Source organism: Phoenix dactylifera, chromosome 18, assembly GCF_051530095.1.
Source record: "Phoenix dactylifera cultivar Ajwa chromosome 18, Ajwa_hap1_PhDact_Kaust_v1.1, whole genome shotgun sequence".
NCBI classification, from domain to species: Eukaryota; Viridiplantae; Streptophyta; class Magnoliopsida; order Arecales; family Arecaceae; genus Phoenix; species Phoenix dactylifera.
This window is the reverse complement of record NC_143207.1, coordinates 9,743,396-9,815,484: the sequence shown is the minus strand read 5'-3', so window position 1 is coordinate 9,815,484 and position 72,089 is coordinate 9,743,396. Positions and strand designations below refer to the sequence as shown.

The window sequence follows — 72,089 nt, the reverse complement described above, 5'->3', positions numbered from 1 at the left end:
AGAAAGAGAGATAAAAAAAAGAAAATAAACATTATTCAAGGAAAGTAAAATCTAAGGCAAATACTCCAATCTTAAGAAAAAGCAAAACAAGCATAATATATTCGGCACATTTGTGAGACTTGTGTGAGCATTCTTTTAGAAGGGATAAAATTCGTAATTAATTATACTTAAATAGGGGGAGTTTGAAGTGAACATTTTAACCTTTCTATATTGCTTATCATATGGATGGTGCCAATGGGGAGGCTAGTGGTAGTACCCGGCACTATTTGACCCAACTATTTGGTGTAGGGTATATTAGGGATGGCACAAGAGGGAGGCTAGTGGTAGTACCTCGTGCCCCTTCCAACTCCACCGGATAGGGAGAAAATAGAGTATAGAGTATAAGAAAGTAAAAACGAAAAACAAAATCAAAATGTTCATTAATTGGTTAAGGAAAGAAATTCAAAAAAAATGAGGAAATGAATGACAATGTAAATGAAAGTATATAAGAAAAATCAAGTCAAGTTTTAATCACTTGAAAACACACCTTAAGGATGAAATCAGTGCATAATTATATAAGAAAAGTTTATTTGAAAAGAATTGATTTTGATCCATGACATGCTTGTTATGTTTTGCATACTTTGAATTATATGTTTTCAATATTCAATTTGAAATGCTCCATGCTTGAATAATTTGATTGAAATATGTTTCTACCAATAGCAAATTTATTTTTCTTTTTATGATAATCATAATTTGAAATAGGCTTTAACTTTGTACACAAGTCTTTGCTTCACCTTTGACTTCGAAATAACTTGTGTTCCAAAGCCTAATGAAAATTGTTTTCACTTGCATTCCATACTCATCAATGATATTTTGAATTTCTCTTGTACTCTTTTGATCCAAATTTTTTCTTATTAAATCGGTTCCAATGCTTGAATATTTGAAAAATTACATAAGAATTTTTCTAAAAATATTTTTGAAAGAAATTTTAGATTTGTCGTTCATGATCACCTTTGAAATCTAAAAGTTGAATATATTTACAAAAAGGAGAAGAAAATGATACTTCTATTTTAATGAATATCTTCTAAAAAATTAAAAAAAAAGATAATCTGAATTTGCAAATTAGGCAAAATGAATTGATTATAATTTATCTTTCAACTTGCCTAACATTGGTACATAATGTCGTAATACTTGTTAAAATATCCTCCATTTTGTACCGAAACTCAATATTAAATACAAAGATTCTGAATGTGCTCTAATATGTTTGAAATATGTGTTTTCCATCTTAATAATTTATGATGAGCTACAATGTAGAAGATGCATATCTCAAATTATAATCCTGAAAGCTTTCTTAAAATTTTTTTATGAAATTCAGAATCCAATTTTGTATAAAAGCTTAAACTTAATTTAAAAATGCTCATATCATTGCATCTTTGTAACCTTAATTATATGCTTCAAGGATCGCATCATTCAGGAGAATAACAATATGATTTCTAAATGAAATTTTTAACTTAAGAAAAACAGAATTAATTTTCTTGTCTTGGTTGATTGCTCCGATGCGCATCTGAAACATATCATTTCTTATCTTTAAAGTGTACTAAAATTGGTCTAAATGATGTAGTTTTCAATGATCTTGATTGCGAACAAATGTTTCTAAATATATTATTTTATTTTGATATTAAAAAGATTCATTGTATTTCATGTATATATTGCTGTGAATTTATGAGTAAGAAATTAAATTCTATAAATATTTACTGAATGATCTTCTATATCCCTTTCTGCATGATTGTTGCTTCCATCACTAAAATAAAAAGCTATTTTTAAAAGAGTGAATGATCTTAAAGCTAGAAATATTTCAACTCACTCAAATGATTCTTAAAAGAAAGAAAATGTAATTGCTTTTGAAAGAAATTGAGCTTCAAATAAATTACTTTCTGATTAATATTTCAGAACATTTTCTCAAAGATTAAGAAGAAGCATAACTTGTTTATAAAAGATTAAAAAGAGTGATTGCTATAAATTTTGAATAATTCTAGATCACTCTACATTCTTGATATCATAGAATTTCAGTTTTATTCACGCTTATCATCAAAATATGAAATTCAACAAAAAGAAAAGAATGATTATAGAAGAATGCATCTTTTGAGGGAGAGCTTTAGATATTTAATCTAAATGCATTCTGTATCTTATTCAAAAGTCACTTTCACTTGAAGCATTCCTTGAATGTTGTATGGATTGATTTTGATGAACCTCTTTGTGTTGCCATTGCTTGCCTTGAGTTGAGTTCTATAAAGATTGTTTCAGGAGGAGAGATCATATGGAACTTAATCGCATAAATCCATAACTAAAGGAGAGAGAAAGAATACTAAATGAGAAGTGATCCTAATACTCTTCATTATATAAATATCTGAAATTTAAATATGAAAATCTCTATAATACACCTTGAGGCTTACTATTTGGTTAATATATTTTATGCATCAATCATGAACCAAATTGCAATTCAAACAGTTGATCTTAAGAGCCTCTAGTTTAATGAAAAAGGAAAACAATAATGTGTTGAATTTCCTTGAGTATCTCTTGTGAACACAAATTTAAAAGTAGCTGCTACATATGATAGATCTATAGATTTTAAAATGCACCTAATCGGCAAATCAGCTGTTCTGAAAATTATTTGAATACGAATTCCATCTGTCTTTATTAGAAAATCTATTTTGTAATTCACTAATGAGTTCTTATTGGCTTGCTCTTTAGAACTTCAATTTTGTGACAATTCATTTTTATATGTATCAAAATGTGCTTCTTTTTAAAGAAATAAAAGAAAGTCTTTAAAAGAGCTTTAAAAAAACTTTCAAAGCTTTGAATTTTATGTATGCTCTAAGATATATCATAAATTGCATGAATTCATGTTTTGGTATTTGTGCCCGAATGCTTTTATTATCATATAAGAACTTTGAAGTCATTAAGAATTAATGATCCAACATGATGTTATATTTTTTTTTAAGTTTTGATCTTATACTCTGAAAAATAATTAAATTGCTCTCATGTTGCTAAATACTTAATATATTGGACAAAAGATCTTAAATAAACAAGCTTTCATACTTGTTATTAAAGATCTTTCAAAAAAGGGAAGGTTGGATTTCCATTCGTGCTTTCTTTAAATATCATTCTTGATACTCCTTGAATTAACTTGTAAAAGGTTTCACCTACACTTGATTTGAAAACTATCTTTGGAATCACATTCGATGTGTTCTCATTATAATTTGCTCTGAAATCATCTTAATTGGCTCTGATCAATGCTCATTAATCTTATTCTGACATTATTGCCTTGAGTTATATAATTCATATTCTTGCAATAATTCAACATGTATTGACTGAAAATCAGAGTACACTAAGGAAAAGGAATATTTGAGTATCATTTGCTACTTTGTGCTTAATGTTTCATTACTTTGCAACCTTTTCGATGTTGTCAAAAAGGGGGAGAAATATTTGAGTATGAGTATATGCTCATAATGCTTTATGTTTTGAATTGAATACAAATCAATTTAGATTGAAATATGTTGATTGTGTTAAGCTGATTAAATCTAAAGTATTATCATGAAGTATGTTTTAAATATGCATGTTTTCTACTTCATGCAACTTAGTTATGTATTAGTTTTAGAACACAATCTATCTTATATTGCATATACTCCAAGTTTTGTCATCATCAAAAAGGGGGAGATTGCAGACCCAAAGATTGATTTTGATGATCACAAAATCTTGAAGTATAATTACTAATGTTTGTGTTGTAAGAAGAAAGATATTTATTTTACAAGAAACATAACAAGTTGGAAGAATAGAAGAAGACCTCAAAAGCTCTCAAAAAGTTGAAAGAAAGCTATACTTCATTGGCCCAAGTTTCAAGTTCAACGGATTCAAGTTAGAGGAGCAAATTAAAAGAAAGATTCAAAAGAATAGTCCTCGAGTCAACTCCTCGAAGTTCAGAGTCGACTCTGGCACTCCGTAGTTTCAAGGAACAGTGCTCGAGTCGACTCCGGGACTCTGCGAGTCGACTCCGACTGAGAACAGACAAAAAGACAGAGTTGATTTTCAGCGCTATAGTGCTCGAGTCGACTTCCAGCTACAGTGCCGGCAGACTTCTATTCACGAGTCGACTCCTGCTTCAGCCGAGTCGACTCGAGCATGCTGGGAGGCATAACGGCTAGTTTTTTCTCAACTCCAATAGCTCTATTTTTGTCTCTAACGGCTAGATCTTTGTTCCCACGCCATCCAAAGCTATAAAATCAAGAAAAGAGCTAGGAGAGAAGTTAAGAAAGTGGGAGAAAACACATAGGAAAGAGATTTCAAGAGAAACCTCCCAAAAGCACAAAAGGGCCATTCAAAGCAAAAAAAAGAGAAGAAGAGCATCCGAGTGAATCCCAAAGCTTCCTCTCCAACTGTGTGCTGTCTCAGTGATCCTCTACCTCGCGCGAAATCAGAAGAGGGTCAAGTAAAGAAGAAGCCGAGTTCCTTCATTTGCAAAACTTGGTTGAGGGTTTCTTCTCTTTACTCTATTTGTTTACATTGTTATATCTGCTTGTTTAAGAAGCTTGTATTTGTTTTAAACTCTTGTTCTAATATCTTGTAACTTGATTCAATCAAGGGATTGAATCAAGAGGTTAAGGTTTGTTGGTGAGCCAAAGAAAAAACCAACGGTGTAAGGTTGTGGTTGGTGAACCAGAGAAAACCAACTGGGTTTGATTGTGAACCCGAGAAAACAATCGAGTGGTTCTAGTTGATGAGCCTGTGAAAACCGACCGAGTTCGTTGTGATTTCGTGAAAACAACAAGTTAGGTTGTAAGTTTGTAAAACAACCGGCTATAATCTGAGGGATTATAGTGAAATTCCCAAGAGGTCTTGAAGAGTGGATGTAGGTGCTGGGTGCACCAAACCACTACATGTTTGTTGTGTTTGTGATGCTTTCTTTCATTGTTTAAATTTCTCACTTACTTAGATAAATATCTAATTGAATTGCTTGCTTAACTTTTATCTGCGCATCCTTTAGTTGCAAGTATATTCAAATTGTTTAATCAAGTTTCTGTTGGGAATTGTGTCCCAAAGCCAATTTTTAATTGTAAGAAATTGGATTATGTATATATATTTTATTAAAATGAATAAAAATTTATTCTGGTAATTTTCTATTCATCACAAGTGTTGCATCTTCAAATTGAACTCCTGTGTATTGTGATGAAGTCCTTAGGACTAATTTAGTGGATAAAAGAGGTTTTATCATTTAGTCCTTAAACCAGTTCGCGACTAAATGACAAGCTGTCAATTGGACGATAGCTATGTCAAGTATAGGTCGTTGTGTGCCATTTAGTTGGTTGTCCTCTTAAACCAAGGAGTGTGGAGACATTGTATGGCATACAGGTGAGATGTAGGAGTACATCGTCACTGAATAGTGACTCACCTGCGTAGCACTCCACTGTCGGGAGTTAGCTCGTAAAACGTATGGGCATAAGTACCCCTTAGACCTGAGACTGTCACGGTGACTTGCAAGCAACTCACTGTACTTAGGCACTGGATGACCTGAATTTCTAATTCAGGGATCGGAAGGATGCTGGGTGCAGTCAAGTACTCGCGAAGTCTGTGTACGAGTCAAGATGGGATTGACCGCTCCAGATTAGAGGAGTTGATGTCTTGCTGTATTTCAATTCAGTAAAACCTTGGCCAGGATAAACCAAGTGATGGTCACTTGATTTGATTAATTGAAATATACTATGGATGACCGGATCCAGAGTTCGACAGTCCACTCTGAGGTCATCTTGAGCATCGAAGGTCATAGGGATGAATTATGCAACAACCATACGTCTAGGTTCTTGAATGTTGCTTTGCATATTTGACCTATCCGGACGTCGGGTATCATTGCTAGATGGTCACCTCGATTAGTGCATGGAGTAGTCCATGTACTACCGGCTTAGTGTTCGAACCTATCGGAGTCACGCACATTAGTCAAGCTGAGTAGGAAGGTCTTGACCCAATTTCATTAAGAATTAAATTATGGGTCATTTGAAATTTGGCTCTGTCTATGTTCAGCTAGCACTGAACATGAGGTACATGCTAAATTTCATGGATGAACAACTAATTAAGTCTGTATTTCGGGTCAATCAAGTTTTAATTAATATAATTGAACTTGATCAGGACTCAATTGTTGAGATTGGATTTGATTGGGTCTAAATTAGTGTAATTGGGCTCGATCATGATTTAATTGGGATTTAATTTCGTATTTGTTCTGATCTAAGTCGGACTTGGATCGAGCCGAAACTAGACCCAATTGAATCTCCTATGAGTCAGACTCATGTGGAATTTTTTCGGGTCAAAAATTCATTCAAATGGGCTGCAAATTTGGTTTAGAACCAAATAGACTAACTTATGATCAAATGGGCTAACCCATTTGTATCAAGTTGACTTTTTCCATTTTGTGTGGTTGCTGACCGTGAATAAATGCCATGGACCCGTGGACCACTCCCTTCACATGGACCTTTAGCATTTGTTTTGTGAGCCGCGACTCACCTGGGACGCATGAAACAGAGCTTCTCTGTTTCACGCGTCCGCAAGCTTTCCGACCGGCGATTGCGCGGCCAACCGGCCTCCGGCCAGACGGCCGACTGGACCGGAATGTGCGGTTTTGAACCGCCAACATTCCAGTCCAGTTTGATTTTTGAAATCCGGCAATAATAGGCATTAATCGCTGGTTTATTCCATGGTTGTTTTTGAAACAACCGTTATCAAATTCATTCATATTTGATAATGAATGAATTCAATAACGCTGGACCATTACGCCTCTTAACTCCTCTCAGCGTTGGCCTATTTGTAGGCCACCGTTTCCTCTCGAATGGTGAGAGAGAGAAAAAAATTTTCTTGGAAAGAAAACGTCAGACAGAGAAGGAGATTTGATTCTGTGGAGAAGAAGAAGAAGAGAAAGGAAGGAGTCCTTTCTCTCTGGTGGTTTGGAGTTCGGCCCAGATCCGGTGTCCTCTCCTCCCTTCCATTCCCTCTGTGATCGGGATCAAGAGACGGGCATCTGTGGCTTGTGCGTGCTGTGAAGAAACGGGAGAAAAGAAATTGAAGAAAGAAAGAAAGAGAAAAGGGAACGTCCTTTTTCTGGATTTCTTTTCTTCCAAGGGTCCTTTTGCAAAAGATTGTTTTGCACGAGTAAAAACATCATCCAACCTTCTTGCGAAGTTTGACGTGCGTGCGAAGTAGAGGGCTTGTAGATCCAGGCCTCGCAGAGCTACCTTCAGGGATCTAGATCCAGATCCAGATTCAAATTACCTCGACCAACTTCCGCTACGGCCTTGAGGTAATTTTACACAAAAGTTAAATTTAATATTTATAATTGTTATAAATAAAATAAAAAAAATTAAAACTGATTTTTCATGCCTGGCGTTCGATTTTATCGGACAACTCGGGAAATGTTTCCTTCAACTGGTATCAGAGCCAGGTTGGCCGATGGAATTGGCCTATAATATCTAGAATTATGCATGATTTAATTTTTAAATTTAGATTAGATCTAGATTTATTGATAAAATATCAATCTTGTGCTGAATTATAAGGTTGTCCTGCTATAAGGTTAACCCCTTATAGTGAAAAGGTTGTCCTAGCACAAAATTGAGATTAATTTGTATCATAAAATAAATAGTTTATTTTTGTGAAATTATGCATAATTGATGTTTATGAAATTTCAGTTTTAAATTTATTATGGCCATAAAATTTAAATATAAATTGTTTATATTTGGAATAAATTGACACCTTGAATCCATGATCATAATGCATTTAATAAAGAATTAAATGTTGAATTTAAAATTTAAAATTTGAATTTCAAATAAAGATTTAAAATTCAAAATTTGAAATTCGAATTAAAATTTAAATTTGAACATGGGATTTGGGGATGGGTTAGCACAATCAGATTAGTTGACTAGGTTAGACCTAATCATGAAATCAAATTGAAATGGACTAACTTAAGAAACATGATTTAATCTAATCAATAGTTGAACTAGACTAAATCAAGGTTTATAAAATGATCAAACTCAATAGTTGTAGTTTATCATATCCAAACATTTCAATTGGATCTGATTGTGGCTTAGTGGTCGAGCCCGAGTTCCCAAGGATAACCTAAATCAACTTGATAAACCAATTGGTGTCTAAGGTAAGTCGGCATTTGATCATGGTTTTTAATTGGGGCTACCTCTTACCTGGCCAACATAGTTGGTGTCTAGGAAAGAGGTTAATGGCGTAACCCTCCCATGATCTCTCTTACCTGGCCAATTTGGTCGATCAAGTTTTGATTAAGGTACCTTGAGACTTGGCACTCACCCATGCCATTAAGAAAAATCAGTGTGACTGATTTAGGTGTCTAATAGACCAATAAGAGCTAGTCCTCTATATGATTTGGTGAAGTCAGTGGGAGGATTTAGAATTATCGGTCAGTGTTACATATCATTTAAAATCCTCTAAATTATTAGGTCCTTAAAATGATAAAGTTATATAGATAACTAGATCATAGCCTCCCATTAAGGTGAATGATAATGGGTCCAATATTACAGTTGAACATGCAGGACGCTTCCGTCTGGTGTTCCTCTGAATACTGGAATTATTCTTCGTTATATGATAGCTTTTTGAGCTATCTAATTGTGATTAGGTTGGCCGAGCCTTCCTCGGGCCTGATCATACATTAGGTAGTGTCATCGAGTTAGTTCATTAATAGTTGGACCTAACCAGGATCTTCAGTGGAGGCCTCCGCCTACTGATTACCACCTGGGGCAAAATTGATTACTAGAAATTGGTTAGAGAAACAATTGGTAATAGACCTACCCTTAGATGCAAATGGGTTGGCCGAGCCTTCCTCGGGCCCGTATGCAGTCTATGCGGATTCTAGTACTCACTAGGGAATTAAAGTAATTCCTCGAATTAAAGGTAGAGGCTATTAATTCGATTAAAATAGTGGGAGAAAACTTTTGACTAAAGTCCAAGTCTTTAGGATTAAATAAATCATATACTGATTAGTTGGGTTTTTCTTTTATTTTTCAGATATGGCTAACTCATTGTCCCTCCGAACACTATTAGACAATGATAAGCTTAATGGACCTAACTTCGATAGCTGGTATCGAAAGATGAAAATAGTATTAGAGCATGAGCGGATCCTGTATGTGATATCGGATCCTGCACCTGAGGAACCTGCAGCCAATGCACCACGTGCAATCAGAGACGCTTATCAGAAGTGGCACAACGATCGCACTACAGTGCGTTGCATCATGAGGGCCTCGATGAATAATGAGTTTAGTCGTAAATTCGAGGAAGCGCAGCCAGTGGAAATCCTTCAAATGTTGAAGGAGTCTTTCGGCACACCTGATGATGTTGAACGACATAAGACCTCCTGCGCTATATTCAATGCCCGCATGAGGGAAGGGGCATCGGTCACCGATCATGTATTGTATATGGTCGAACAAATCGATCGCCTAAGTAAACTTGGCTTTCCTTTGCACGAGCAATTGGGCAAGGACGCCATTTTGAACTCACTTTCCAAGTCCTACCTGACCTTCCTTAGTCATTATAGAATGACTAAACCTGAAGTATCCTATCATGGTTTGCTAGGTTTACTGCAGACCTATGAGAAGGATCACCAACTCAAAAAGGAAACGGTGAATGTGGTAGGTGGGACTTCTGCAGGACTTTCTTCCTTTAAGAAAGGAAAGAAGAAGAAGGTGCAAAAAGCTCGTGCTGGGGTCTCTAAGCCCAGCCAGACTAAGAAGCATAAAGCCGATAAGAGCAAGGCAGAGTGCTTCTTCTGTAAGAAGATGGGTCATTGGAAGCGGAACTGTCTGGCTTACATAGCGTCCCTTGATCCAAACAGGCCTAAGAAGAAAAAGCAGCAAACAGTTGCTGCACAAGGTAATTATATGATAACACCTTGTAATTTTTCAATTTATGATTCTACCACTTGGGTATTGGATACCGGAAGTCCAATTAATATTTGCAATTCGTTGCAGGGACTTCAAGTTAGTAGAAGATTCAAGAATGACGAGAGATTCCTGAACGTTGGAGATGGAAGATCAGTTCCAGTCCTAGCTTTAGGAGTCATTCAGCTTGTTTTTGAATCTAGAGTAGTCATATTAGATGATTGTCATTATTGTCCAACATTTTTAATGAATGTCATCTCTGTAGGCCTTTTGGCCAAAAATGGTTATTGTTTATCAATAAAAGAAAATTTTTGTGATATCATTTTGAATGGTATTAAAATTTTTCGTGGACAATTGAAATATGGCATTTATACTTTATCACTGCCTGTGAATGTAATGTACACCTCTAATAAACGCCCTAAGTTAGATAATGTCAATGAAGCCTATTTGTGGCATTGCCGGTTAGGTCACATAAATAAAAACAGGATAAACAGGTTAGCCCAACAGGGCATTTTAGAAATCAATGATTGTGAATCATTGCCAACTTGTGAATCCTGTCTTCTGGGTAAGATGACCAAGTCACCTTTTTCTGGAAAGGGTGAACGAGCTAGCGATGTTCTTGGCCTCATACATACTGATGTATGTGGACCTATGAACGTAAGTGCCAAAGGTGGTTATGCCTACTTCATAACCTTCACAGATGACCTATCCAGGTATGGGTATGTCTATCTGATGAAGCATAAGTCGGAATCATTTGAAATGTTCAAACGATTTCGTAATGAAGTAGAAAAACAGACTGGAAAGAGTATTAAGATCCTTCGGTCAGACCGAGGAGGAGAATACCTTTCCGGTGATTTCTTGACTTATCTAGAGGAGAATGGGATTCTCTCACAATGGACCCCTCCAGGAACACCTCAGCACAATGGTGTATCCGAAAGGAGGAATCGAACTCTGTTAGACATGGTTCGATCCATGATGGGGTTTACTAGTCTGCCTGTATCTTTTTGGGGTTATGCTTTAAAGTCTGCGTGTATAATACTAAATAAGGTTCCAAGTAAGTCTGTTGAGAAGACTCCATATGAGATATGGACTGGGCGTAAGCCGACACTTTCATACCTTAGGGTTTGGGGATGTCTGGCTTATGTTAAACGTTCTCAAACTGACAAACTTGGTCCTAGGTCCGATAAGTGTCATTTTGTAGGGTACCCCAAGAAAACTAGGGGTTATTACTTCTACCTTCCTAATGAACAAAAGGTGTTCGTAGGACTTAAGGCAACCTTTTTGGAAAGGGAATTCCTTAGTGAAGGAATTGTTGCCTCTAAGGTTGAACTTAGTGAAGTTCAACAGGTAAAAGATTTAACACAATCTACTGAACCCACAGAACTGGATTCAATTAGATCAAACCCGGAGCCCAATGTAGAAGCACCATTAAGGCGATCAGGTAGAGTACTGCGTCAAATGGATAGATACTATGGTTTCTTGGTCCAAGACGCAGATTCCATTGAGCTCGATGAGAACAATGAGGATCCGATCACCTATATGGATGCTATGCAGAGGTCCGACTCTGAGTTGTGGCTTAACGCCATGAGATCCGAAATGGAATCCATGGAAATCAATAGTGTATGGACACTAGTTGATCCACCCGAAGGGATAAAACCCATAGGGTGCAAATGAATCTTCAAAAGAAAGAGAGGCGCAGACGGAAAGGTGGAAACCTATAAAGCCCGTCTGGTTGCCAAGGGGTATCGTCAATGTTATGGTATCGATTATGACGAGACTTTTTCTCCTGTGGCAATGCTAAAATCTATTCGGATCATGCTAGCTATAGCAGCATATATGGATTATGAAATCTGGCAAATGGATGTGAAAACAGCTTTTCTAAATGGAGAGCTGGAAGAAGAGGTGTATATGATACAACCTGAGGGTTTCACATCCATAGACGAGTCTAAAGTATGCAAGCTACAAAAGTCCATTTATGGACTTAAGCAAGCTTCTCGAAGTTGGAACATACGTTTCGATAAAACTATCAAAACATATGGCTTCGTTAAGAACGAAGAAGAACCTTGTGTCTACAAGTGGGTTAACGGTTCAGTGATCACATTTCTTGTGTTGTATGTGGATGACATTCTCTTAATTGGGAATGACATTCCTGCATTACAAAATGTGAAACTTTGGCTGTCATCACAGTTCTCCATGAAGGATCTGGGAGAAGCATCCTACATCCTAGGGATGAAAATCTATAGAGATAGATCTAAGAGGTTGCTTGGATTGTCCCAATCCACGTACATCGACACTATGTTGAAGCGGTTCAACATGGAGAATTCCAAGAAGGGCTATCTTCCGATAGGCCAAGGAATTTCTCTCTCTAAGAAAGATTGTCCGACAACTTCCGAAGAGAGAGAGCGTATGAGTAGAATCCCATATGCTTCTACAGTAGGTTCTATTATGTACGCCATGACATGTACAAGACCGGATGTTGCTTACTCACTAGCAGTAGCGAGTAGGTATCAGTCTGATCCGGGTGAGAACCATTGGAAGGTGGTGAAAACCATCCTTAAGTATTTAAGAAATACTAAGGACCAATGGTTAATCTATGGAGAATCTGACTTAAAACTTGTGGGGTTTACAGACTCTAGTTTTCAGTCAGACCATGATGACAGTAAGAGTATGTCAGGATTTGTGTTTACCCTGAATGGAGGAGCAGTCTGCTGGAAAAGTTCCAAGCAGCATTCAGTAGCCGATTCCGTATGCGAAGCAGAGTATGTTGCTGCATCAGATGCGGCAAAGGAAGCTGTTTGGATCAAGAAATTTGTAAATCAACTTGGTGTTGCTCCCTCAATCAACGGTCCAGTTCTTTTGTATTGTGACAATACTGGAGCCATTGCACAAGCAAAGGAGCCAAAGTCTCACCACAGGACCAAGCACATTCTGCGTCGCTACCACCTTGTACGAGAGATCGTGGAACGAGGTGACGTCAATCTTCAGAAGATCGATGGAAAGGAGAACCTAGCTGACCCATTCACTAAAGCCCTTTCTGTAAAGGAGTTCGATTATCACAAATCGAAGATGGGTATAAGATACTGTACAAATTGGCTTTAGTCCAAGTGGGAGTTGTTGGAAATTGTGTCCCAAAGCCAATTTTTAATTGTAAGAAATTGGATTATGTATATATATTTTATTAAAATGAATAAAAATTTATTCTGGTAATTTTCTATTCATCACAAGTGTTGCATCTTCAAATTGAACTCCTGTGTATTGTGATGAAGTCCTTAGGACTAATTTAGTGGATAAAAGAGGTTTTATCATTTAGTCCTTAAACCAGTTCGCGACTAAATGACAAGCTGTCAATTGGACGATAGCTATGTCAAGTATAGGTCGTTGTGTGCCATTTAGTTGGTTGTCCTCTTAAACCAAGGAGTGTGGAGACATTGTATGGCATACAGGTGAGATGTAGGAGTACATCGTCACTGAATAGTGACTCACCTGCGTAGCACTCCACTGTCGGGAGTTAGCTCGTAAAACGTATGGGCACAAGTACCCCTTAGACCTGAGACTGTCACGGTGACTTGCAAGCAACTCACTGTACTTAGGCACTGGATGACCTGAATTTCTAATTCAGGGATCGGAAGGATGCTGGGTGCAGTCAAGTACTCGCGAAGTCTGTGTACGAGTCAAGATGGGATTGACCGCTCCAGATTAGAGGAGTTGATGTCTTGCTGTATTTCAATTCAGTAAAACCTTGGCCAGGGTAAACCAAGTGATGGTCACTTGATTTGATTAATTGAAATATACTATGGATGACCGGATCCAGAGTTCGACAGTCCACTCTGAGGTCATCTTGAGCATCGAAGGTCATAGGGATGAATTATGCAACAACCATACGTCTAGGTTCTTGAATGTTGCTTTGCATATTTGACCTATCCGGACGTCGGGTATCATTGCTAGATGGTCACCTCGATTAGTGCATGGAGTAGTCCATGTACTACCGGCTTAGTGTTCGAACCTATCGGAGTCACGCACATTAGTCAAGCTGAGTAGGAAGGTCTTGACCCAATTTCATTAAGAATTAAATTATGGGTCATTTGGAATTTGGCTCTGTCTATGTTCAGCTAGCACTGAACATGAGGTACATGCTAAATTTCATGGATGAACAACTAATTAAGTCTGTATTTCGGGTCAATCAAGTTTTAATTAATATAATTGAACTTGATCAGGACTCAATTGTTGAGATTGGATTTGATTGGGTCTAAATTAGTGTAATTGGGCTCGATCATGATTTAATTGGGATTTAATTTCGTATTTTTTCTGATCTAAGTCGGACTTGGATCGAGCCGAAACTAGACCCAATTGAATCTCCTATGAGTCAGACTCATGTGGAATTTTTTCGGGTCAAAAATTCATTCAAATGGGCTGCAAATTTGGTTTAGAACCAAATAGACTAACTTATGATCAAATGGGCTAACCCATTTGTATCAAGTTGACTTTTTCCATTTTGTGTGGTTGCTGACCGTGAATAAATGCCATGGACCCGTGGACCACTCCCTTCACATGGACCCTTAGCATTTGTTTTGTGAGCCGCGACTCACCTGGGACGCATGAAACAGAGCTTCTCTGTTTCACGCGTCCGCAAGCTTTCCGACCGGCGATTGCACGGCCAACCGGCCTCCGGCCAGACGGCCGACTGGACCGGAATGTGCGGTTTTGAACCGCCAACATTCCAGTCCAGTTTGATTTTTGAAATCCGGCAATAATAGGCATTAATCGCTGGTTTATTCCATGGTTGTTTTTGAAACAACCGTTATCAAATTCATTCATATTTGATAATGAATGAATTCAATAACGCTGGACCATTACGCCTCTTAACTCCTCTCAGCGTTGGCCTATTTGTAGGCCACCGTTTCCTCTCGAATGGTGAGAGAGAGAAAAAAATTTTCTTGGGAAGAAAACGTCAGACAGAGAAGGAGATTTGATTCTGTGGAGAAGAAGAAGAAGAGAAAGGAAGGAGTCCTTTCTCTCTGGTGGTTTGGAGTTCGGCCCAGATCCGGTGTCCTCTCCTCCCTTCCATTCCCTCTGTGATCGGGATCAAGAGACGGGCATCTGTGGCTTGTGCGTGCTGTGAAGAAACGGGAGAAAAGAAACTGAAGAAAGAAAGAAAGAGAAGAAAGAAAGAGAAAAGGGAACGTCCTTTTTCTGGATTTCTTTTCTTCCAAGGGTCCTTTTGCAAAAGATTGTTTTGCACGAGTAAAAACATCATCCAACCTTCTTGCGAAGTTTGACGTGCGTGCGAAGTAGAGGGCTTGTAGATCCAGGCCTCGCAGAGCTACCTTCAGGGATCCAGATCCAGATCCAGATTCAAATTACCTCGACCAACTTCCGCTACGGCCTTGAGGTAATTTTACACAAAAGTTAAATTTAATATTTATAATTGTTATAAATAAAATAAAAAAAATTAAAACTGATTTTTCATGCCTGGCGTTCGATTTTATCGGACAACTCGAAAATTTTTTCCTTCAGTTTCATTTAATAAAACTGCATTAAGATTCAATGTATTGAAATGCTTGCTTGGGGAAATCTAGACTAATTGTTTATTGAGTCCGTTGTTTAATAGTTTTAATCTTGATCAGATTAGAATTAAATTGTTGCTACGTTTAAATTTCACTGTGCATGTATACAACTTAGCTTAATTAATTGAAAAGTTTAGAAGTAGTTGAAAAATTTTAAAAAACCCAATTCACCCCCCCCCCTCCTCTTGGGTTGTATCTACTGGGCAACAAACCTAATTGGGTATTTAGATGCTGTTTTTGCTAGTTGTAAAATTGAAAAGCACCAGTAAAACTTGCCAATTCTTATGAGTTAACTTAATTTTCTGCTTTAGCAAGAATCAAAATTTTGTAGCTTTGTCTATAATTGAAGCTGAATACAAAGTAACCAAAAGTTCTTGCGCTCAAATCTTATGGGTTAAGAATTTTGGTATTAAACTTGATAAAATACCCATAAAGTGTGATAATACAAGTATATTAATTTAACTAAAAATTTAATTCAACACTTAAGAAATAAACATATTGAAATAAGACATCATTTTATAAGAGACCATGCATAAAACAATGATGTAATGATTGAATTTGTGTGTTTTAAAAATCAGTTGGCTGACATCTTTACAAAACCTTTAATGAAGAAAAAAATTGTATGATTAGAAGTGAGTTAGGAGTTTGTGATCCTTTCTATTGAATTCCTTCAGTTAAACTCTTGTTTATCTATTTGAATCAATTTAATCTCAACTATATTTCATTAGAAATCTTGAATTTATTTCTCTTGTGAGCTAACTCTTGAGGAATCAACTCTAGATAATGAAGAGCCGACCCCTAAGATTAAGGGGGAGCTTTGAGTCAACTCAAGAGCTAACTCAAAGATCTACAAGCTATAGAAAGCCGAGTCGTACCCTATGACGAGTCGACTCATATGTGGTGGTCAACCTCCGAAGTTGACACTTGGATGCTCTACTCTCATTAGTCGAAGGTGACCTTTCTCTTTTCTCTCTTCATCGCTTCGAATTTTTCCTTCTCCTTAGTGATTTTCTGTGCAAATCTCCTTTGTTGCCCAAGGTGACAAGCCAAGAGGGGGGGGGGGGTGAATTGGTTTCTTCTAAATTTTGATGCTTTAAACGTTTTCTTAATTAAGTGCGGTGGATGCTTTCTTAAGCTATTTGAGTGAGTTAAACTAACGCAAGAGTAGAAAATGATGCAAGAGTAAATGAAAACACAAGCACAACACAAATACAACAATATATAGTGGTTCGGTGCTCTCCTTAGCACCTACGTCCACTCCCCAAGCGTCCCCTTGAGAATTCACTATAATCTCGCGGATTACAGTTGGATTGTTTTCCGGGCTCACAATCCAAAAACCTTTGTTGGTTTTACGGGCTCACCAACGAACCTATACACTTTGGTTTTCCGGGTTCACCAAAAACCTTTGTTGGTTTTACGGGCTCACCAACGAACCTATACACTTTGGTTTTCCGGGTTCACCAAAAACCTTTGTTGGTTTTACGGGCTCACCAACAAACCTATACACTTTGGTTTTCCGGGTTCACCAAAAACCTTTGTTGGTTTTACGGGCTCACCAACGAACCTTTACAAAGTGTTTAATAACAAAAGGAAAGATTCAAACTCCTAAATGAGCATATGAAACAATATAAGCTACAAGGAAGAGTTAGAAAGTATTTATCGCTTTGAAGTCGCTTTGCTCTTCTTTGTCAAGGATGCTTCACTCTTTAAAGGGGATGGAGCTCTTGATGCCTCTTTGAATCTGCTCAATCCCTTTCTTTGATTCTTGAATGAAGCTCTTGATGAAGAAGATTAGGGCACTTTTGTATTCTTGGGTACTCTTTGATATTCAACTCAAAAGTTGTTCTCTCTGATGAATAGTGCCCCTTTAAATAGCTTCCCACCTTCTTAGGACAAGTCCCAATGGTTAGATTTGAAAAACTAGCCGTTACTCACCTTGGGAAGGACAAAAAGTACAGTTGCAGAACTAGCCGTTACTGTTCAGCCCGTGTTTGGGTCGGCTCAACCTGTCCTTGGGTCGACCCAACTTTGCCTTGGGTCGACTCAAACATTCCTTGGGTCGACCCTCTCAGAAACCACAGAAACTTCAATTTCAGCCTTCCTTCCCATGGGTCGACTCAACCATTCTTTGGGTTGACTCAAAGTCCACTTGGGTCGACTCAACTTCTTCTTGGGTCGACCCTCTCAGTAATTCCAGAGAACCAATTTCTGTCTGTCTTTCTGTCTTGCCTTTGGGTCGACCCTCTCAGGGTTTGGGTCGACTCAAGCTTGGGTCGACTCAACCACTGTTTGGGTCGACCCTCTCAGTAAATCCAGAGAGCATTCTTCAGTTGTGTTTTTGAGGTTCTTCAAGGTTGGGTCGACTCATGCTTACCTTGGGTCGACCCAACTCACTGTTCATTTGTGCCATTTTTGCAGGAGTGTGCCAAATGATTTCTTGATGTGCCGGGGTTGACCCAATCAACCTTTGGGTCGACTCAATCCACACTTTGCTGCATTCTCAAGGTTAGATTCATTCAAATGAACAAGGTCATGTATCTATTTTCAATTAACCAAATATACTGAGAGTAATGAACTTATAAATGAAGTATCAATTTAACTTATAGCATACTCTAGATAATTGCTTGTTAATCATCAAAATAACACTATCATCCTCAATCTCCCCCTTTTTGATGATTACAAAATAAAAAGTATAAGTCTATTGATACTTGTCTTTAAAATCAGTTTATAAAAGGGATTAAATTGCTGAATTTCAGCTTTTCATATATACTTGTGAAATCTCCCCCTATATCATTCAAATGTTGCCAATTTGACTTTTTGAATTGCTCCCCCTTTCATTTATAATTCATTAGCAATGAAACTTCAAAAATTGGAGATAAACTCTGAGTTTCAGGTTATGTATCGGGGTGCGAGAGGTGCGTGCCAAATTCTGAATTTATATGTGCCAAATTCTGAACTTTGATGGAAATTTTTGATTTAGTCAATTTCATTGTTACAAATTGCTCCCCCTTAGATGTATAAGCTTTCTTATATGATTTTCAATTTGTTTGCCCATTTATTTCTCTTTTCTTTACATAACTTTTATCTTTATTTCTCTCCTTTTGTTATATTTCTTTACTTCTCCCAAAATTAATACTCTTTCTTTACTTCTTAAATAAAATACTCTTTCTTTACTTAAATTGAATACTCTTTCTTTTCTTAATACTCTTTCTTTTCTTAAATACTCTTTCTTTTCTTCTCCCCCTTTTTGTTATCATCAAAAATATATATATGGGAAAAGATGCAATAAATAATAAACTTCAAACTTCATTGATCAAAATAGGAACATTTTCATACATTCATGTCAAAAACAAAGACAGATACAATGTTCCTTAATCAAGATTTAAAGATACATAAGATAAAAACAAGATACATAGGAGAAAAGCAAGATACATGTGAGAACTAGATATCTAGCCTAGGCTCTAAACATAGACGCTAAGATCAGCCTAGGGGGAATCTAATGGCTGGGATCTAGTCCTCATCCTCCTAGCATACGTGGCGAGGGAAGGTCGAGCCTGGTGAGACTGTGTCTGGCGTGGAGCACGACGAGCGGGATGACTCTGTGCCGATATTTCTGACTCAGCAGCCTGTGGCACAGACGGTCCATGTGTCTCTCTCTCTCTCCGGAGTGCTCCTATCTGCTGCCTCAGATCACTGATCTCAGCAGACATGACATCCAACCTGGCGTCCAATCGGCTCGTGAGCCCGTCAGTAATAGTCCTCGCCTGAGCTGTCATGAGCTCTGTCATCCTGCTCCAGAAGTCATCCGTATCTGTCGGAGGAGCGGATGACGATGGTCCAGCCTCTGAGGGTACAGTAGGATGATCCATAGGCTCCTCATCCTCATCCTCTGGTGCCTCTCCCTCTGGTGCCTCACCCTGAATGCCTGCACCGGTGTGAATCCACTGCCCGTTCACTTTCGCATATCCCATGCGTATGAGTGTCCGTGCAGTGTACGTGTCCGTGTGATGCAGACTCTTGGATGCCTCCTCCTCAAGAGGTAAACCATGCTGACGGAAGATCAATGTAAGTATCATACCATAAGGTAGTGATACCCTGTTGCTGCACATCACCTTCCTCATCTGCCTTAATATCATAGCCGGAAGATTTAGAGGAGTCCCCTGAATCATACACTCCATAACTGCTAGATCTCGCTCTGAGATGAGATCAAATCTCCCGGTCTTCGGAAATAAAATCCTATTTATCATATTGAGCAATAACCTCATCTCAGCGGAAAGAGAACTAGCTATTACCTTCTGAGAAAAATCGAAGTTCTCGTTTTCCATGATCAATTGCAGAGCTCTCATTTTGTCTTCTGGCCTCTCCGGAGTGGCTCCTATGCAGGGTAGGTGTAGTAACTCACTCAAGCTCTCCTCGGACACACGGATCCGAACCCCTCGAACTTCCGACACAAGCCCTCCCATACCAGTCTTGAGGAAGGCATAGAACTCTTGTACCAACCCGGGGTAGATGACCACATCTAGGGAGCAAAGATACTCCCAACCTTGTCTTTGGATCCATTCCCAAATCCGAAACCCTTCTTGATTGAAAAACTCCGAATGGATCCTTCTCCCGGTAGTAACCGGCCTCCCCGCAAATCTTGCAAGGATCACTGAGGGGGAAGGAGGAGGAGGGACCTCCGCACGTGCCTCACGTCTTGGAGACACGGGAGAAGGCTCGGTAGGGTGCCTTTCCTCTGGTTGGACCCGGGTCACTCTTCTGGATCTCTTGGCTACGGCTCGTTTGGGTCCCATTTCTCCAAGATCCTTAGGAAATCTACTGTTTGGAGGAGTTTAGTGGAGATTGGAGAGTGGGAGCTAGTCTTTTCGGAAGAAGACAAAGGGCAACAGTGCCCTAGATGTGCTCTCGGGCCCCCTTTTAACAGTGGGGTCCCGACGTTGGGTCGACTCAAGATTTTTCTTGGGTCGACTCAACGTTGGGTCGACCCATGTTCTGGGTTGGGTCGACCCAAGTGCAGAAATTTTCTTTTCTCTTTCTTTTTGCTTCTAAAAAGTTTTCCTTGCTTCCAATCCTTATAAACTCTTTATGGAACAATGATACATGAGTAAGAAATCTATAGATAACAAATTTGACTCATGTTTCATGGAATTTTTGAAATTAGAGGAATGTATCATGAGACTACTATCTCCCTTTTTTTATTTCTTTAATAAAAAGGATCACATATGCCTAATTCCCTCCTGAGCATACAGAATCTATCTTCACTCAATGGTTTGGTAAATATGTCGGCCAATTGTTTTTCCGTGCATATATGCTCAATACATACATTTCCATTTTGCACATGATCCCTAATAAAATGGTACCTTATTTCTATGTGTTTGGCTTTAGAGTGCTGAACTGAATTTTTAGTGAGATTGATAGCACTAGTATTATCACACTCAATAGGAATATTATCTAGTTTGACTCCATAGTCCTCTAGTTGTTGCTTGAGCCATAATACTTGAGCACAACAACTACCAGCAGCTATGTATTCAGCTTCAGCTGTGGACAGTGCCACTGAAATCTGCTTCTTACTAAACCATGATACTAAGTTATTTCCTAAGAATTGACATGTGCCACTTGTGCTCTTCCTATCTAACTTGCATCCAGCAAAGTCAGCATCTGAATATGCAAGCAAATCTAGACAGGAGTCTCTCGAGTACCATAATCCAATGGTGGTAGTTCCTCTTAAGTATCTAAGGATTCTCTTAACAGCACTTAAATGTGACTCCTTAGGATCCGATTGGTATCTAGCACATATCCCTACACTAAATACAATGTCGGGTCTACTAGCAGTAAGATAGAGCAAGGATCCAATTAGTCCTCTATAGAGCTTAATATCAACACTTTTCCCTTTTTCATCTTTGTCTAGCTTACTAGTAGGATTCATTGGAGTGCCAATTCCCTTATGATTTTCATTCCCAAACTTCTTCAGTATTTCCTTTGTATACTTAGTTTGATGAATGAAAATGCCTTCTTTGGTTTGTTTGATTTGTAATCCTAGAAAGAAGCTTAGTTCTCCCATCAAACTCATCTCAAATTCTCCATGCATTAAATCAGCGAATTCTTTGCATAGAGTATCATTAGTGGCACCAAAGATTATGTCATCTACATATATTTGCACCACTAATAGATTTTTGTCCTTTCTTTTGATGAATAAAGTTTTATCTACATTTCCTCTACAAAAATCATTTTCAAGCAGAAATTTACTTAGTCGATCATACCAAGCCCTAGGTGCTTGCTTTAATCCATATAATGCCTTATGTAGTTTAAACACATGATTTGGCAATTCATGATTTTCAAATCCTGGAGGTTGTTCTACATATACTTCCTCCTCAATAATACCATTTAAGAATGCACTCTTCACATCCATTTGATATAATTTAAAATCCATGAAACATGCAAATGCCAGAAGCAATCTAATAGCCTCTAATCTAGCTACAGGAGCAAATGTCTCATCAAAATCTATTCCTTCTTCTTGATTGTATCCCTTAGCTACAAGTCTAGCCTTATTCCTTATAACTAATCCATTTTCATCTAATTTATTTCTAAATACCCATTTTGTTCCAATTACTGAATTATGCTTTGGTCTTTCAGTTAATGTCCATACATTACTTCTTTTAAATTGATTTAATTCCTCTTGCATGGCATTTATCCAGTTAGTATCTTTTTCAGCCTCTTCATAAGTTTTAGGTTCTAATTGTGAAACGAAAGCAAGATAATCATTTAAATTTCTAAGAGATGATCGAGTTCTTACCCCTTGAGATGGATCACCAATGATTAAATCTTTAGGATGTCCATGTGCATACCTCCATTCTTTTGGCACGTCTTGGGGTTGTGGTGGCACGCAATCATCTCCCTTATCTTGATTTGGCACGTCATCAATTTTCAACTTTTCAAAGTCGATAATTCCTGTATCATCATCAATAGTATTTTCTTTTCTAGCAGACTCACTATCAGACTCATCAAATATAATATTGACTGACTCTTCTACTACTAAGGTTCTTTTGTTGAATACTCTGTATGCCTTGCTAGATGTGGAGTATCCTAAGAAGATACCTTCATCTGACTTGGCATCAAATTTACTTAAGTCCTCCTTGCCATTATTTAAGATAAAACATCTACATCCAAACACTTTAAAATATTTTGCAGTTGGTTTCTTATTCTTCCAAAGTTTATAAGGAGTTTTCTTAGTTATAGGTCGTATTAAAACTCGATTTAGAATATGGCAAGAGGTGTTTATAGCTTCAGCCCAAAAGTACTTTGGAAGATTTGACTCGCACAACATTGTGCGTGCCATTTCTGCCAATGTCCTATTTTTTCTTTCAACAACCCTATTTTGTTGAGGCGTTCTAGGTGCTGAAAATTGATGTGATATTCCATTTTTAGTGCAAAATTCCTCGAAGTGTTGATTTTCAAATTCAGTACCATGATCACTTCGAATGGCTACTAAGGTGAGTTTCTTTTCATTTATGATTTTATTATATAGTTTCAAAAATTCTGAAAATGCTTCATTCTTATGTGCCAAAAATGAAACCTATGTATACCTTGAAAAATCATCAACAATAACTAGTCCATATTTCTTTCCTCCTAGACTTGTAGTTCTAGTAGGTCCAAATAAATCCATGCGTATGAGTTCAAATGGTCTAGTTGTTGATACTACGTTTTTCGATTTGAAAGATGACTTAGTTTGTTTTCCCAATGAACATGGTCCACATATTTTGTCCTTTTCAAAAATTAATTTTGGCACATCCTTTATTAATTCCTTCTTAACTAGTTTTGATATTAATTCCATACTAGCATGTCCTAATCTTCGATGCCAAAGCCAACTAGTTTCAATTTTCTTTTCTTCATTAGTAATTAAGCATAAACCATTTTTCTTGCCTAACTCATGAAGATCTACTAAGTAAATATTTCTTTGCCTTTGTCCTACAAGTACAATGCTATTATCTTTAGGATTTGTGATTATGCATACAGATGCTTCAAATGTAACTTTAAATCCTTTATCACAAAATTGACTTATGCTAAGAAGGTTATGTTTCAAACCCTTAACTAATAAAACATTTTCTATAAAAATAGATGGAGCAATGAAAATTTTACCCTTTCCAATGATATACCCTTTACCATTGTCTCCATAGGTCACTACTCCACCTTTCTTTGGTTCCAAGGTGACAAATTGATCTTCGGCACCGGTCATGTGTCTTGAACAGCCACTATCTAGATACCATCGTTTTTCCATTTTATCAGCTGCAAGACATACCTGCAATCAAGATCAAGAAGAACCTTTAGGTACCCAAGCTAAGTTGGGTCCTTTAGGGTTAGTACTCCATGTTCCTTTTGGAACCCAAACTTTCTTAAATTTTATCTTTTGATTATTACTTGATCTGTTTTGACTAGACTTTCTAAAATTACATTCATATGCTCTATGTCCTATCTTATTACAACAATAACAAGTAATATTTTCCCTTTTAGCTTTTACAAAAATATTCTTTAAGAGTTTTTGTTTCCTATTTGTTCTATACCCTAAACCGGCCTTATCATATACAGCTTTTTGGCTATCAAGAATCAAGTTTAATTTGGTAGAACTAAGAGTAAATCTATCTACCAAAGATTTATATTTTTCAGCATCTTCTTTTAGCTTGACATTTTCAGCAATTAGATTTTTGGTTTCATTTTCAAGTTTCCTACTTAATGTTTCATAGTTATGAGATAGTTTTATCTTATCTTTAATGAGAGATTGATTTTCTTCTTTTAGAGCTTTATTTTTATTAATTACTTTCTTATGTTCTTCCATGAGTTCTAAGAATGCATTATGCAATTCATCAACAGTAAAATCACAGTCAAGTTCAGAATCTACCTCATCGTCATTGGCCATATGACATATTTGGGCTGTGTCTTGATGATCTTCGTCCTCCGAACTTGATTCCTCACTTTCACTCCAATCGGCCATAAAATTCTTCTTTTTCAACTTTCTTGCCATCCTCTTCAAATCTGGGCAATCTATCTTATAATGCCCGGGTTTGTTACACTCATAGCAAATGGGAGTCTCCTTTTCTTTTTCCTTATCCTTAACCTTTTCTTTGCTTGAGTTACCTTTAAGAAAGGGTTTCTTTTTATGGAACTTATTCTTACCTCTCATGAATCTTCTGAATTTTCTCCCAAGCACTGCCATCCCTTCTTCATCAATATCTTCATCATCATCTGAATCTTCCGATTCAGTTTGTTGTCTAGGGGTGGTAGTCTTTAGGGCAATGGGTTTTCTTCTCTTGACCTCATCTTCTGAATTTTGCCTCATTGTCAACTCATGGGTCATGAGAGATCCTAGGAGCTCCTCTAACTGCAGTGTGTTGAGGTCCTTTGCCTCTTGAATAGCGGTTACCTTGGCCTCCCAATTCCTTGGTAGAGACCTGAGAATTTTACGCACCAAATCAGAGTTAGAATAAGACTTTCCTAAACTTTTAAGCCCATTTATAATATCAGTAAAACGAGTAAACATATCAGTTATGGACTCAGTAGATTCCATTTTAAACAGTTCATACTTGTGTACTAATATGTTTATCTTGGACTCCTTAACTTGATTGGTCCCTTCATGTGTGACCTCAAGTCTATCCCAAATTTCTTTGGTGGTGGTGCAAGTGGATATTCTATTAAATTCATTTACATCTAAAGAGCAGTAAAGTGTATTTACAGCTTTTGCATTTAACTGTGCTAATCTTCTATCACTTTCATTCCAATCCATTTCTGGTTTGGGTATGATAGTGCCATCTATGTTAAGTGTGGGTATGTGAGGTCCTCTAGTGATGATTTGCCACAGTTCATAGTCCGAAGCTTGAATGAATATCCTCATTCTAGCTTTCCAATATGTGTAGTTTGTGCCATTAAATAGAGGTGGTCTATTTGTGGATTGCCCCTCACTCATTGCACATCCCACTTGGGTTGTCATGATCTTTAACTCTTGATTGTTAGATCAATGAGCACTATTAGAGCACCTCGCTCTGATACCACTTGTTGCCCAAGGTGACAAGCCAAGAGGGGGGGGGGGGTGAATTGGTTTCTTCTAAATTTTGATGCTTTAAACGTTTTCTAAATTAAGTGCGGTGGATGCTTTCTTAAGCTATTTGAGTGAGTTAAACTAACGCAAGAGTAGAAGATGATGCAAGAGTAAATGAAAACACAAGCACAACACAAACACAACAATATATAGTGGTTCGGTGCTCTCCTTAGCACCTACGTCCACTCCCCAAGCGTCCCCTTGGGAATTCACTATAATCTCGCGGATTACAGTTGGATTGTTTTCCGGGCTCACAATCCAAAAACCTTTGTTGGTTTTACGGGCTCACCAACGAACCTATACACTTTGGTTTTTCGGGTTCACCAAAAACCTTTGTTGGTTTTACGGGCTCACCAACGAACCTATACACTTTGGTTTTCCGGGTTCACCAAAAACCTTTGTTGGTTTTACGGGCTCACCAACGAACCTATACACTTTGGTTTTCCGGGTTCACCAAAAATCTTTGTTGGTTTTGCGGGCTCACCAACGAACCTTTACAAAGTGTTTAATAACAAAAGAAAAGATTCAAACTCCTAAATGAGCATATGAAACAATATAAGCTACAAGGAAGAGTTAGAAAGTATTTATCGCTTTGAAGTCGCTTTGCTCTTCTTTGTCAAGGATGCTTCACTCTTTAAAGAGGATGGAGCTCTTGATGCCTCTTTGAATCTGCTCAATCCCTTTCTTTGATTCTTGAATGAAGCTCTTGATGAAGAAGATTAGGGCACTTTTGTATTCTTGGGTACTCTTTGATATTCAACTCAAAAGTTGTTCTCTCTGATGAATAGTGCCCCTTTAAATAGCTTCCCACCTTCTTAGGACAAGTCCCAATGGTTAGATTTGAAAAACTAGCCGTTACTCATCTTGGGAAGGACAAAAAGTACAGTTGCAGAACTAGCCGTTACTGTTCAGCCCGTGTTTGGGTCGGCTCAACCTGTCCTTGGGTCGACCCAACTTTGCCTTGGGTCGACTCAAACATTCCTTGGGTCGACCCTCTCAGAAACTACAGAAACTTCAATTTCAGCCTTCCTTCCCATGGGTCGACTCAACCATTCTTTGGGTCGACTCAAAGTCCACTTGGGTCGACTCAACTTCTTCTTGGGTCGACCCTCTCAGTAATTCCAGAGAACCAATTTCTGTCTGTCTTTCTGTCTTGCCTTTGGTCGACCCTCTCAGGGTTTGGGTCGACTCAAGCTTGGGTCGACTCAACCACTGTTTGGGTCGACCCTCTCAGTAAATCCAGAGAGCATTCTTCAGTTGTGTTTTTGAGGTTCTTCAAGGTTGGGTCGACTCATGCTTACCTTGGGTCGACCCAACTCACTGTTCATTTGTGCCATTTTTGCAGGAGTGTGCCAAATGATTTCTTGATGTGCCGGGGTTGACCCAATCAACCTTTGGGTCGACTCAATCCACACTTTGCTGCATTCTCAAGGTTAGATTCATTCAAATGAACAAGGTCATGTATCTATTTTCAATTAACCAAATATACTGAGAGTAATGAACTTATAAATGAAGTATCAATTTAACTTATAGCATACTCTAGATAATTGCTTGTTAATCATCAAAATAACACTATCATCCTCATCCTTCATCTTTTCTTGGATTTTTTTTTACTCTCTTTCCATCACCTAAGCATCTCGCCTTTAATCTCTCAATGGCCCTAAAAAGATGCTTCCTCAGAGAAGAAAGAGGTCTAAAATAGAACAAGGCAAGATGAATGACTAAGGAAAGTCTCCAATTGAGCGACGGTCAGAGGATCTCTCTTTTCTTATCCTCATGTTAGCCTATTTTACAAGGATTCCAAGCATGATCCCCTCTCCACTCAAAAAATTGCTTCTAGAAGGAACATCGTCTTTCAATTTTTGGAGAACGAGGGCTTCACAATTGGAGAGTTTATCAGAAACTAAGGCTGGAAGAACTTTTGCAAGCTCAAGGGACCCATCTACCTAGACCTAATCCAAGAGTTCTATCAAAATCTTAGGTTTGGATTAGGAAGCATCTCCTCTGTGGTAAGAAATGTGGATATTGAATTAAATGAATATGCCCTCGGGCGAGTCCTTCAGATGCCCAACCAAGGTAGTCTTGTGGACAAGTTTGAGGATCAGCTGAGCACCTTGCAGTGCATTTTGGGAAAAGAAGAAGTTAATAAAAATGCTAGAATTGAAGGAAGCCAACTAAATATGGAGATGATGTTGCTGCATCATATAATCAGCATGGTATTTTATCCGAAGTCTGGGATATTTGAAATTGTTTCTGAAAGAAAACTATATATCATGTTCCACATCATCAAAGAAGTCCCCACTAATCTTCCGACTCTGATAATACAAAGGATGCATGAAGGTTTTTCAAGCACAAAGGCTCCACTACCTTACAATTTAATGCTTACAAAAGTCTTTAGAAATTTTAGTGTAAACCTATTGGGTGAAACAACTAGTGAGCTCACATTTTTCGATGTTTAGAACGATCATTCTCTACACCGCATGGAATATAACAAGAAAAATGGTCGTTGGGTGAGAACCAAAGGAGCAGCAAGAATTGGAGGAAGAAAGTAGAGAAGAAACATAGAAGCAACCTGCTGTAGAAGAACAAGACTCTGATATTCCATCTGCAAACAGACATCAACATATTTATATTCGGCTGTATGAAGATGAACTGAAGATAATCTTTGAACTAGTAGCTACAATCCTTCTAGCAACTAGAATTTATGAACTAGGAGATAGCTCAAGGGATCCTCAAGCTACAACTACATCTGAATTGACTCAGTTAATGACAGAGCAAAATGCAAAACTATCTTTAATTCAAAACTCTATCTCAAATCCGAATGAAAATGGGGTATTTTTGGAAGAAGGGATTAATCAATGGTTAAATAGGTTAAGCCTCATATGAAGATAATGTGCAGATTTCAGAGCTTGCAATAGAAACTGAAAGACTCAGAGGAAGAATTGAGTTTGGAATCTAGCAATTGGGAGAAGAGATTCAAGGCACCTTTAATGTTGTTTCATTCGGGGTGATGTCTTTTCTTCAGGACATAGGAAGATTGGTTTGGCAACTTGAAAGCACCTCTCTATCTCTAGAGCCTCCACCTCTGCCAAACCCGCTGCACAACCTAGTCAACCTTTTTCATCTAGACCCTTTCAATTGTTCGCCAATATTGGACTCTCTAGTAAAACTAGGACTCGCCGAGCTGGTGCATCTTCCAGCACACCAATTCACTTTAATGTCTCCTCTTCTTCTGATGAAGACTAGACATCATTTCATGTCATCCTTGATTAATGTTTAAGCTTGTTGCTTGTAATTTGTTCCTACTTTGTCTTATACTTGAACTCTTTTACTAAATAAAATTTACAATTTAAGTTCAAGTGAAATGTGCATGGAAATTTTTTTTAATGAATATCTATTGTTTAAATTTAATTGCTTATCTATCTTTTGATGTGGCATGCTACAATAAAAAAAAAAATGTTTGAATGTTTAAGTATTTCTCAATGTTTATCATACTTATCTTGTAAAATGCTTTTTATCTTATGTGCCCTCCTTATTAATAATAAGGAAAGGGGGAGAAAGAAAAATGAGAAAGATGGAAATGATAAAAGCTTAAAAAGGCAAACAAGATAAGCAAGAGTAAGCTAATATAGAATCCCTACAATTGGTAATATGAAATTCTTCTTAAATAGTCTTATTAGTACATCAAAAAGGGGGAGAATTATTCATATTGCAGCTAAAGTTAACTTTAATCAGCATAAAGAGTGAATGATGTTAAGCATACATAAACTCAATCTTCACTCTCTAAATTCTGTAAACTTAAATTCAAATGTTATTCATGATCAATCCTTCTATCTGAATTTTGCAAATATATACTGTTCTAAAGATGTTATCATTGCTTACATCATTTTCTTTTAGAAATCAAGGGTTTTGTCATCATAAAAAGGGGAAGATAGTTGATCCTAAAGGATTGATTTTGATTATACAAAATATTTGAGTCAAAAAGCTGATTAATTTATTATTTTGAGTTTAATTAATTAATTTCAAAAAATAAGGAAAAAGACCTTCAATTACTCTTAGAAGAAGATCTTTTATCTGAAGCTTTATATCAAGAAGCTGAACTTTAAAAAGGCCATAAAAATATTTATTGAAAGCTCACATACAAGCACAGAAAATTTCATCTTGAGCTACCTCAAGTGTCGACCCTAAACTTACAACGAGTTAACTCTGATATACTATTGCTGACTGATACGCCTTTACGAGCCAACTCTAGTAGATCGCGAGTCGATCCTAAAACAATCTCAGAAGATAGACGAAAGGCCAAAAAAATTATCGCATTGACAAGTTGACTCATGAAGAACACGAGCTGACTCTAACTTAGCAAAAGTTGACCCTAAACAAAAGCGAGTTGACTCCTAAATGGCCATAGAAAAAGATAGAGAGCTAAAAAAATATTACATTGGCGAGTCAACCCATTGAATTTACGAGCCGACTCTAGTCAAACTAAAGTTGACCTTAGAAACAGATAAGTCGATCTTAGAATGGCCATAGTAGAAAGACAGAAAGTAGTAAAACTTAGCCTGTTGAAGAGCCGACCCCTAAAAGCAACAAGTCAACCCCAATCATCTAACAAGTTGACTCCTGAATCGAGAAAACAGACTCCACAATTGTCATAGGAGAAGGACAAAGCGCAACAGAAATAGAAGCAAACTTGATACGACTCCTAAAGATAATGAGTCGACTTTTGAAAATCTGGAGTCTACCCCTAACAAATGGCGAGTCGACACTTTTGCGTCCGACAACAATAACGACTAGTTTTGTTTGTGAATCGGAATGATTGTTTTCATATCACAATGGCAACAAGTCAACCCCAGTCATTTGACGAGTCGACTTCGGAATCGAGAATGCCAACTCCACAATTGCCGTAGAAGAAAGACAAAGCATAGTAGAAATAGAAGCAAGCTCGAGATATCTCCTAAAGATCATGACTCGACTTCTGAAAATTTGGAGTTGACCCAGAAAATGGCGAGTCGACACCTCTGCATCCGACAACAGTAACGACTAGTTTTTTTGTGAATTAGAATGACTGTTTTTATCTCACGACGGCTCTATTAACTATCTAACGACTAAAAAAGTATTCCAACTATCTCCAAAGAGTATAAATATATGAAAATACTAAAGAAAAAAGAGAGCTCAAGTACTACAAAAAAAAATCTACCTGCGCAAGAAAGAGAAAGTAAAAAGAGAGCCTCAAAGAAAATATCATTCATGAGTTTTCATTGCGAGCTGAAAGATCGCATCTTCAATATTTGCGAAGTTGGTAAAGTGCCTTCAAAAGCATTCAAAGCCAACCAATAGTGTCAAACTCCATTTATTGTTTTGTATTAATTATTTAGGAGTTGTACTTTACTGTACTTTAATTCTTTTTATTCTTTGCTTTAACAAGTTTTAGAAATTGAAACCTGAAAGAAAGGTCCATCCAAACCTAAAATTAGATTGTAAAGATTTTGATTGATTGCTCGAAAAATCAACTTGGTTGATTGTGAACCTGAAAAATAATTGGTACAGATTTTGGTTAATTTTCTGAAAAAATCAACTGGATTAATTATGAACCTAAAAAATAAACAGTTAAAGGTTTTGGTTGATTATCTGAAAAAATTAACTGGGTTTGATTATAAGATTAAAAAATAAATGTGTTGTAATCTGGATTATAGATTATAGTAAAATTCTCAAAAAGAAAGTGTTGAAAAGTGGACATAGAATTGGCACCAAACTATTATAAATTCTGAGTATTTGTATTGCATATTTTACTTATGTCATTTTTTTACTTATTTACTTAAGTACACTTTTGTTGAAACCAATGTTCATCTGTTAAGCATTTAATTTTGCTGCATTTAGTTAAAATTTTTGAAAAATCTAATTTACCCCAATCTTTTTCTTAGGCTGCATAGCCGGGCAATAAGACGGTAGACGAGCTAAAATCTCCGACGACCCCATCAACTCGGCATTTAGATTGGGCTGGTTTCGAAAGGCAATAGGGACCATTTTTGAATTTACAACCAAACTTTTTGCACATCTAGCTAGATAGGTCTCCTACCCTTTCTAGGTCTAATTTCATTATTTTCTTGGTGTCTTTTTCTTTATTAGTTTTAGATTTCTAGGGTTCATACAAGTAGTTAAGACTCGCATAAGGCAAACACATATCCGAGACATAAGCTAGAAGAGAAAAGAGGAGCTAAACCCTACTAAGAGGGAAATTTTATACTTCTTTCGCTTGAAAAATGTTACAACAATGAGGAAGCGCTTTTTCCTAGCTCTGAAAGTTTCTTCGTCACCAATCCTTCCCAGTTGCAGCAACGCGTACGAACAACCACCCCATGTGCCCATTTAGTACGACTAACTTCGTTGGAAACATCACCACTCGGTAGCGGCCAGCACTCAGAAGGTATCCCGAGGTGATGGACTGACGAGTTTCAAGTGGGGCTCGTTTGGTCCGTAAAAAATATATTTTAAAAATATAATTTTTTTAAAAATATTTTTAAAAAAAATCTAAAAAAATATATTTGACATATTTAATTGACAACGAAAAAATGGTAGATTTTCAGAGTGCTTAGATTTGGTTGACCATACATTTTTCTGAAAAAATTATATATAATTTCTATTATACTCTTAATAAAAATTAGATCTTTAATACTTTTTTAATGCTAAAATTTTTATAAAAAAATAAAATAATTTTAGGCTCACGTAAGAATAATTTTTTTATTTTTCTCATGAAAAATACTTTTTTCTAAAACATGGAAATCATATTTTCATAAAAATACAACTTTTTTATCTCTCTCCAATCAAACAAGAGCTACCTTATTACTTTTTCATTAACCACACTTTTCCTCCTTTTTTTCGTGAACCAAACGTACCCTTCAAGTCTTAAAACACAAGATTTTTGATTGTGAGCTCAGATGAAAGGTGCAACGAATTGTCATCCATGTCTAACTTCTTTGCGATTGAGATGGAAACTTAATAGCTTAGAGAGACTACGAGAAAACCTAACAGCCTATTTGGCAACACATTTATTTTTTATTTTTATTTTTTAAAAAATAAAATTATAAAAATTGAGATAAAAATATATGTACAATATTATTGTTTTATATTTTATTTTTAAAAGCTATTATTATTATTTTTTAAAAATAAAAATAAGACATCCTTACCTTTAATATTTTTATAAATAAATAATTATATTTATTTACCACTACCTCCCCCAACCGTCGTCCGGAGCGATGTACATGCTATCGGCACCATCAATATAGATAATAGTAAAATTCACCTCAAATTCGATCACAATATATATAATTCGTCATAAATTTTTTTAGGATAAAAAAATTAATTTTTATGCCAAAAATAACTTTTATAGCTGTTTCTTTCCATCGATCCACCCCATATCATCTAATTTTATCCAGCGCATCCCGATCAAAATCAATATGGAAAAGGTACGAATAACGGCTGCCTGTAGCGGTGGCAAAATATGACCCGACTCGCCAACTCGACCCGTGTTCGACCCGCCATAAACAGGTTTGGATTTGGCCTAAACAGGTTCGGGTCGTAAACAGGTCGACCCGTTTAACCTGTTTATTAATTGGGTCGGATACGGGTTTTAGATGTCTGACCCATTTAAACCGTTTAACCCGTTTAACTGTTGGGCAGGTTAAACAGGTCTAAACAGGTTAAACGGGTTAAACAGGTTACACGGGTTAAACAGGTTAAACAGGTCTAAACAGGTTAAACGGATCTAAACAGGTCTAAACAGGTCGGGTTGGGCAGGTTAAACAGGTTGGGTTGGACAGATTAAACAGGTCTAAACAGGTTAAACGAGTCAGGTTGGGCAAACATGTTAAACAGGTCGGGTCGGGTTGGGTAAACAGATTACCAGTTTATTAAACAGGTTAAACGGGTCGGGTCGGGTCGGGTTACCTGTTTAATAAACAGATCAGGTTCAGGTTTGCAATTCCTGACCCGTTTAATAAACAGGTCGGATTCAGATTTATAGTTTTCTGACCCGACCTGTATTTGACCCGACCTGTTTATGCCTGACCCGATCCGATTGCCACCCCTAGCTGCCTGTCTTGTCGACAAATAACAGCTTTCCCACCTCGGCGGTATCCTCATCTTTCTCTATTTTTATTTTCTTAATTAGAGTTTTTTAAAAAAAATAGAAAGGAGAGAAAAGAGGCAGAACTCCACCTGCATAGCAATCCTCATGAGCCCCCTTTTCATCAAAAAATATTCGATGTGGGTCGCAAATTTTCGCATACCTTCCCTAACTCGTGAAAAATCTCACTAGCTATCCACGTATGAATACATCACTCCAGCACCATCCCAATAGTGATGCAAAAAAAACATATCCACATAGAACCATCCGAACGTAGGACGTACAATCTTCTAATTTAATTGACGCCCGTATATTTTGAACCTAGACAAATCAGTTGGAGTCCAAGTCCCTTACCACCAGACTTACCACCTTTAGAGCTTTGTTCTAGTAAAGATTTTTGGTTGCCAAATATGGTTAAAAATTGTATGGAAAACTTTTACTGAACACCTCAAAATCATTCAAAATTTGCTCTTTGCCTCCCAACTAGAGCTTATTAGATGCTAGTCTACAACTCCAAATGGAATTGTAGACTAATAAGGCATGCAAGGTCACGAGCGCTCGATACACAAAAGAGGAAGGATGATAAAAGGCAAAAAGTCTGACATTAAAATTATCTCACCCGACATATATTTAAAAAACCTTATTAGACATGCGTACATATGGCCCATATAGTGCAAACTTTAGATGATAGATAACTACCCACTAAATATAATTATACCTAAATTAATTTTTTTAATAAAAAAATGACAATATTTTGATAATAAGAATTTCTGGTCTAACCTATTTTTTAGCCTATAATTTTCATCAATTTTAAAGCTTTTACAGAGACAGATTAACAGGTTTGTTCTTTTTTAAGTTTTCTTGTAGATAAACTCTAACCAAATACTTCAACAATTATGATTAAAAATATGCATCCCTAATATTATGACTGCATAAAGATAGTTTGTCACAAACGTTAGTGAGAGTAAGCCCGGAAAGAGAGAGCCCCCACGGAATAAGATTGCATCAAGCTTTTTTTTTTGGGGGGGGGGGGGGGGGGGGGACAGAAGGTTTTATAAACATGATACTAGAGTTCCACAAATTTGTCATGGAATTCTCATGGTAATCCCATGCTTCAACTTTCAGCCGCTCTGAAAAGAGTGAGCAAAGAAAGGAACAGGTTGATGATGTCGATGTACAGAGCAACAGCAGCCCAAATATATTGATCATAGGAGTAGCGTTTTATCAAGTTATCAGTATCATAGATGATGTATCCACAGAAGATAATCGCAGCCAGTCCTCCATAGATCATGACTGAGATCCTCCCCAATGGAAACAGGATCTGAGGAAGTAAGGCAGAAGAATCAATATCTTTAAACTGGAAAACCCAAAACAAACTTCTGACGACACTCAGGGAATTAAGCTTTTTTGTGAAATGGAAAATGCTCTAGTTACCTGGATGAGGGCAAATACGATCAAGATCATCACTGCAGCAAACAGGAAAGGCCCAAGGAAGCTGAAGTCATGGCCTCTCCTCGCCGCCCAAAAGGTGTACAAAGTGAGACTCACGACGACCACCGCCGTAAGGATAACAGACTCAAGAATAACCTTTCCTGTTGTGCCAATTAAAGATCCTTAGTTTTTCGAGATTATGGGCAGTACCAGCCAGGTTGCAAATTCTTATGCTTGTATAAGAAAACAAGAAATTTTATACTAAATCAGATGTATAAGCGCTTTTTCTTGATTAGTCCACAAATTGTAGTCTGGTGTTTATGATTCTTTTCTATCAAAACTCCAGCGTCAACGGTCACAAGAATAAAACATTGTGCCAAAGATGCCATGAAAGAAACATTTATACTACTACTACTCACACAAAGTAAAATGGAAAACCTTGTGTAGCTCCAGTTATAAACAGATTGGTTATAACTGTGTCTGATTTAAGAATATTCCATTCTTTCAGATCATAGATCAGTTTCTGATGCAATATGTTGACCATGTCCTTGTAATCTCTCTTTTCATGAATTAAGGAACAGGGTTTTCCTTCCTCCTTTTCTCCCTAAAAGAAAAAAAAAGGAAAAAAATGCCCATAATCCACTATTTCACATAGCATTTAAGACCTAAATACAAACAAAAAGAACATCTTTCAAGACCCTGAAAGCAGGATAATCTCTAGTTTCTTCCAAAATTTTGATCCTTATGTTACAGCTATAAACTAAAGAGGAATAGCTCATAGATTATGCCCTCACTTGTCCCATAGAACTATCAACTTTCACATTGGGTCATTTTTCTCCTAAACAAGTATAAATGCTCATGTTACTTGCCTCTGTCAATATCCAAAAATAAAAATGAAGTCCTTTTAATGTCTCTGAACAAGGGCTTTATACTGACTCGTTAGGACTAATAAGATAAGGTAACATCCTTCTAGTTCCATTGCAACAGTTAGTATTATCTACCAACCATGCTTTGAGTTAAAGAATGGCATCTGGTAAGACTATTGTTGTTGAAAACATATAATAAACAAAAGAATTAGTTCCTTCTCGTTAACTTTTCTAAAGGAAAGGAAACAATAAAAAAGAATCTTACCGCTTGTGAAGGCGCACGTCAATCCTACTACAAAGCTAAGAGACACTGTAAAAACTCCAAGGAGTAGATAATTCACCGGGTGCGTCTGATAGTAGTAATACAGAGGGCACAATACTGGGAAAAAAAATAAGATAGATTGGACATTTAGATACTTAAAGAAATCTAAAATTTTAGAAGAAAAGAAACCAACACTCATGGGAAAAAAAGTTAAAAAGAAACGTAAAAATATCATTCGAAGTCAGGATATCAAGAATTAAAGAATATCACGCTGATTGCATAAGAGATTCTGTAAAATTACATTGGATTTTTTGTTTGTTTGAGGAAAATGACAATTTTAAAAAAAGAGAACTTAAATTCTTGAAAGTTAAGCCCTTAAAGTTTCATTTTTTAAGACAATATAGCAAGTATAGCACATTGATAACACAAGAAATTCCGAAAAATCATAAATTTACAAGAAAAGAAGCCAAAATTCAAGAAAGAATGGGAAAATTGGATTTTTATGAGCAAATGAGATTCTTTTAAAAGGGAGAGTACAAAAAAAAAAACCCTAAAAAAGAACTTCGAAGTCATCAACCCAAGATAAGCTAGATATCCTCCTACGGGTTTCCAACAGAAAGTTTCAAGAAAAATCTAAAAATCCATAAAATTCTCCAAACTTCAAGAAATTAAGGAAAGAAGAAAAGGAAAAGAAGGGGAGTACCGATGAACGGGAGAATAATAAGAAAGATATAGAGGCCGAGGCCGGCTCCGGAGGAGACAAAGAAGTGGGAGATGGGGCGAACAGAGACGACGACGGCGGCGACTGCGACGGTGAGCAGCATCTGGACGGTCAGGATGGCGTAGATCTTCCGGATGAACGCCCACCGGAGCTCCGGGCTCTCCAGCATCGTCGGGTACAGTGCCTGGGGACCGGATTCCACGTCCCTGTCCTTCCAATATGGCGGGTGGTTCCACATCCCTCCCCTCCGGCGATCACCGAACTCTCCACACACCAAGAGAACCCGAGAAGAACGCAGCAAGAGCTAGGGTTTGCAATTGGAACTAGGGTTTCTCTCTTCGTTCGTTCGTTGCGGAGGCTTAGGGTTAGGCATTGGGTTTTATCGTGGAGAGGGAGGGAATAAGGTTGGAGGAGAAGGAAAGGAGCGAGAGGAGTGGCGAAGGTTCGAGACGAACCCAGGCAAGCCGCTGGTGCGAAGTGGACACGTGGTGACTTGAAGGGAGGGACACGTGGAATTATACGAGTTTCTAGCGGCGTCTTCAGGGATTCTTTGCGAGTCTGCTGTTCTTGACGGAGCAGCGAACAGTGTTCCACGTGGAGTGTCCAGCTGCCAGGCTTGCACTAATTTTGTGGGACCCAGTGGCGGTAGAGAAATTCTTGGACTTCAGCTATCGACGCTGGTTTGAGGTCATTTTAGTCAAATTCAAAGATCATTTTTTAAAAATTTTAGTTTTAGGAGGGACAGGGGAAAAAAAAAGGAAAAAGAAAAAAAAAAAAAACGGGCGGAGGGAAAGCTCGATGTTGAATGAAGAGGCGACTGAACGGCACGGAAAGAGAAGAGAGGGAGAGCGAGGATGAGCGATAATGCAACAGGGATGAAAGATTGCTTGATGTCAAGTGGATCGGCAGCCAACAAAGCCCGGAGAGCCGGCAAGGCCAGGTGGAAGAAGAGAGGTCTGGAGGGGAGGAATATAATGGTGCACCTAGTTGCCTACTAAAGTTAAGTATAAAAAAAATAATTTACTTTGGATAAAGTCTAATTATTATTTAGTGTCATTATTTGATGATAACATGTATTATTTGCGGTATCAATTTTCACAATTATAGATAACAATTTAAGGAATTTTTTTTTTCTCAGTCAATAATTATTTTTGGAATGGAAGAAAGAATAATACTTAGGATGCGCTGCTTTGTCTATCAGGGGCCCGAACTCTTGGGTGGTGGCCGCTGGTGGTTGTCAAATCTTGGATACCTCGGTTCCTGGAGTAGAGTTGCGGATGGCTTGGGCAGGTTTGTGTCATGCGCAGCGAGTGCTTCAGGCTAACTCGATCATACTGGAGAGCGACTCTGCTACTGTGATCGGCTGGGTCCAAAGGGGCCTGTGCGGCGGCGGAGAAGGACACCCCCTTCTTCGAGACATTTGGGCGATGGTTGGAGATGGTGTGGCCTTTTAGGCTCAGCATATATATCGAGAAGCCAATGGGGCGGCAGACTGGGTAACTGCATATGTGACAAGCCACTCAAGAGGCACCCTATAGGTCGGGGAGAGGGAGTTACATAGGGCACTTCGAGATATGTTGTTTATTGATTTTCTTAGGTGTATCCGTACTCGTAATATATGAAATACCTATTTTCAGCAAAAAAAATACATTATTGAAATGAGGGATATTGCAACGCAGTCAAATGTTATTAAGATTTTCACATCTGATGCATTTTTAGTCCACTTAATTCTCATTTTTCTTCTATCTGAGTATGATATCTTTAAGGTCTCCTATAATATACACAATAAAGACAATTAATGAATTATTGACCAAATGTGTGCAAGAGGTGGAGAGGTTGAGAGGGAGGAAGATACAGAATGTAAACTTTGCTCCACATCAAGTTAGTAGAAGAGCATGTAAAGGAAAAGATTCATTCAAAACAAAAAGAAAGAAAGCATTAGTTGTGGCATCAAGTGTAGCCATTAATAAAGTTATCAAATATTTCTTCTATAGAAAAAAGGGGGCACCAAAGAAAAGAATTTTTTTACATGTATAGCCCTCAAAATATACAAAATTATATGAATACCCTCATAAAATTTCTATTTGCACGTATTCCCTCATAAAAACTTATTTTGTATGTATACCCATCTTTTCTTTCTTTTTTATATATGTACCCATACCACCTAATGTCATTAAAAAATAAATGATTTTAATTTAAAATGACTGAAATACCCTTATAGGTAGATGAGCAAAAAGAAAACTTTCTAAGGATATACATGCAAATAACATTACCAAAATGATCACCTCATATTCCAACTTGACCGAATCATGATCTTAAAAAAAAAATTTGATAATGTGGCCCAATCTTTTTTTGACTTGTCGATCCAATTGAATCATAAAAGACTTAACAAGTTTCAGCCGGATTTTGATCTTTTTTTTAATAATTTTTTTGAATGTACACTCTTCTAAATATGAGAAACTGCATGAATACCCTCGTAAAGTTGCTATTTGTGTATATACCCTTATAATTTTTTTTGCATATTTATGCATAAGGATATTTTAGTCATTTTAGTTTTAAGCTGTTTATTTTTTAACGAAGTTAAATGGTATGGATACATATGCAAAAAAGAAAAAGAAGGATATGCATGCAAATATAATTTTATGAGGGTATTCATGCAATTTCATATATTTAGGAGGGTATACATGTAAAAAACTCCAAAAAATACATAAAGTATAAAAAATGGTTACAAAAGAAAAGCACCCTTTACTATGTATGTTTCGAATCCAATTTAGTAAGTGTTCCAAGTTTCACTTGGGGGGTTAACTTTAGTGATTCGTGCACATTGCTAACAACTTGCAGGGCTTCCTATCTAGAAGGCCTCTGATGGAAAGTAAATGATCTATTATCGTTGATAATCAAGCATGTTCATATATTAAAGTTGTTGGATACTACAGGATAGTTTTGGATTCTAAATTTGTCTTAGATTTTGATAGGATCTTTAATATTTTTCTTTTTTCAGAAATTTAGTTTATGTTCCTACTTTGAACAAAGTTGGCTTTTATATTTCTTTTGTAAATTCTAGATTTAATTTAATAACAGATTTTATAGTTGTTGATTATGACATGCTATATGATGGTCTTTACTAGAGTTGGGCATTGGGCCGGGCCGCCCACGGCCCGGCACGAAGCGGGCCGTGCCTGGCACGGCCCATTTAAGGGGGCCGTGCTGGGTCACGGGTTTCTGGCCCGCGGGCCGAGCCCGGCACGGCCCGTTTCGGGCCTGGGCCGGCACGGCCCGCTCTTGGCCCGCGGGCCAAGCACGGCACGGCCCATAAGGGCCTGGGCCAGGCTGGCCCGCGGGCCTGGCCCGGTCCGAGCCTGGGCCGGGCCTGGTCCGGTAAAAATTAATGCTTCATAAATTTTTTTAATAAATTAATAAATATTGAAAACTAAGGATTTATTAATATAAAGCCACCTTAATGGTGGGGGTTTGGCATAGACCCCTACCAGTTTATTAATTTAAATCAAAATGGTACATGAAGGGAGGTTTGGACCTTGGTCTGACCTCCAGAATACAATAAGAAAGGGCCGAGGTTTGGACCTTGGTCTGACCTCCAGAATACAATAAAAATGTACAATTATAAAAAATTAAGAAATCTTACTAATCATCAGTGATTCAGTGAATCAGTATTCACTCTTCAGTAGTGTTTGTATCATCATCATCAGAGGATGTTGTATTATGTCCACCTTTATCTTGAAGTCTTACCTCAGCATCCAACCAATCTTTGAAGTAGAGAAGCATCTCCACCGTTTCGCCCGTCATCCTACTTCTCTTTTCGTCAAGAACACGCCGACCTGCACTAAAAGCGGATTCCGATGCTACCGTGGACATCGGCACAGCTAAAATATCGCGTGCAATTGCAGACATAACAGGATATTGATTTTTAACACTCTTCCACCAAGATAATACATCTAGATTCTCTATTTGATTTTCATCATATGCAGACTGAAGATCATTTCGTAAATAAAATTTTAGTTCACTACTTAAAGATGAAGAAGATGAAGATAAACTTGAAGCATGTGTGTGTTTTCTCTGTACAATGAATGAAAAAATAGATGACGAACGAGAACTACTAGAAGAAGAAATAGAGGTTTGTACGGAAAATCTAGATCCACGAATTTTTTCATCATATATAGCATAAATATCATAAAGAAGTTGTTTTACCTCATTTTTAGCAGGTTCAGGATCTTTAATCATATTTTCACAGTATGCATCAAGTAAAATTAGCACGCCATTCAATTTAACTCTAGGATCAAATACAGCAGCTAAGTTATGCATAGGACATATCTTGTCCCAATACTCATTCCATTTAGATTCCATTAGGTCAATAATAGGCATTAAAACATCATCATATCTATATTCTGCAAATTTTTGACTAATTATATATGCTTGTTGTAAAAATGAACATGAAGTTGGATAATAAATACCAGAAAGAACATTGGTAGCATTATAAAAACTAAGCAAAAAATCTTCCAAAATTTTTCCTTTATTCCAATCAGTTTCAGTCAATGTAAAGCCTAATCCACGATCATTAATATATGCACTTAATAAGTTTTTATATGGGTATGCATCATGTATCATGCTATATGTTGAGTTCCAACGAGTAATTACATCAAGTTTAAATTTTTTAAAACGTTTACCATGATTTATACATAGTTTCTTAAATTCTTGAAGTCTTGATCTTGAAGCATGAATAAAAGAAACTGCATTTCTAATTTTTGAAATCACATCTTGAATCATGCCCATGCCAGCTTGAACAGAAAGATTTAAGATATGACATGCACATCTAATATGCAATAAATTTCCATCTAACATGGGATGCAATGAGTCTTTTAATAATGCAACAGCAGAATTATTATTAGATACATTATCAAACGTAATAGACATAATTTTATCATTAATATTTTATGAACATGCAGTTTGATAAATGACATTTGAAATTTGTTGCCCAGAATGTGAAAAATCAAAAGCACGAAAAGCAAGAATACGTTTATTTAATTGCCAATCATTATCAATATAATGAGCAGTAATGGCAATAAAACAATTACTACCTACAGATGCTGACCAAATATCAGAAGTTAATGAAATTTTTACATTTAAAGTCGAAAGTGTTTCAATTAAACTTTGTCTCATTGCTAAAAAGTTAGTCATAGCTACTCTTCTAAATATACGCCTACTAGTTCTTTTGTAAGCAGGTTGTAGGTTTAATTGAACATATTCTTCAAAATTAAAAGATTCACATAAACTAAAAGGTAATTCATCCTTAACTATCCATTTTACAAGTGCTTTTCTTTGATTTTCATGATTATATGCAAAATTACCTACAAGTAATCTTCCTTGTATATTAAGGGTACTTTGAGTTTGAGCATGAGAATCATGCATCCTATGACTCTCTTGATGTCTTTTTAAATGCCCTGTTCCCCCACTACTACTACAACTATAAAGTTTGGCACATTTTTTACATTTAGCTTTCCAGACTCCATCAACCATAACTCTATCAAATTCATTCCATACAGCACTAGTCCTCTTACGAGAAGAGGTTTGATCTTCACTCGGTTCACTAGTTCTAGAGGAACTAGGAACATGGGGTTGGGGATTAGTTTCTTCTCCCTCAGAAACAGGAGGAATGCCAAAATGACTTTCCTCAAAAGATGACATATCTAAATTGATGAATTCAAAAAATAAAAACTAACCACAAGGAGGAATTGAGTAGAGGGTCGGAGGGCAGAGGCAGAGCCGAGATTCTGAGCTTCCTCTTGTGCTCTCAACAGGAGTGACCTTCTCTTCTCAACAGGAACCTCCTCTTGTGTAGCACTTGAACGCTTGCTAAATGCAAACTAAAAATTAAATTGCTAGAAGAGCACTTTAGAAGAGAGAAATAATAGTAGTAGAGAAGGAGAGAATAGTTGGTTTGGTGTGGTGAGAATGAGGGAGGAAAGGGCTATTTATAGAAGCCCCAAAAAAATTTTTTCCCAAAATACCTCTCAATTTAGCCGTTTTAGGACTGTTGGGAGGGGTAATTTTGGAATTTTCCCAAAATAGCCGTTGGAAACGGCTATTTTTCTCCCCCCCTCTCCAGACGGGCCGTGCCAGGCACGGCCCGTTTAGACCTCGGGCCCGGTGGGCCTGGGCCGGGCCGGCCCGGCACGGCCCGATGCCCAACACTAGTCTTTACAAACTTTCTTTAGACCATTTTTTGAGCAGTCTTTCTTTGTAAACTCTTCTATTGGCAATGAAAGAGAAAGAATTAATGAAAGCTCCTCTATATTATGGCATCAGAGATTGGGCCATATCTTCGAAGAAAGGTCAAAAGGTTAGTAAAGGATGAGATCTTAGGATCATTGAACTTTACTGAATTTGTGATCTGTGTTGGCCCGAGAGTGACCACGCCGGTAGAGTCGAGGGAACCATCGGTGGTTGAAAGGGGAAGACGGGAGCCACCTCCTGCACAACGGCCGTGGACCTGCACAAAGCCTCATCGGTGTTCCCAGTGAGGGCCCTCCGACGATCAAGTTAGAGTGGGATCAATTTGTTTCAGCTGAAAAAATCTCCGAGAAGTTACTTAACCGAGCTATTTATAGTCTCGGTGGAGTGGCCCAGGTGGTAGAGGCACTGTCAGCCCTCATCATGAGGGGGGCGTGGCTCTAAACCGGATGGCGCGCAGCTTAGGCTGGTTGGTGGCATGCAGTACTACCCGTTCTTCAAAATGGTAAGGTGTTGACAGTCACGGCAGGGTATGGCTGGAGAGTCAAGATGCCGTCTGACTGCTGAAGGCCGGTTATGGAGACGTGACATGGTAGTATTGTGAAGTACAGCCACGCAGGTGGGCATGGGCCTGCACATGGGCACGATCTTTGGTGAGGCCGAGTTCGTTAAGTAGTTTCATCATGCGTTTGACGAGGTCGGCTTGGCGGGTGCTAGGAGTAGCTCGGTTTCCCGAGTTCCGAGGCGTGCTTGGTGGAGCGCCTCGAGCTCGGGGGTCGGGCTGTACTGCTGGGGTAGGCGCCCCGAGCTTGGTCGGGGCGGGTCGGCGAATGTCTGGAGGCACCCCGAGCTTGGTTGGGGGAGTCGGCAAATATCTAAAGCTGGTGGAGCTTTTGGTGGAGTCCCAAAGAAGAGTTGACCCTGGGCCGAAGCGAAGGTTCTACTGATTATCGTTGACGTTTACTGGTTCAAAATTGGGCGGCCTTTTAGTTGTGGGCTGGATGATCCATTTTTTCCCTTATCACGCATCTAAGAAAGGTGCAATATAGAGTGAAGGAACTTAAGAAATCTTTCACACTGATGTATACTGATCATTTTCCCCATGCTTAATAGGTGAAGAGTATTTTATTGCCTTCATTAATGACTATTCATGATTTATGTATCTACACCTTCTATTTGATAAAGCTGGTGTTTTTTAGGTAGTTAAGGCATTTAAAATAGAGGTAGAAAGACAATTAAAAAAAGGGATTAAAGTGGTTACATCGGACAGAGATGGCGAATACTATGGTAGACATATATAATAGGACAAAAGCCAGAACCATTAGTGAAATTTCTAATGGTACAGGGTATTGTACCATAATACACAATGTCAGGCACACCAGATCAAAATAGTATAGCTTAAAGAAGGAATCAAATGTTTGAAGAAATTATTTGGGGTATGATAAGTTACTCTACCTTATCTTATGGGGTAAGGCTACAAAGACAACTCCATATATCTTAATTAGGATCCCTAATAAGGCAGTTCAAAAGCCTCCTTATGAGCTATACACTAGTAGAAGACTTAGTTTGGGATATATGCATATATAGGGATGTCTAGATGAAGCCATGGTTTACAACCCACAAGAAATGACACTTGACCTTAGAACGACTAGTGGTTTTTCATTGGTTATCTAGAGGGGTCAAAATGGTATATATTCTATTGTCCTTCTCATACACTATAAATAGTAGAAACTAACAAAGGTTGATTTCTAAAGGACAATAGCTTAAGTGGGTGTGGAGAATCTTGAGATATTGTCTTTAAGAACATATAGGAAATAATCTCTACACCTGAAAAGCAAACTGATATGACGATTCCTATTGTCATTTCTCGAGATAACTTTCCGAAATGACCACCACTTCATCAAGATCCACCCCATGAGGTTCCTACTGTTGAAGAACAAACCGTCCAATTGCCACCGCAAGCGGATCAAGGGACAGTTCTTTGAAGATCTATTAGAATAAGAAAATCTACTATATCTCCAAATTATGTGGCATATCTAACTGATATGAGTGAAAAAAATGATGACTCGGAGACATTCTTACAAGCCATGAAAGATGAGAACTCCTTACAACGGTTGAATGCCATGAAAGAAGAGCTAAGCTCTATAGAAGACAACCATGTTTGGGATTTAGTTGACCTAAACTAGTAGGTTAGAAATGGATCTATAAGACAAAAAAGATCTATGATGGTAAGGTTGAACATTACAAAGCCAAACTTATGGTAAAGGGGTTCACTGAAGGCATTGACATTTTATATTGACTTATTCTCTAGTTTCATCAAATGACTCTTTTAGAATTGTCGTAGCCTTAGTAGCTTATTTGATTTGGAGCTACATCAGGTAGATGTGGGAACATCCTTCCTCAACAATGATCTAGATGAAGAGGTTTACATAGAACAATGCAAATGTTTTGTAATCAATGGATGCAGCAGGCATCAGATCAAAGGGGAATCAAACAGAGTATCGCTCTATCACATCGGGTGGATAGGTACGGATTAACAATTGAACATGGGGATCACAACAAAGATATGCCCTTCCCTGCCATCCCCACTCCTCCGAAAGCGGCCAAGTGCAGCGAAGAGTCAGGGTTGTAACTGAGGGGGGTTCGGGGGGGATGTGCCCCCTGATACAGAGGGTATGTTCGGTTACAGTATGTCCGGTCACAGAGGGGGTTCCGATATTGGATGCCATCTCTGGGGCAGGGATGGTATTCAATACCAGTTTGGTTGTGGATGGATCAAGGAATGAGAATGATTTCCCCTCCCCTAAGGGCCCCCCCCCCCCCCCCCCCCCTCCTTAGCTTATGGAACCCACACAAGCATAAATTTATGACCCCATACCTATATCGGTGGTGGAATTAGAGCTGGTTGACTACCCTCATCCATTAGGCTACCTATCGATTGAACCCTTTCTTGAAAGCATTGCAAAATTACCTATCTTTCGGACTCGTATCTTTGGCTAAGTTAGGAAGCTTGGTCGCCATTTTAAGACTTTAAGGGTCGGTTGGTATAACTTTTAAGAGTACATAATTTGCAGATTAAAGAAACAATTCTCATGTTCCTTCAGAAGAAATCAATCACTTTTATTCTATCCTTTGCTATTGGCCTATTCAGAGTAGGTTGTGTTCAGAGAAGTATAGGAACGATTTTTTAAGGTGTTTCAATGTCTTACTAACCATGATTTTCTTTTTGAGTTTTTGGGTGTCTAAGCATTGCTCTATAATTTCCAGCTATTACTTCTACCACAGTTTGAATAATAACTTTCTGTTTTAATGGAATGATTAAAACTAAGTTTGAAATAATTTCTGATAAAATTTGAGGTGAAAACTGCTGGCATACAATAGCTTTAACTAGGAAGAAGAGCAACCCAAACTGAAAGTCATTGGAACCGAGAAGAAGAAATGCCGAAATGGATAAAAATCCAAAGGTGGATGAGCAAATAGCTTTGGAAGATTCTTTGGTTCCTCCATGAAGCGAGGGGAGAGGAAGGAAAGATCCGGAGGCATCTACTACCATCTAAAAGGCGTCGGATTGTATTTGTTGAGTGGAAGACACGCCGGGGACCGCACTCAGTAAAACTTCCAAGGAGAAACTTCTAGGAAGATTTTTTGAAGTGAAAGTTGAGTATTGCTTTAAGACTTCTTTCCGTCATTCCGCAAGTTTCTCAAGTTGCTGCATACTTTATGAATTGCGTGAGTCATGGCTACATTGCGAACACCATCTCTGGACAATGAAGTACAAGGCTGGCTTTGAGATTTATATCAAACATGATATTCATAAATTTGCAATGAGTTCATGCAAAGTGTTTCTATGCCAATGATGAATCCCAAATGAAGTTCTACTATGCATCAACCCGCATTCTTGACATTTGTCCTCTCAATATATAGGGATTTGAGTTTGAGTTTTGGTGCAATAATAAGATTGCTTCATTATAACCTAGATTCTATGGGTTCGAAAATCACGTAACAACCTGCATCATCCATAATAAATTTTTTTTATTAACGTGATTCCGTATCAATCTATATTATTTTTCTTTATTAACATGATCTTGTTAGAGTGATTTTAGGAATCACATAACAACTTGTATCTGTCAGTAATATTTTCCATTATTAGTGTGATCCTTTATTAGCTTATATTATTTTTCTTGCATAGAGTATGTACACAAGTATATATAACCCCTGAGATATACCGAATATGAAGGAACAGAGATATAGAATTACTTTTTTTTCCTTTTTTCTCTTGTTTTTCTCTTCTTCTACAAATATTTTAACAATAACCTAGATGTTATGGGTTCGAAATATAGAAACAACCTATCCATACACGAGGATAAGACTGAGTGCATCTCTGTCTAGACCCCATATTGATTGAAGCCTCATGCATTAGGCACTTCTCTCTCTCTCTCTCTCTCTCTCTTCTTTGTATATGTAGGGATTGTAGTGACTTCATGCGACTTTTAAAGAAATAGGATCCTCCAAATAGACTTAGATTGATTGAAAGGCCTTTGAGCAAAGGATACAAAGTTACAGGCAAAAAAATAAGCTTAGTTTTGAGTTATTATTTCTACAAGTACTTGCCAGGCCATGGAACTCCTAATAGACATGCTTGTCTAGCTTGGCAAGCTACAATAGCTTGCCAATCAAACTGCAGCTTCACTAATAAACTTCATAATTTTGAGATAGGCATATCTATTTAATATCTTGCGTATTGGATGCCATCTTCTTGCATTAGACTCAAATTTTTTGGCAGTATTATGAATCATTGAGTTCTCATGTTCAGATCAAGCATGCAATGTGGTCCACATGGTGCTGTGGTTTTTGCTTTAAAGAACACAAGATTAATGTGATAGCAACGTTTGCTGTAGAAGTTATGCTGTTACCTGGATATCATACAAAGTTTTTATACGATATTGTATAATACTTAGCACTTGCAACATATTGGAATCCAATTCGTGGTGGAGTGAAGCTCTTGGTGACGCATCTCCACCCTTAGAGTTTCCAAGGTGTGTTGGTAACAGATTTCTAATATTAATTACTCTACAATTTTATTATTCTAAAATTTTATTTGAAACATTAGTATATATTGAATATATACATATAATATACTCAGATAATTTTGCAATATTTTCATTTATCTAAAAATACATCATATTTAATTTATATTTTGATATTTTTTAAAATCTCATGGTTTTAGAAATAATCTATTTTGGACATTATTAAGTGGATTTTGCATAAAGAAGTCACTTACTTACACATTTAGGAGTTCTTCAGAATTTCACTCTAGGTCTAAGTACGAGAAGGGCAACAGTTCAAACAAATATATATTGAAAATTTAGGATATATATATTTAATATGTAGTAAATGTGTCTCAAACACTCATGAAATTGTGTATCGCCCATCTTGCACTCACATCCATGTCAAAATTGCCTGATAATATCTAAATATCTACTATTTTATCAAAAGAATTAATTTGATATTTTTCTCTCTAAATATTTTTATTTATGCATCAACATGTACTATATGTGCAAATGTTACCGATACATGAGTGCTGACTATTTTAAATATATTTATTCATTTGAATTATGTGCATAATGATCTAATAAAGTCCAATCTTGATCTTTTTGGTAAAAAAGTATGACTCGTGTAAACCTTTATACTGTTAACTATTTTATACAATAGATATTTCTCGCTCTTTTATTGATGTAGGTTGATTTTGAATCACATAATTATGTGTAGTTTGCGTATTCAATTATCTTCTCTTGTTAAATTGTGTTTGAGGTACATTATTTGTCACTTTCCTAACCCAAGGAATCTTGGACATGAGATTAATAAACTTAATAAAAACATAATAGAATACTATATCATTACGTATAGAGATATTGAATGCCTGTTAAACATCATTGCCTCTGGTAGAAATAGTGATATATACTTATATTTGAAGTGCTCATCTGGAAAATTCCATCTGCATTCATTTCGTCAAGAAGATGGAATAGAAGAGTTAATGAATTGCTAGGAACAACTTATATTTTTTAAAGTTATAACCCTAGTTTATAGGTGAGTTGAAAGTACAATAAATCTTGGATTATAGAACTCTGCAGTGAAGTACAATAAATAAAATAAACCCCCTAGACATATGATCTTGTTAAGGTCCATTAGTTTGATTGGCTTACATAGAAATTTAAGCCTCATGAAAGAATAATAACATAAGAGAGAGGAGAGAAAATTAAAGCAAGGAAAAAAGAACATGATAAATCCAATGCCAACACCTTTATAATTGGATTCATGTTGGCCAACTGAAACCTAATCTGGTTATTTTTTTTCGTAAGTAACCTAATCTAATTATAAATATCCAAAGCCACAACTATTTATTTGGCATGAGTTTGAATAAGTTTGGGGTTAGAAACTGCACCACTGCTAATGAGTGGAGCATGAGGACACTGTGTCACCATGCAGATGTATCCGAAGCAAGAGAAAGCCCACGGGGCCCAAAGGCCCATTCCAGCCCATGCATTATCAAGATTTAAAGATTTTTGGTGATAAAATTTATATTTATAGCCTTTTTTGGTAAGAGAATCAAATCAAGATGAGTGTTAAGAATTTCTCATTCATTTTTTTTAAAAAAAAGTGAAAGACTTCTATTTTTATTTTAGTATGAACTCTGATTAGCAAAATTCTATTTGGGAAAGATTCAGATAATCGGCAAGACATGGGTGCTGAAGACTAAAGAGAGAGTCAAGTTGTTTACTAAAAGAGTAATGTCGTCTTACCCCCATTCAGACTTGTCACTTGGAAGGTAATATGGGCTGAATTGATGTTAAATATGTGTGAAGACTCGCGCGGGCGTATGTTTAGTCCCATATCGATTATTTGCCGAGAAGATCTTGAATACTTATACAGAACTAAAAAACTCAAAAATATACCTCCCGGCTAGTTTTTTTGGATGAGATTCTTGGTTGTTACAAATTGTATTAGAGTGAACTCGGCCCATAACCTATATAGACTATAGGATACTGCAGCATGGGTTCATTGAGGCTAACCACGGGCCGATCATGGTGCTTGTTGATTAGATTTGAATGGAGGGGGCTTGAACGAAAAGAGTATGTGAGGACCCGTGTGGGCATGTATTTAGTCCCATATCAGTTATTTACTGATGAGATCTTGGGTACTTATATAGGACTAAAAAACTTAAAAATATATCTTCAACTAGTCATTTTGGGTGGGATTCTGAATTGGGTTGTTACAATATGATCAACACAAAAGCCCATCAGCCTGTTGCCTTGGGCGGCCCAACTGCTCAATTAGTGCAGCTTAAAACCCCTTCAGGACAGCCATGTTAAAGTTGCCGTGGAAAAATAAAAAGAATAAAAAAAAAGTTATCATTTTAGTATTTTACAATTCAGGATTAAGATTTGATCATATTTTTAAGATGCCATACTAAGCTTCCCTTTGTCATTTCTGTTATTTCAAGTTATTTATAAGATACTCTTGGCAGAAAATATCGAAGAATATTATTTTATTTTTATATTTTCAAATTTTGATTATCTTATATTTATGCTTTAATTTATTTATGATGTCATTAAAGATAATTGATCCGTGGTTAAATAGCTGACTTGTGAGTCATATATCAAAATTCATTTGCTATTTGGCTGGGTTCCAAAATATTGAATTCAACCTCTAAACTAATTACAAGAGAAAAAACTTCAACACGTCTGTTTTCTCTTCCTATAGGATTTGGGTAGACCCACTTCAAAACTATTCTGGTTTATTTATAAACATAGGTCTACCTTTGCCTATAATTCTATAATTTTATTGGTTGTATTGGCATAACCCATCAATTTAATATAATTTTTAGTCAGAGTATCTAAATAGGCCCAAAGCCTCTTAGTAAGATAAAAGAGCCCAAGAAAAGGCATGGCCAGTTAGAGGTGGCAAAATATGACCCGACCCGCCAATCCGACCTAAACAGGTTTGGGTTTGGCCTAAACAGGTTCGGATCGTAAACAGGTTGATCCGTTTAATCTGTTTATTAATTGGGCCAGATACATATTTTAGATATCCGACCCGTTTAACCTGTATAACCTGTTTAACTATTGGGCTGATAGATAAGGGCCAGAAGACAAGGCCTAGGGCTGGCCCAACTCTCCGCCATATGCCCACATAGGCCATATGCCCGCATCGCACTCCACGTCTCCACCTCAAGCCCTCGGCCCGATTTCCCTCACGAGGGCACAACGAGGACATTATATCCCTCTCCCCTCTCCCCTCTCCTCTCCAACTCTCCTCCGGATTCTTCGTCAGGCGCCGCCCGAGCTCTTTTCCCTCAGTACGACTTCGAGCACTGGCTCATCGTCATCGAGCCCCCCGATCCCAATCTCACCCGGGACGAGATCATCGACGGCTACATCAAGAGATTCAAGAACCTCGCAGCCTCGCTCAGGTCCTTAGAAGGTCAGGGACCGCACGTCGAGGGAGTGGAGAGAGGAAGAGATGGAAAAGAAGGCCATGGCTCCGGCGGCGGTGGCGGCCGATCTTGCTCTCGAATCACTTCCTTGCTGAACTCTCTTTCCATCTCCGCTGTCATCGATCTCAGCCTCACCCTCTCCGCTGAGATCCAAGGATCGCCGCCCCGACCTCGTCGCCGCTAACTTTAGAGGCGCCCTCTCAATCAGTATGCCTCACTCCCTCTATCCTCCCCCCATCCCATAAACTCCACCACTAAACCCTCCTCTGGTGCCACCACCACCACTCTATCCCCCTCAAGCCCTAAACCCTGAGCTAGGCTTGATCTATCGAAGCAGGCACCTCTCTCTCTCCGTCGAACCCTCCAACCTCTACATCTCTCTCTTGCCGAAAGAAACCCCAAGGTCCCCAACCCCCCACCTCTCTCTCTCTCTCCATCGAACCCCCCACCTCTCTCTCTCACTAGAAGCAACCCCACGGTCCCCACCCTTCCATCTCTCTCTCTCTCTGTCGAACCCCCCACCTCTCTCTTTCTCTCGCCAGAAGCAACCCCACGATTCCCACCCTCCCATCTCTCTCTTTCTCCATTTGGTTAAACAGGTCAGAAAAGCAAACTCGACCTATTTAATCGACCTGTTTATTAAATAGGTTAAACGGGTCGAGTCGGGTTATCAGTTGAATAAAAAGTCGGGTTCAGGTTTATACTTTTCTAACCTGTTTAACATCAGACCCGACCCGTTTATGTCCGATCCGACTCGATTGCCACCCCTATGACCAGTGGAGCCAAGGAATAGCGCTTTTTTTTTTTTTTTGCCTAAACCGGATGGTTCATATGAAGCCACTTAGTTTACGGTTTGATTTGTCTTTTTAAATATATGGTAGCTCAAATATCTTGAATCACGAGGGGGTGGGCCTTTTGGGTCCCAACATCATAGCTTGTTGGTTAAGTTTTACGAGGAACAGAGTCGCGCAGACAAAAGCCCATCTTCCACCAGATAAGGAGAGGCTACCGAAGAAACACAACCACTCGGATACTTTAAAGACAACATAAACGCGTAGCCACTCTCCCTCCCTCTGCCTTGGTCTACCCCAGAACAAGGAGACACCAATCATGTCCCATGCCGGCCACGTCTTCGAGCACGGGAATTACACCGCGAAGCTCATCAGCCTCGAGCCCGAGCCCGTAAGGAGCTCTCTTACCTCCCCTTCGCCTCCTCCGAAGCCTCTCCTCATTGCCAGTCCCTGCGAAGGAGGGATCTATCCTGTACTGGTGTTCCTCCATGGATATCTTCTCTATAATTCCTTCTACTCCCAGCTCTTTCAGCATGTCGCTTCCCATGGATTCATCGTTGTCGCTCCTCAGGTCAGTTCTCTCTTATCCATCTTATAAATCAGTTCATAACTTTTGTCTAGTTTCCTATATAGAATAAGTTTAGTTCAGAAAGATTTTGTAACGTAGGATATGTAGTAATCTCTAAGATTGTGTGGGGATTTTTAGTGTTATAATGGTTAGATATAGGTTTGCTTTTTGTTGGTGTAAAATAAAAAGTTTCTACTGTAGTTCATTAATTATATTAAGAGTAGATATTATTTGGTTTTGTTAATTTTAGAATTCAATGCCCTCAAAAGAGGTCAAGATGGCTGAAGTTGATGAGGCAGTTGCTGATTTAGTCACCAACCAAATGGCATAGCATAAGGAATTAATTCATCAAGGGTGTAGTGAAGAGAACTAAAAGAAAAATGTAATGCTATAAATGTTTTGTTGAATTTGCTTCTGCCATTTGTGGTCCTCAAGCCCCTTTCATAGGCTTCAGACTCACAAGGAATCTGAATTTACTTGTATTAGTGATTTTTTTAAGAAAAATTTGATTCCTAAGGACTCAAAAGAATCTATTAGTCAGGTATGACAAAGTAGTTAAGAAATCCTACTTAAACAGGATCCTTCACTGGCTATCTAAGATTAGGAAGTTCTCATTGTGCTATTCGACCCCTTAAACCACTTCTTAAGTAGTACTGAACTTATAGGAATATGTAGGTGAAAACCACCTACATGTAATGTGAATCACAGCTTCCCCACTTATTGTCTAGGCCCTGGATGAATTGAATGTGTGAATCACTTCTAGAGGAAGATGTTCCACTGATGTTGCATGTGCATGCAGGTCTAGTTTTTCCTCCTTAAATACCTTATTGATAAGAATTTTTGGCAGTATAGTATAATAAACCATAGTTCGCCATTCGGGTCCGAACCGCACAGTACGGAACGTACAGTACCGTACCGGTTCGGTACTAGTACTGGTACAGATGGCGTACCGACATTCGGTATGCTGAAAAACTTTGTACACTACCGTACCGACACTATGCTAGTGTTGCACCAGTATGGGGTCCGATACTGAGACGACGAACATTATTAAATAACCACTTTGGAAAGCAGATGGAGAGTTATGCATGACTCTTGAAGTTGTCATGCGTTGTTCGGATGGTTTAAGCCAGTTTTCTCACATTGCAAAGTTGTTCACTTTCTGTTCTACATCAGAACCTATAATTTGTCCTAGATTCTTTACACAAATTAGACTTTTATAGCTTATGATAATAGCTCGACGACTTGCATTAGATTTCTAGGAGTGCTTAAGGGTTATTGACTCCAATATGGGTCCTTGAGTACAACAAGAAGTCCAAACTTTAACATGGTTATGATTCCAACATTTCCAAACTGACATGGTATTCAAGCTTATATTCAAATGTGACTCTGTTTTCCACTTCAACAGTTATTCTTTTGCTGTAGCAGAAACTATTACCTTTTGGAGACCGGAGATCAGAAATCACTTCCAATCTTCCATGAGGAGGTATCCAGTGTAGAGATTGCTAAGATTGGCCAGGGACAGTGACTTCCCCATCAAAGTTGAAATAATAAATAATAAAATCAGAGCTCCATTATTTAAAGATTAGAAGTTTGTGTTAATGAACCAAAGTCCATTATCAATCTAATAATAGTTACAATTATATTAGCCATGAAAAGAGTGTTTGTGCTTCCACAGCTTCTAATTTAAATATCCCTTCTTTATTACTTGATATTTTTAGCTGCAAAAGAATTCTCACCCGAGGAAAGGCTAATATTAGTGAGTTTGTAGTTATCCTTCAGTGATCTTTATGAAAACAGAGTCCATGATTTTAGGTTTAAGTTGGAAGAATAGAAAGAGTTGTCTAGTTATTTGAGTATGCTTTAAATAAATAGTGAGTATACAGGGAGGTAGAATTTGTTGGAAAATTCTCAGATATTAAGAGATGTCGTATTGGTGGGGAATGCATTGTTTGAAGCTTTTCTCTCCGGTTTTGTATGATAGGAACTGCATAATTTAATAGATGCAGTTCATTAATTACATTGAGCAAAACAAGAATTTGACCAATCAGGCCAACATGAGACAAAAGAGGGTCATCAAAATGTACTTAGGGCATTTATAAATCTCTTATCATTTCATAAAAGGATAATTTGATAACTTGATATTAGTCACAAAAGGAGCATTTATGCTTCCACGCTTCTACTCTTAGAGAAAAGATCCTTTTTTTATGAATTGATATTTTTAGCTGCAAAATAGATCTCACTCAATTCAGGTCCAATATGCGGGTGTCCTTCGGTGATCTTAATGAAAACAGTCTATTTTGATTTGTCAAAAGTTAGTTGCTTGTGGGTTTGTAATCATTGATAAATAGGAGGTAGAAAAGAGTTGCATAGTTTTTTAACCATGTTTTAAATAGGGCATATACTGGGAGGTAGAATTTGTTCAAAGGTTCTCAGATATTAGAAGATGCCATTTAGTTTAGGTTCAGGCTACCTTGTTTCAAGCATATCTTTGGTTTAGCAGGATAGTAATTGCGTAATTTATTTTATTGAGTTCATTATCAAACAAGACTTTTGTCCAATCATGCCAACAAGAGGAAAATAGGGATCACAAAAACGAACTTAGGGCATATACAAATCTCTTGTCAGTTGTTATATACCCTAAATGGTGCAGTGAGGAGAGATTTGCCTATCATCCACTATTCAATAGAATCATTGAAGAAGAACAGTCATGCAAGGTACATATACATCATGCTGGATGAGTTATCTCCAGGTCCATTTACGACTCAGGCCTGAAACCTAACCTGATCCTTATCAGATTCTTAGTCAGCCTGATGTGGCCTTGATGGATTAACCACCCTGTTGTGCGTCGGTCTTCCTCGAGATGGCACAAGTCATAAGAAGAATGACACAAATGATAATCTGGCACATGAAGGACTTTCCCTTGAGAAAAGACATACAGAATTTTGATTAGCGAGATAATGAGTTTTCATATTCTTGTAAGTCTTTTTATATATAATTACCACAAAAAAGGCACCATCAGGCCTTGTTCCATTTTAAATAAAAATATCTCATGTTTATCTTTAATCAGGGTGAGGTTATCCAAATTATTTTTTCACATCTTGTATTCATGTCATTCAAGTCTTGATCTTCCCTATCTCAAGTTGTATAATTCAGACAAACTTTAACCCTTCCCCTTGACATAATATCTGCTGATCTAATCATTAAAAGAAAGAGAAACAAAGAGAGAGAGACAGACGAAAATTCAAGGAAGAGGAACTAGAAAAGCCAAATATGTGGCAATGTGCAATATCCATAAGCTATGACTCAAGGTAAGTATAAACGTACAAAGAACATGGTCACCACCATGTGAAAATACCACAAGAAGGATATAACTAATGCATAAATACACTCTAACAGGAGAGAGTCTAATTAAATGATTGTAGATACTGAAAACATTTTAGATGACATATTCTAAATATATCCTAAGCATTTAAGCTAACATGACAATGATAGCTAATACTTATATTGATTGTGTTTATCAGTAGCAAATCAATGTCAGCCTCTGTCGTCTTTATTTTCTTTTCTTTGCATTATAGCTGAGAATTTTGTGGCATCGATAGATGCAGTGATAGAGTATGCGTGCTTGTCTAGCATCCTTTGCAATCAATCATAAGCTGCCTTTTGTGGCTAACTTCAGGATAGAGGAAAAAATATACAATGACATTCAGCTCTGTTTCTTCATTTAATAGCAGCTTCTGAAAATCAGCAAAACTGCTAAGAAGGAATCAGCCAGGGATTTTCTGGATGAGAATGGCTGTGAGTTTAATGCTTCAAATATAACATAGCTATAAAGTGAAAAGGAGCAAATAGTAGTGGATGAATAGGCGGAACATGGTGCCAACTTGAGAGTGAGCCAGCTCCTCCTCATAGCACTAATTTAAAGAAAAGGTTAAGAATATTATGCTAGCTTTTGCTTGTTGTAAAAGTTAGGCAGAAAAATAAACAGAGTAGTAGACCATATGTAGAGTCCTGATTGGCATTTAGTGATTTACCATCAGTTGTATGATATCAGACAAAGAAATATTAAATAAAAGTTTTGACATGTTAAAGAACCTAATGTTATTCAATAATTTCTATTAACATGGTATCTTTCTCTAGGTATAATGTTCATGACTTTTTATAGTATTGTTTATTAAGTTTACATTTCTCATGATTACTTTTGGACTCTTCTTTTGTTTTGTTTTGGCAATAACAGTGGGAGCACCACATAGCAGAATTACCTAGGTCAAATAGTTGGGACTTTCACAATCCAGATCCTATAAGGAATTGTTGCCTTCTAATCAACCACTAGTATTTCCTAAAAAAAAATCAGCTGCAAGTCTTCAAAGAAAGAATCATAACATTCTATTAGCTTCATGTGATCAGAGAGGAGGGAATTCTGAATCTTTTTTTCCCCTTTTCAAATTAAATTCATAGCTTAGTAATCTTTACAGTATGATTTGTCTTAGCCTTTTCAACAACTTTACCATAAAGCCAGTTATCTTACAGAGTTTGTTGATAATTTTTTCTTCAACCCATCCAAATTGAAGTCAACACTTAGTCTCGGATTGGTTTGATCGGAAACCTAAGAACTTGCTTGTTAATGCACATAGAACAAGAACTCCAAATCAAAAAAGGATGCATTAAAATACACACACTTCATTTGAAAATAATAAAAATAGTACAAAACTAAATTACAAACTAGCCAGATCAATTAAAACCTTTGGGAATAGTGAAGAAGATTCCTCATAAGACTAGCATGCCAAATCAAAATAAAGTACAGAATTGAATTCTTTGAATGATAGGAAAACTTTGTATTGGTCATGGTACTAAATGGCAAGAAATCATTGTGCCATCAACTGAAAGCTAGATTCTCATTTGCATTTGTCACGCCCCGAGACCGAGGCGCGGCAGACGCCGCACGCCCGCACGGCGGGCCGCACAGGCGTGCAAGGCATCGGATCATATCAAAGCAAATACAGATGTTCAAAACTGACATAATTATTTAAATTTATTCAAAAGCAGTTTTACAAAATTTCAAACTAACATTTGCTAACATAATTCAAATGTCCAAACTAATCTAACTGAAATGCCAACAACTAATGGAATCATCGAAAAATCTAACGCACTCCTCAATCCCGTGCGATCAAGCCTCTAGATCTGAAAAACAGAGAAAATAAAATAATAAGCTACACTAGCCCAGTAAGCAACAAAATACCCCAACGTGGGGTCAGAGCATATCAGGTCAAAATATAGGATAATGACTGGAATAAATCATAAATAACATCGTTTTACTATTTTCAAAACTTATTATTATTTTTCCAAAAACTCTGATACCAGAATCTCAACATAATAAGCTACGGCCACGTAACCCAGTGGCATGGGTTGCACAAGGTGCCAAACACCACTATTATTAAGCACCGGTGGTACGGTGTCCAAACACCACTATTATTAAGCACCGGTGGTACGGTGTCCAAATACCACTATTCTAATCACCGGTGGTACGGTGTCCAAATACCACTATTCTAATCACCGGTGGTACAGTGTCGAAACCGGTTCCTCACAGATACAAGTCGACAGGGCCAACGTATAATCCCCATTGGCAGGGCCAGAACAGAACAGAACAGATCATAACCATGCTGAGAATGCATATATATAAAAAAATATATTTCATAAATTGCCCAGTCATAGTTTACGGATTTCAGAGCATAATTTTCAAATGAAATTTAACATGTCAGACCCATTTTACTAAATACAAAACATTTTTCAAAATTTAAAGCACTAATAATTATTTTACCAAATAATTTAGAAAAATGCACATTGAAGCATTAAGTTACTTACATCTTCTCGCTTAACCCTTACTTCAGATAGGCGGATCAGGTTCACCTGTTTAAATTTAATTAATTCTTTGTTAATTACAGAGCTAAGCAGAACTAAAAAATAATACTATTGTACATGGCCCAACATGGCCCAAAGTTGGCCCATAATGGGCATGGCCCGATAGGGCCCATATCGGACACGGCCCAATGGGCCCGCATAGACTCGGCCCAATAGGGCCCCCAAGGTTGGCTTCTAATTGGTTCATTTATGCAATAAAATTTATTGGAGGGACTAATACTTAATTACAGGGTACTGTTCTATAATAAAACTTAAGTAAAGGGATCAAACAATTATAGTTGGGGACCTTTATGTAATAAATCTTTCCTATAGGGATCAAATACAAATTATAGATCCTTTTTGTGAAATAATATACTGCCAAGGGCTTAACTGCAAAATTCTATTTATTGGCCAAATGGGTTCGGGTTTCGGGTTTTGGATTTTGGGTTTTGGGTTCGAGTTCGGATTCCGGGCTCGGATCTGAACTGGGTTTCGAGTTTTCTTTTTTTTTCTTTTTTTCTTTTTTTTTTGTTTCGAGTTTCGGGTTCTGGGTTTTGGGTTTCGGTTTCGGGTTCGGGTTCGGATTCCGGGCTCGGATCTGAACTGGGTTTCGAGTTTTCTTTTTTTTTTTTTGTTTCGAGTTTCGGGTTTGAACCGGGCCCAAGTTGGGCCCGCAGTGAACAGGACCCGTGATAGGGCCCTTCTTCTTCCCCAAGCCCCCACGGACAGGGGAAGAAGAAGAAGAGGAAGAAAGGACCGGGGGGGGGGGGGGGGCAGGGTGGCCGGACGGTGGCCTGGCCGGCAGCTTGCGAGAGACGCGGCCGTCGGTAGGGCGGTCGTGGCCGGCAGCAGGGTGCCGCGGCGGCTCGGCCGTGAAGGGAGGGTCCGAGGATGACCTCGGTTTGGGGCCCAAACAGAAAAAAAATCATGAAATAAAGGGCCAAAAGAGGCTTACCGGTGCTCGACGGAGGCGGCAGGAGGGAGGTCTCGGCTGCGGCTGCTCGATCCGGCGGCTAGCAGCGGCGACGGCGGTGGGGTTTCCAACGGCCAAACTAGATCAAAAAAAAAACAGGGGAATAAGAAAATCAAAGGAGCTTGGCTCCCGGGGTGGCTGAACTCGATTGAAGTGGCGCACACGGTCACCGGAGAAGAAGGAGAAGCAGGGAAGAGAGGGGGGAGGAGAGAAAGTGCTCGGTGGAGGATCCACGGGAGGAGGAAAGGGGGTTTTATAACCCCATTTCAACAGCTCTCCGCCGCGAAAATCGCGGCGGTGGGGCGAAATCAACGGCCGCTCGTGCGGCCGTGGGGTGGCCGCGGAATGACCGCGGGGCTGCCGCGTAACGCCCGTGGCGCCCCGCCCTCGCTGCACCCGAAGAAGCCGGAGGGGATCGCATCTGCGATCCCCTGCTCTGGCCCCTTCCAAAAAGGAAGACGGGGCTGAAGTCGGCTGGGGCTGCCGACTTCAGCCCGTATCTCACATTCTCTCCCTCTTAAAAAAATTTCGTCCTCGAAATTTAAGAGATCTAGGCCTTTCAGATGCTCAGCCCATTGAGTAATATAAATCCAAGATCTCATTCTCCTCGATCAAAATCAGTGTGATAGATAGCTTTGGATCAACTATCAAAAATTTCAAGATTAACACTAGATAAGTGACTGAGTAAAATCTCATATTGAAATTATCATCTTGATGCATGTTCGCTCGAGGTTGGATCAGGATCGATTCACAACAGGATTGATTAAAATTAGTTGTGTTTGGGATAGAACTTGAAATGGAATAGATCTCATACACTTATCATGGTAGTGTGCTGATCCCTCAAAGGATAATGACCAACCTTGGAGTCAAATCATTAAATGGCTAGAAATGTAATTCACAAAATGAACATGTACTGATGATCATTAGATAGCAACGGTCTATCTCAAAAATGATTTGCATCAAATCACAAGAGCAGGTCTGAGAAGGTAAAGTATTGATACCATGATTCAATATGCCACAAAGCTTTTAACTTAAACTTATAAATCATAAGATGGGAGCAGATAATGCATGGTTTATTCAGATACTTAACAAATTAGACCATATTTGGTCAACAATCAACTAACCTGAGTCATGATACGCTCAAATTATTATTTTCTTAGCATACCCAAACATAGCAAAGTTTATACAGAAGATAACATAATCATATCATGATTGACCTGAGAATCAATAGTGTTCACCTTTCCTTATTAACAAAATCTTTCATTATTGAACAACAGTCTTTTATCATAACATGTTACCAAAACACAGTCAATATTTTTGACCAGTTTAAATTTACTCAGTCCATCAAATTTCCGCTGCGCAACTCAGATCAATATTCTCCAAACTTTCTTAATGATCCCAAATTATCAGCATTTTTTTTTTCTTTTTAATATCCAAGCAAAATTTTATCCTTGCTTCCCAAGTACACTAGGTCATGATTAACCCTTGAGATAGTTGTCGTACTTATACCATCATATGATCGAGTAATCATATTCTAGATCCAAATTTGAACTAAGCCAATTCTATTTTTCCTTGGCAATTCCATTATACAAGTTGATATTTATTCTAAGCTTTGATAATTAAAAGATTCTAGATTAACTTACTCAGGAGCTTACTCAATCATCCTGAATCTTTTCTTTTAGGCTAAACTCATTTGGCCTCTCATGAAATCCCACTTGCATTTCTCATATGGTGATACAAAATCCACAATCAACTTATGGCCTTGATTTATAAATTTTTAACTCACAAGAATCTAATAATATGGTTCAAAGATTTACAAGAAATTCCACCAAGATATAAGCTCTATGATTTTACATTGAGATCAACTCCTTAAATAAGTAAAATATTTTTATTTGCAGTACTGCAAACATTTTGGGATCTTGTAAATCTACTAGACTTAGAGAATCTACTAATAACACAATGATATCCATATCGATCAAAATCAAAAGTATTATACTTTCCAATAATCTTTTTTTATATTATTTTTAACAAGGAAAAGCATCAAGAACTTTTCCAAATCAAACAAGTCCTATTTTCGACCAACCCAAAAACATTATAATCCACCAATATTCTCAAGATTTACTAATTGACTTTCCATCAAAATATCAATCTTAATTGTTTCAAGTCTCAAGTAGAGCCAAATAAGAACTCTTAAGTCTCATCCCCAAGTATATTTTCCTTCTATATACCAGCTCCATGCATGATCCACATACAGATTTCAATGAATATTTTCTAGTCCAAGCTTTAAACATCTTTTTATATATGAATCTTAAATTGCTACCAAAATAATTAACTTCAACTAGAAGCAATATACACAGTGCCTGATATCAAGTTAAACTTCCCAAATAATTACATTGCACGATAATATCTCATGATTAATATTCCTTCACTTAATTTAGTCAAAATCTAATTAATCATTGAAATACAAATTGCTCTACCAAGAAAACTCTCAGAATAACTTATTTACACTTTGGTTACAGCCATAATTAGGTTGCATTTTAATTTTAGCATTTCAAAATTCTGATAAAATAATATAAATTTGTCAATAACAAAAGCAAATAAATATCTTCGTCTAATGGCCTAATGTCCACCCATCTCTCAAACTTTCCGACGAATCCTAAAGATCCTAAAACTTAAGCTCCATCAGAATTATTTCAAACACAATCCCTAGGAATCTGAAACCTGAGCTCTGATACCACCAAATCTGTCACGCCCCGAGCCCGAGACGCGGCAGACGCCGCACGCCCGTACGGCGGGCCGCACAGGCGTGCAAGGCATCGGATCATATCAAAGCAAATACAGATGTTCAAAACTGACATAATTATTTAAATTTATTCAAAAGCAGTCTTACAAAATTTCAAAATAACATTTGCTAACATAATTCAAATGTCCAAACTAATCTAACTGAAATGCCAACAACTAATGGAATCATCGGAAAATCTAACGCACTCCTCAATCCCGTGCGATCAAGCCTCTGGATCTGAAAAACAGAGAAAATAAAATAATAAGCTACACTAGCCCAGTAAGCAACAAAATACCCCAACGTGGGGTCAGAGCATATCAGGTCAAAATATAGGATAATGACTGGAATAAATCATAAATAACATCGTTTTACTATTTTCAAAACTTATTATTATTTTTCCAAAAACTCTGATACCAGAATCTCAACATAATAGGCTACGGCCACGTAACCCAGTGGCATGGGTTGCACAAGGTGCCAAACACCACTATTATTAAGCACCGGTGGTACGGTGTCCAAACACCACTATTATTAAGCACCGGTGGTACGGTGTCCAAATACCACTATTCTAATCACCGGTGGTACGGTGTCCAAATACCACTATTCTGATCACCGGTGGTACAGTGTCGAAACCGGTTCCTCACAGATACAAGTCGACAGGGCCAACGTATAATCCCCATTGGCAGGGCCAGAATAGAACAGAACAGATCATAACCATGCTGAGAATGCATATATATAAAAAAATATATTTCATAAATTGCCCAGTCATAGTTTACGGATTTCAGAGCATAATTTTCAAATGAAATTTAACATGTCAGACCCATTTTACTAAATACAAAACATATTTCAAAATTTAAAGCACTAATAATTATTTTACCAAATAATTTAGAAAAATGCACATTGAAGCATTAAGTTACTTACATCTTCTCGCTTAACCCTTACTTCAGATAGGCGGATCAGGTTCACCTGTTTAAATTTAATTAATTCTTTGTTAATTACAGAGCTAAGCAGAACTAAAAAATAATACTATTGTACATGGCCCAACATGGCCCAAAGTTGGCCCATAATGGGCATGGCTCGATAGGGCCCATATCGGACACGGCCCAATGGGCCCGCATAGACTCGGCCCAATAGGGCCCCCAAGGTTGGCTTCTAATTGGTTCATTTATGCAATAAAATTTATTGGAGGGACTAATACTTAATTACAGGGTACTGTTCTATAATAAAACTTAAGTAAAGGGATCAAACAATTATAGTTGGGGACCTTTATGTAATAAATCTTTCCTATAGGGATCAAATACAAATTACAGATCCTTTTTGTGAAATAATATACTACCAAGGGCTTAACTGCAAAATTCTATTTATTGGCCAAATGGGTTCGGGTTTCGGGTTCTGGATTTTGGGTTTCGGGTTTGAGTTCGGATTTCGGGCTCGGATCTGAACTGGGTTTCGAGTTTTCTTTTTTTTTTCTTTTTTTCTTTTTTTTTTGTTTCGAGTTTCGGGTTCTGTGTTTTGGGTTTCGGTTTCGGGTTCGGGTTCGGATTCCGGGCTCGGATCTGAACTGGGTTTCGAGTTTTCTTTTTTTTTTTTTGTTTCGAGTTTCGGGTTTGAACCGGGCCCAACTTGGGCCCGCAGTGAACAGGACCCGTGATAGGGCCCTTCTTCTTCCCCAAGCCCCCAGGGACAGGGGAAGAAGAAGAAGAGGAAGAAAGGACCCGGGGGGGGGGGGGGGGCAGGGTGGCCGGACGGTGGCCTGGTCGGCAGCTTGCGAGAGACGCGGCCGTCGGTAGGGCGGTCGTGGCCGGCAGCAGGGTGCCGCGGCAGCTCGGCCGTGAAGGGAGGGTTCGAGGATGACCTCGGTTTGGGGCGCAAACAGAAAAAAAATCATGAAATAAAGGGCTAAAAGAGGCCTACCGGTGCTCGACGGAGGCGGCAGGAGGGAGGTCTCGGCTGCGGCTGCTCGATCCGGCGGCTAGCAGCGGCGACGGCGGTGGGTTTTCCAACGGCCAAACTAGATCAAAAAAAAAAAACAGGGGAATAAGAAAATCAAAGGAGCTTGGCTCCCGGGGTGGCTGAACTCGATTGAAGTGGCGCACACGGTCACCGGAGAAGAAGGAGAAGCAGGGAAGAGAGGGGGGAGGAGAGAAAGTGCTCGGTGGAGGATCCACGGGAGGAGGAAAGGGGGTTTTATAACCCCATTTCAACAGCTCTCCGCCACGAAAATCGCGGCGGTGGGGCGAAATCAACGGCCGCTCGTGCGGCCGTGGGGTGGCCGCGGAATGACCGCGGGGCTGCCGCGTAACGCCCGCGGCGCCCCGCCCTCGCTGCACCCGAAGAAGCCGGAGGGGATCGCATCTGCGATCCCCTGCTCTGGCCCCTTCCAAAAAGGAAGACGGGGCTGAAGTCGGCTGGCATTAAGACTTGTTTTTCGCATCATCTTCTTGAGACAAGTTACATGCACTTTCTTGCAAAGTGCAATATAATTATACTTTGTCTACCTCACTTTACTCTTTCGACTTTGACCAATAACATATTTTTTTGCTAACATACCATCCTATCTGGCAAAATTGCACATGATATATCTTCTCTAACAACACATTATTAAGCTTCATCTCTCACAATCCCTCATTTGAGATGAAAGATAGCACAAATTAATGTTTGTGGGTTGTCTCAAAATTTATTTTATATGAGCTATTCGCTATATAATTGCATGAAATCGACTAAACAGACAGGGCTTTGAGTAGCTAGTAATTAAATATCCATAGATCAGTAAATAAAAAATGACAACTATCTAATAAATACTGTGAATCTCGCTGCACAAAATTGGTCAAACCTGAAAATTCTATAACATGAAGGGAAGATTTTGAAACCAGGCATGCAACTGCTTGCAAATAAACAAGAGAGCATTAAATTTTGATTCATATTCTATGGTAGTACTAAGAAAATTCTACAACTTGGTGAAACAAACCACTGAGTAAGGCCTATATTATATGTATACTTGACATACAGAAGAAAAACTCTTGGATTTTCTATAATACTTTCACTAAACCATTGTTTTTCTAAAATTTTGATTTAGCTTGCTCTAATCTACTTGAATATTGCAAAGTAGCAGTTGTTTTGATGTTGCCTTTAGTTGATGAAATTTGTTAATATGCTTGCATTTTCTTTATTTTTTTCCTTGGCCAAAATATGTTTGCATTGCCAAAGGGTACCATTTCAAAATTTTTGCACTTACCATTTCTTCATGCAATGTAGTTGTATCGGGTGGCGGGACCAGATTCTGAAGATGAGATCCAAACTGTTGCAATTATAGTAGATTGGTTAACTACTGGATTGCATCATTTGCTTCCTGTGCAAGTTCAACCAAATCTATGCAAACTAGGGCTCGCCGGGCATAGTCGTGGTGGCAAAGTAGCATTTGCTCTTGCACTAGGTCATGCAAAGACTGCATTAAATTTTTCAGCATTGATGGGCATAGACCCTGTTGATGGAATGGACAAAGGAAAGCAAACTCATCCTCCCATCCTAACTTATGCCCCTCACTCTTTTAATCTTAATATGGCAGTTTTGGTGATAGGATCAGGTCTAGGTGAGTTGAAGAGGAATCTTGTCTTCCCTCCTTGTGCCCCAAAAGGAGTGAGCCACCAGGAATTCTTCGATGAATGCCGTCCTCCTGCCTATCATTTTGTTGCGAAGGATTATGGTCATTTGGACATGTTAGATGACGAAACCAAGGGACTTAGGGGAAAGGCTACATACTGTTTGTGTACAAGTGGAAGAGCAAGGAAACCTATGAGAATGTTTGTAGGTGGGGTCATGGTTGCATTCATGAAAGCTTACTTGGAAGGTGAAACTCAAATTTTGGTGGCTCTCAAGGATAATCCAGAGATTCCACCTGTTGATCTTTTGACTATTACTTATCTTGATGACATTTTTGTCAATAATTTAAAGTAGGTACTATTTATTAAACTTTTGTCTTGTAGACAATATATCATCAAATGTTACGTAAACTAATAGCAGAGGGAAGGTTCTAGCATGTGAAGCTTCTTAACATTATTGTGACAATAGGTTCTTTATTTGTTGCAATAAATGCTTTCGTAAATGATTAGATATAGACATCACAGGGAAAGTTCATTGGTTTGTTTATGTTTAAATAATTCTAATAATATGTTAAAGCTATTTGCCTAAAGAAGTAGTCACGATAATAAGTATTGAAACATTTGCATGGAATGGAATGAGTTTACGTTACCCTAGTTAACAATCAAATTTATCATATATTTAAATATATTTAAAGAGACTTGAATACTTGTATGAACCTTGATTTTGTATTTAAAGATAACTACCACAAAGCACCAATCACGCGACGGAATTCAGTGTTGTCAACCTTAGAGGAACCATTATTAAGATGTAGTTTAATTGTGGTGGACAACAGAGTAGAGACCATCTTGGTGGTCTAGAATTTCGTAACATTGTTGCCCCAATTAGTGCACGAAAAACTTCGCTTACTTTCGAGGAACTTCATGATCTCCTTCTCGGTCATGAAGCTTACCTCAAAGACCGGAAAACTCCTCCTCCAACCTTCTCAGTCATGGCAACAACTCTAATCCAACAATCGCAAAGGATCTGAAAAGAGAAATGGCAATCGCAAAACTGACTGCAAGCCTTTGGTGACCTGTCAATTTTGTGATCAGTAAGAGCACACTGCCAAATAATGCCCCAGGTTATGTTCCTCCGATGTCGTCGTAAATTGTGCCACATCACTTGTTCGAGAGAAGAAGTGGCTGATGGATTCTACTGCCACCCATAACACAACATGAGACTTTTCCAACCTCAATATTCACTCTGAGTACAACAAACAAGATGAAATCATCATTGGTGATGGTACAGGTCTGCCTGTGACTCATGTTGGTTCTATGAGTCTTTCCTCTCCCACTCGATATTTTTTGCTTGATGATATACTTTGTGTACCTTCGATCAAAAGGAACCTTATTTCCATCCATAGCTTCACGAAATCCAATAATGTTTCTATTGAGTTTTACCCCTTTCATTTTCTTGTGAAGGATCTAATCATGGGGGCGCCTCTTCTTTGAGGTAAATGCGTCGATGGTGTCTACCCTCTTCCTGCTTTACATAATAATAGGCAAGGATATGCAATATTGCTCGCTGAAAACTGAGTCTCTTTCGAAGGATGGCACAACTGCCTTGGTCACCCATCTTCCAAGATTGTCACTCATCTTCTCCACACCAAGTCTCTGCCCATGTTTTCCTACAAGCAGTCTAGCTCTTGCATTTTGTGTCATGTTAATAAATCTCATAAACTTTCCTTTTCCACAACCTCTCTATTTGGTACCTCTCTACTCGAATTTTTGTACGTTGATGTATGGGGACCAGCTCCCATCATGGACACTAATGGATACAAGTACTATATTCTTTTCATAGATCATTTTACAAAATACTTTTGGTTGTTTCCACTCTATCACAAATCTGATGTAGAACCCATTTTCATTCACCTTGTCACTATTCTTGAAAGACAATTTGAGTTGAAAGTCAAAAATTTATACTCGGATAATGGTGGAGAATTTATCAAACTGAAACTATTTCTTGCAAAGCATGGAATAGGACACTTCACCACCGCTCCTGCTACACCACAGCAAAACGGTACAGTCGAGAGACGTCATCGACATATCATGGAAACTGGCCTTAACCTTCTTCATCAAGCTCACATGCCTACCTCTCATTGAGTTTATGCCCCAAAACAGTTGTGTACTTAATCAATAGGATAACTACGCCTGTACTTCAGTATATGAGTACCTTTGAAAAATTGTTTCACAAGCCTCATAACTATCTCAAACTGAGAATGTTTGGTTGCTTGTGTTTCAAATGGCTCAAACCCTAGAACTCTCATAAACTACAACCAAAGTCCAGCCCCTGTGTCTTTGTTGGTTATCCTACATCTCAAAGTGCTTACCTATGTCTCGACTTAGAAACAAATCGTCTCTATGTCTTGCGGCATGTTACCTTCGATGAAGCTGTCTATCCCTTTGCCCCCGGTCATCGGCCTTCTCCTCCTCCAACGATGGTCGAGACCTAGGCTTTCATGGTGATATTGCACATGTGCTGCCTGTGATTCAAAGATCATATTGAGTAGACCCTGAAACAATTAAAGTTGTGCCTCTATGATCTCCTTCTTCAGGTATGTCTTCTACTCCAGCCTCTACCTCTGATCCCTCTTTCCCACTACCTGAGTCACCTGCTGCACCTATGCCCTCTACCTCTGACCCAACGTCGTCATCCCCAGCTCCTCCCCCTCCACCACCTCGCACACACCAAATGACCATGTGTTCCATGAACAATATATTCAAACCTAAACAACTTTACTTGATAACCAGGCACCCCATCCCCCCATTTGTTGAACCAACTTGTGTGTCACAAGCACTTAAAGACCCAAATTGGAGGCAGGCGATGTCTGACGAGTTCAACGCCTTAGTGCACCATGGGACCTGGATTCTAGTTCCTCTGCACCCTTCACAGCTCTCCGTTGGAAATAAATGGGTCTTCCGTGTCAAATAAAGACCTAATGGCAGTATCGACCGCTTCAAGGCGAGGTTAGTGGCGAAAGGCTTCCATCAGAGACTGGAATTGGACTACAAGGAGACTTTCAGCCCAGTCATCAAGCCAACAACAATATGGCTCATTCTCTCCATTGCTCTGCACCAGCAGTGACCCGTCCATCAGCTTGACGTTAATAACGCGTTTCTGCATGGAACGCTTGATAAGGATGTCTACATGGAATGTGTTCCTGCAGGTTTCATTAATAGCTCATGCCCCTTTTATGTGTGCAAGCTGCAAAAGTCCATCTACGGCTTAAAAGAGGCTCCCTGCGCTTGGTACAAGGCCCTTTGATAGAGTTTGCTCGAACTAGGGTTCAAGAACTCCCTCTCCGACGGCTCGCTGTTCATTTACAACTTTGATGGGATTGTCCTCTACATACTAGTCTATGTGGATGACCTCATAGTCATTGGTAATAACAAGGCTCATCTTCGTCGAGTTGTCAATCAACTTGGTGTCGAGTTCTCCCTAAAGGACCTACTTCCCCTTTCGTTCTTCTTGGGGGTCAAGGTCATTTCGACCAGCACTAGTCTCTTCCTCACCTAGCGCTATGTGCGTGACCTGCTTGATAAAATGCAAATGGATAACACTCTCAAAGACCGACACAAAAATAGCATAGAGAAGAAGCTTGTCTTGATGAAAGCAATGTTGGTATTGAGAAGACACTGAGGAGGGAGCAGCAGCAGTGGAAGACGGTGCGGTCTTGGATGGACACTAGAGAGTTCCATCAATGCATCCAAGAAGATCATATCCGATCAAGAGTGATATGAACTAGGATCGCCATGAGGGATAAATCAAGACAGTCAACTTGAATGGAAGCTGCATGGAGGCATTGACAGCAACAAGAGGAAGATCACCAGAAGCATTTTCATTATTGCCGAAAATTGGAGGAGGGCCAGAACTACTGATGGAAGACATGATGAAGACTAGGAAGAGATAATTTCTACGCTCGTGAGAGACTAGAAGGCTCTAATACCATAAAGAGACTTGAATACTTGTATGAACCTTGATTTTGTATTCCAAGGCAGCTTAATATAGTTACATTGGAGAACTATAAATGGAAAAGAGACAGCAAGGTAAACAAAAAAAAGCTACGCATGATTGTAGCTCCTAAGATTAAGCTGCTCCTATGATCAAGCTATTCTAAGCTGTCTACAGCCTACCAAAAAAGGCTACGTATGATTGTTGCTCCTAAGATTAAGCTACTCTTATGTTCAAACTATTCTAAGTTGTACACGATGGAGCAAAGTTAGCAAATGATTTAAGCAACTAATCAATTGCTTTTATAATATTTCTAGTATAGCTGTTGTTAGATTGTTTCAAAACCTTAATGAATTTTGGGAAATCAGATCTGAAGTATTTGTTTTGCAACTTACTATGAGCTTATGCTTGATCATGGAGGTTGACTATGGAGATATGACTCAAAATTTATGACTTTGTGCCTGGTTATTTATTGGTGTGTTCCATCCTCAGGTGGGACCCACATCATTTGAAAATTAAAAAAAATTATATGGTCGTGTTTTTGTTTTCGAAAACAGCTTGGCCTGATGGTATAGTAACCATGGGAAACCGAGTAATATGACCTGTGGGAACAGAAAAGAAAATAAGAAAATGGAGAAGAAGACGAGAAAGAAAAGGTTGCTACTTTGTTGGATGATCAGATAGTTGATTTTATTTAGATATAGCCAAAATTTTAGTATATTGTTTCTGGCATTGAGAGATACAAATTGAATAATTTGGATCTTTGAAAAGCCTCCGTTGATTATTTTAAGTATTAATACTTGGTGAGATCTATCCTCTATTTTTTTTGTTCATTGTTGAAATCTGCCTTATTAGTAATGAATGATCTTGTTGTGGAAACCAAGATTCAATCTTGATGATGTTTGTGTAGCCTCTAGTCGAAATAGAGAGGATCTATTATATTTCTATTATTCTAAATAGTGAAAGATTTTGCCTAGATTAGGTCCCCTAATTTTTTTCTTCACATCAAAGGATTTTCCATGTTAAAAAAAATATGTTGCCTCTTGTTTGTGGATTGCTTGATTATTTTGCTTGATAATTGGCTATTGTTGCTTGGTGAGTGATATCTCATTTAATTACATAAAGAGAGAAAAAAAGTTTGCAGCATCATTATTTCTTGATTGCATTTTTCTAACAAAGTGGTATCAAAGGAAGGTTGTTAGTGGCTAAATTTTTCTTGTGTGGATTAAATGGAAGAGCATTCAGGTGCTAGTATAGTTAAACTCACATCTTCCAATTATTCAATTTGGAAGCTCCAAGTGAAATACTTACTATTTTGCAAAGATTTGGATGATCCTATTGTGACAGTTAAAGTGCCATCCATCTTTCAAAGAATCCAACATTTTATTTGAGATCCAAACACATTGATGTGAGATATAATTGGGTTTGAGATGCTTTGAAGATGAAGTTACTGTGTTTTGGAAAAATCCATACTGATGATAATGGGTTAAATATGATGACTAAAACTTTATCTATAAAAAAAATTATTGTTTGTAGAGAGAAAATAGACTTGGTGTAACCTCCCACATGAGTCGAGAGGGGAAGATTGGTGTGGTCCCTCCTCATGTGGGACCAACATCATTTAATTTTTTTTTAAAAAAAGATAAGATAATGGGACAATTTTTTTTGTTTTTGAAAATAGCTTGGCCTGATAGTGTAGTAACCGTGAGAAACCGAGTAACGTGGACTGCAGAAAATAGAAAAAAAAAATAAGAAGAAAATAGAAAAAAAAGAGAAAGAAAAATGT

The 72,089-nt window shown here is 38.1% G+C and overlaps 2 protein-coding genes across 2 annotated transcripts; one reads left to right on the top strand and one right to left on the bottom strand.

The window, feature by feature from the left end:
- Window positions 1-34,581: 34,581 nt before the first annotated feature.
- Window positions 34,582-37,377, bottom strand: LOC103695967 (protein LIFEGUARD 2-like). Its single transcript, XM_008777427.6, has 4 exons — window positions 36,950-37,377; window positions 36,250-36,363; window positions 35,122-35,279; window positions 34,582-35,008 (listed from the first exon to the last, which is right to left on the bottom strand). The coding sequence occupies exons 1-4, from the start codon at window positions 37,203-37,205 to the stop codon at window positions 34,802-34,804; spliced, it is 735 nt and encodes a 244-aa protein (XP_008775649.1). The 5' UTR covers window positions 37,206-37,377; the 3' UTR covers window positions 34,582-34,801.
- Window positions 37,378-52,681: 15,304 nt separating this feature from the next.
- Window positions 52,682-66,829, top strand: CLH2 (chlorophyllase 2). The gene is made up of 2 exons (XM_008777426.6): window positions 52,682-53,069; window positions 65,969-66,829. Exons 1-2 carry the CDS (start codon window positions 52,818-52,820, stop codon window positions 66,665-66,667), a joined length of 951 nt encoding a protein of 316 aa, XP_008775648.4. The 5' UTR covers window positions 52,682-52,817; the 3' UTR covers window positions 66,668-66,829.
- The last annotated feature ends 5,260 nt before the right edge of the window (window positions 66,830-72,089 follow it).

Coding starts and splice junctions, on each gene's coding strand:
- CLH2 (XM_008777426.6), top strand. CDS start 52,818: ATGTCCCATGCCGGCCACGTCTTCGAGCACGGGAATTACACCGCGAAG. Junction 53,070..65,968: donor TCATCGTTGTCGCTCCTCAG/GTCAGTTCTCTC, acceptor CATGCAATGTAG/TTGTATCGGGTGGCGGGACC.
- LOC103695967 (XM_008777427.6), bottom strand. CDS start 37,205: ATGTGGAACCACCCGCCATATTGGAAGGACAGGGACGTGGAATCCGGT. Junction 36,364..36,949: donor TATTATTCTCCCGTTCATCG/GTACTCCCCTTC, acceptor TTTTTTTCCCAG/TATTGTGCCCTCTGTATTAC. Junction 35,009..35,121: donor TCGTATTTGCCCTCATCCAG/GTAACTAGAGCA, acceptor TTACTTCCTCAG/ATCCTGTTTCCATTGGGGAG.